Source organism: Hemitrygon akajei, unplaced genomic scaffold (assembly GCF_048418815.1).
Source record: "Hemitrygon akajei unplaced genomic scaffold, sHemAka1.3 Scf000048, whole genome shotgun sequence".
Taxonomy (NCBI): Eukaryota; Metazoa; Chordata; class Chondrichthyes; order Myliobatiformes; family Dasyatidae; genus Hemitrygon; species Hemitrygon akajei.
In genome coordinates this window covers 4,736,639-4,796,298 of record NW_027331934.1, presented here as the reverse complement: position 1 = coordinate 4,796,298, position 59,660 = coordinate 4,736,639, and the positions used below count along the sequence as shown (strand labels likewise).

Below are 59,660 nucleotides of genomic sequence, written 5' to 3'. Positions count from 1 at the left end.
GCTTCCGGCTGATGAGGGAATGGGAACTGATGGATCTCTCAGACAGAGCTGAGCTCCAGCTATCTAAATGCAAGGATTAGGAACTGGGAGAAAGGGAACAAAACCCATCTGTGGACACTTTCTGGAGGTCCAAGATACGAATGTTCCACGACCGCTGGACTAAGTGTGTAAATGTAGGAGGGGACTATGTTGAAAAATAGATGTGCTAGATTTTCTAAAATTGACTCCTTCTACCTTAGGCCACAAACTTATCTATCACCCCTTTTATTTTTATATATATATATATAGGGAAAAGCAGTATAACATTAGATGATCATCACCATAAGATGAAAGTTTAAATCTTAGCCTTTGTTTTAAATTAGCACTTAGTCTTTCCTGTGATTAGAAAACAGGAATCTTGGCTAAATTACCAGACATAAAGTATGGTGAGGTACAGTACTAGCATTGTAGATTAGCAAGGATTCTACTTTGGGTTGGACTTCCAGAGCACACTTACTGGATATCCACAGGACAGTACTGGCGAAGACTAAGACAGTACTTTCAAATAGAATTGGAAAGGAAATGAGAGCTTTTACCACCTGGTCATTTGCCACCTCTTCTTGTGATTCTGCTCCTAAATGTGAAGACATGGAGAAGTGAGTTCAAAATTATGCCATCGAACTGGTTGTAAGAATGGACCACACCTATTGGTCCTCATTTGCTTTATTCAGAGCCTTGTCAATAGCATGAATAACTGAATAAACATTTCATTAGAATGGGGTGGATTAAACTGAATATATAGGATCTTTAAATTATACCCCTTCCCACTTATTATTTTCGCTGGAAAATAGATGTTGAAATTCTAAGTAATCCTGACTAAAGTGTAATAATGGTTTAAAAAAAAAGCTCAAGGTCAAATAAGTGTGAAACATTTGTAGAGCATTTTAGATAGATAGATAGATAGATAGATAGATACTTTATTCATCCCCATGGGGAAATTCAACTTTTTTTCCAATGTCCCATACACTTGTTGTAGCAAAACTAATTACATACAATACTTAACTCAGTAAAAAAATATGATATTCATCTAAATCACTATCTCAAAAAGCATTAATAATAGCTTTTAAAAAGTTCTTAAGTCCTGGCGGTAGAATTGTAAAGCCTAATGGCATTGGGGAGTATTGACCTCTTCATCCTGTCTGAGGAGCATTGCATCGATAGTAACCTGTCGCTGAAACTGCTTCTCTGTCTCTGGATGGTGCTATGTAGAGGATGTTCAGAGTTATCCATAATTGTGAGTCCTGCCATGTGCAGAAGTTCGCTGATGACACGGCCATAGTGGGGTGTGTCAGGAATGGACAGGAGGAGGAGTATAGGAAACTGATACAGGACTTTGTGATATGGTGCAACTCAAACTACCTGCGTCTCAATATCACCAAGACCAAGGAGATGGTGGTGGACTTTAGGAGATCTAGGCCTCATATGGAGCCAGTGATCATTAATGGAGAATGTGTGGAGCAGGTTAAGACCCACAAGTATCTGGGAGTACAGTTAGACGAGAAGCTAGACTGGACTGCCAACACAGATGCCTTGTGCAGGAAGGCACAGAGTCGACTGTACTTCCTAAGAAGGTTGGCGTCATTCAATGTCTGTAGTGAGATGGACATTAAAGACATACATCATTCATGCTGATTTTTCCTCCCAGCACTGCCGCAAATACACAAACCACCCCACCTCCCTTCAGATCTATTCCGTTCTGTGCCTGATGAACCAGCCAAGATTAGCAGTTAGCCATCTGTGGGAAAAATTGAGTCCAAATACCTAATAAGCTTGGGATGTGTATATTCGTCTCTCAATTTCTGATGTAGGAGCATTGATATTATGCTGCTTTGTGCGTAAGATATACAATCCTCTTTGTTCAATTCTTTATTAGCTAGTGAACTTACAAGTTTGCTTCAGGGAGTTAAGCAATTTAATTTTAAACAACAGCAAGAATTGATACATGTTACTAATTTTAAATAGCAAAAAGTTTATAGTATTTTTTTCCTGGGAAGAAATAAAAGGGGGGAAAAAGAAGACTTTTGGTCTGAAGTTTGAATAGTATTATGATGTGACTGCATTTTCCGAAAGAAAAGAACAAAAATTGTAGTTATCCAAATGCAGAAAGGTTAATCCTACATTAAATGTGAATTACAGTTAAGAGATCCAAGATAATGTTAATTTAATAAAATAATTTAAATCCAATTATTGCTTTAAATCTACATTATATGTTCAAGAATGGATTTTAGGTAGCTCAACACCTCATGCAGGTCAGTCAGTTATCTCTGTTCCCTTTAAACTTGCACGTTTCTGTTTTCCAGATGCCTTTGAAACTTACTTTGACCTTATTTTCTGTGCTTCTTTTAAAATTGCAGGTTATGTGGAACACATCATTCTATAATGTGATGTCTAAAAACAGTGATTTGGAAGTGAGGTATGATGTATTAATATGAGAACATCTAATAATACAGAAAATCTGCTAGTCCGACACCCAAGACCCAATCATGGCAAGTTAACTAAGTTTTACTGTGGTTAGTCACATGATTGGAGGGCTGTCGCCTGAAAGTAATGATCACTAATCACCATCAATGTTACATAGTTCACACTAAAAATAAAAGCACAAGGGAGAAATCGGCCTCTGCAGCAGCTTTTTTTTAGAGCGCTCAGCGGTTCATTTGAAATCAGGTCCAGAATTTACCTGCACTTCTGATGGGAAATCTGTTGGATGTGTTTCTGACAAACATACACCCAAAAAATGTTATGAGTCAATGCACCGTGGATTGAATGCCAGCACTTTTGAACGGTGTGTTTCAGCCTATTCTGTTTCAATCTTTATGAAACGTGAAAGAATCTGAAAGGTCTAGAACTTGATAGAGGGCTAAAAGATTATGAGAGGCATAGACAGGGTGGATAGTCAGTACCTGTTTCCCAAGGCACCAATAGCAAACACCAGAGGGCATATGTATAAAATTAAGGGAGGGAAGTTTAGTGGAGACATCAGGGGTAAGTTTTTTTTTACACAGAGGGTTGTGAGTGCCTGGAATGACTTGCCAGGGGTGGTGGTGGAGGCTAAAACATTAGGGGTATTTAACAGCCTCTTGGACAGGCACATGGATGAAAGAAAAATGGAGCGTTATGGGGTAGTGTGGGTTTAGTACTTTTTTTAAGGTTTATATGGGTCGGCACAACATGGAGGGCTGAAGGGCCTGTACTGTGCTGTAGTGTTCTATTCTATGGCTCTAAAATCTTTTTCATCACCAGTTGAGAAAATCATCTTTGTTCTACCTCCAGTCACAAAGAGGAAATCTGCAGATGCTGGAAATCCAAGCAACACACACAGATTGCTGGAGGAATTCAGCATTAGTACTCTTTTCCATAGATGCTGCCCGGCCTGCTGAGTTCCTCCAGCATTTTGTGTGCGTTGCTTGTTCTACCTCCTCTTGGTCTGGACTTTTCTACTGGTGAGAACATGTTTTGTCCCATTCTCTCCGGGTACATAATGATATCAAACACCTTTGCCCTTGGCAACAAGTAGCTTTCACATCACAAATGTGCCAGACTCCAATGAGACAGACTACTGCCCTTCCCTTCGTATTCATTGGCATTTCATTCACTGAGTACAACACTGTCAGTCACCTGGGGGAGGGTTCAGGGGGAATATTTAAGTATAGTACTTTTACCTCGGTGTATTGTGGTGATGCAAGAGTTGGTGGGAAATTTTCAAATTGGAAGAAGTGAGTTGATATTTGGAAATCTGAATTTTTAAAGCATCATTTAGCAAGAAAATCACAGTAGGTGGTTTGCAAAAGCTGTGGCAAGTAAATCCGTCATTAACCATTGCAGACCTGTTACGTAGGTTGTGTGAGAGTGCAGATGAACTCGATCAAACCCAGAGGAGATCAAAGTTCTTACTGACAGTGATTTGCTCGCTGTTGAAATGAATACCTCTCTATATAAAATTCAGTTTGCACATGTTGTTCTCACTGGGTAAAAATTGTACAGCACAAGATTTTTGCACACACTGGTCATTACAAATTAGAGGGGACACTGGTGGGAAGGCGGGGAGACCTCCAGTGTCCCTGACGCCCTCACGTAGAAGGTGTATATCCAGCTGCACTTTAAGGAGTTGGAGCTGGAAATGGATGAATTCCGCATCATCCGAGAGTTGGAGGGGGTGATAGATATGACATGGTGGGTTACACCCAAGATGCAGGACACAGGAAACTGGGTGAGAGTCAGGAAGGAGAATGAAGTTAAATAGCCACCGCAGGGTACTCCTGTTGCCATCTCATACAACAACAGGTGGACACTTTACAAACTGTTGGGAGGGATTACCTGGCAGAGGAAAGTCAAAGGGGAGATGGGGGATTTGTTAGTTAGGGGAACAGAACTAGAATGGGACTAATATCCGAGTGGTAAGGCTTGCTAGTGCTTCCCTGTGGGGTGGGTGGTTAAACTAAAGTTGCAGGGAGGATTGGAGCTAGAGTGACAGAACAGATAGTGGACAGAGTGAATTGAATTGACTTTATTACATACATCCTTCATATACACGAGTTGTAGAAATCTTTATGTTACGTCTCTGTCTAAATGTGCAATGTGAAATTTATAATAGTTTATAATAAATAGTATGTACAACAGGACAGTCAGGATAAATAAAAGTACAATTGTATCAGCATGAATTAATCTATCAGAGGGCCTGGTGGAAGAAGCTGTCCCTGGGCCTGTTGGTCCGGGCTTTCAGGCTGTGGTACCGTTTCCCAGATGGTAGCCGCTGGAACAGTTTGTGGTTGGGGTGACTCTGGTCCCCAATGATCCTTTTTACACAGTGGCCCTTTTTACACACCTGTTTTTGTCAATGTCCTGAATAGTGAGAAGTTCACATCTACATATGCGCTGGGCTGTCCGCACCACTCTCCGCAGAGTCCTGCAACTGAGTGAAGTACAGCACCCATACCAGACAGTGATGCAGCCAGTCAGGATGCTCTCAATTGTGCCCCTGTAGAAAGTTGTTAGTATTTGGGGCCCCATCCCAAACTTCCTGAACCGCCTGCGGTGAAAGTGGTGCTGTTGCCTTTTTCACCACACAGCCAGTATGTACAGACCAGGTGAGATCCTCGGTGTTGTGTATGCCAGGGAACTTGAAGCTGTTCACCCTCTCAACCCCAGATCCTGGGTCAGCCTGTCTCCAGTTCTCCTGTAGTCTGCAGCCAGCTCCTTTGTTTTAGTGACATTGAGGGCAAGGTTGTTTTCTTGTTACCAAACAGAAGTTGTTCAGACCTCAGGGCATGAAATTATGATGTTGTAGCCATTACTTGGACTTGCTTGCACCCAACAGTCTGAGGGATTTCAAGGAACAAATCTGTAGAGAGATTGTGTACTATGCCAAGAAACAAAGGTTGATAAAGTGTTACGAACCCCGTAACTGGGTCACTTACCAGCAAAGTTAGAGAGGTCCGTTGAAGTCTGACGGTACTATTTTAACAGTATTTATTGGAAAAAGTACACCAGCATAATATCAATGCAAACATACAGATACTATACGTCGTCAATACTAGATCTAAAAGTGCGGGTATAATAATAATCAATAAGAAATAAGCTCTTTCGTTGTCTAGGGGATAATGTATTGTCCGATGGAAATATCAAAGGTCATTTAGTTCATGCAGGCTGCAGCCTTTGGTTGGAGTCAAGAGAGGGATTTTTGAAACTTGCCAGCTTTTCCTTTTTATGATGTCGATCCTTCCAGAGTTCCGTTGGTGTTGGTTTCTCCTTTTAGCTAAAGCCGTTCTTCCGTGGTAAGGCCCACCAATTCCTTGGCAAATGGAAAAGGACGCACGCGGGCCCCCCACCGGCTGTCACTATTAAACGCTGTCACGGGATTTCTTAGCATTTCTCCTGGTGAGTCTAAAGGGGTTGTTCCCCAGACCCTCTTTTATCCTTACTCACGGGGTCTCAGATATCAATCAGGTTGGGATGATGCAATCCCTCAACCAGCCCACTCTGGTCATCCCCTGAGGGCTTCAATGAATAGTACAGTACTCAATACACAATTCCGTCTCCAAGAGACAATGGCCAATATCCGTGGCTTTGTATCGCCGAGGCCAGGACACATTCCAAATGTCTCTCTCTCATTTCCTGGGTCCCCAGACCCGAATTAATAGCGATCTTGCGATTCTCGAAAAGGAGGGGGCTACTTTGTACCCTTCGGCCCCTCAGAGTTGTGGCACGTTCATAACAAAAGTGAGTGATTTTAACTTTCCATTTATTGACTGGACTCCCGTGCTGTAAAAGGACTAGATGGGGTAGAATTTGTCAAATCTGCCTTGATCAGTATTTAAAATTCCCAATGTAGAAGTGTGCAATAAGCTATTGGGAAGTGATCCAGTGCTAGTGACAGAAATTAGTGTATGGGAACACTTTGTATCTACTGATCATGAGATTCCAAGTAAATACAGAAAAACAGAGGCCTGGACCTCTTTCGAGATTCTAAATTGGAGAAAGGCCAATTTTTATGATATTTGCAAGGATTTGACAAGTGTGGATTGGGACAGGCTGTTTTTTTAGCAAAGGAGTACTTGGTAAGTGGGAGTTCTTCAGAAGTGAAATTTTAAGGGTGTAGAGTCTGTATGTGTCTGACAAAATGAAAGTTGAATGGTAACTAGTGCAAGGAATCTTGGTTTTCAACTGTAAAGGGGATTTCTTCTTTTTCTTTGTTACTGTGTATGTAATCAAAATGGCTTCTTTGTTTTGTTAAAAGTAGGAATGTTTCTTTGTTGCGAGAGAGTGCTGGAAGCTTGTTTGGGTTAAAATTTACTGATAACGAGAATTGTATTCCTTTGTAAACTAATTGGGATTCATGTTGTTTTGCTTCTGAGTCTGTAAGCTATTGTAGGCGGGCTTTTGGGGAGATCGGCGCGAGGGGGGTGAGAGAGATAGGACGCGATGCTGTAAACTGGGCGAGGAACGGACCCCAAGCGGGGGGGGGGGGGAGTCCGAGGCCAGGAGGTACCCCGAGGAGAGGAGATGAAACTAGATGTGCTTGGTGGACCACTTCGGGTGGTCCTAAGCTGCGGGTCGAGGAGTTGGGAGGGGATCGTATGCCAGAAGACTTCAGTAATTGAGCTCCTACGGTTGTGCAGGAAGTGGTTTAGACTTTGATAAGTTTGGCGCCTTTTTATTTTTTTTCCTTCATATATATTGTATTGTTATTAATAACTTAGTTTTAGTAACCTTTATAAATTGTACTCATTTAATCGCATATGGTGTACTGTCTGTTTATGAGCAAGGCGGGGACATCACACAGCATCCACACCAGCTGGTTACCCAGTTTGGCAGGGCCGAAGGCTGCTCCCCCTAGAAGAGAACAAGCTGAGCGAGCCTGAGGCGACCCAGGGGGTTGCACAACAGATACTGAGGCCCTGGATATCTCATTCCTCTAAATGCCACGGACTGTTGGGTGCAACCAAAACTCATTAATGACAACCATTTCATAATTCCACTCCCAAAGTCATCTGACTTTCCTTTAGTTGTCTTCTGTTGGATTCTAAAAGCTTCCTAACGGTCTTTTGCTCTTTTGTTTGCCCTCTCCTCGGCTTTTATGTTGGTTTTGGATTCTCATTTAACCCACAGTTGTGCCCTGCTGCCTTTCCAATGCTGCCACGTCTTTGGGATGTATCGATCACTCAGCTCTCGAATTGCTCCCAGAAACTCCAGCCATTGCTGCTCCGTTGTCACTCCTACCTTTTCCCTTCCAAACAAGTATGGCCAGCTTCTCTGTCACAGAAACATGGAGAAGTTCAGTGGAGAAACAGGCTATTAGGCCCATCTAGTCAATGCCAAAAACATTTAAGCTGTCTAATGCAACTACCTGCACTGGGATCATCACCCTCCATACCCCTACCATCCAGGTACCAATCAAACTTCTCTTAATGGTGAAATTGAGCTCATATTCACCACTAGTGCTGACATCTCATTCCACACTCTCACGACCATTTCAGTAAAGAGCTTTTCCAACTGTTCCTGTTAAATTTTCACCTTCCCCACTTACCCATGACCTCTGGTTGTCATCCCACCCAACCTCAGTGGAAAAAGCTGCTTGCATTTACCCTATCTATACCCTCATAATTTTGTTTACTTCTAACAAATCCTCAAAGCAATGTATAATTTCCTTATTTATGTTCAGAGCCTTTTTTAGGTGTATTAGACGATGAGGGGCATTGAGTGTGTGGATAGCCAGAGGATTTTTTCCCAGCGTTAGAATGGCTAACAGGAGGGGGCTTAGTTTTAAGGTGCTTGGAAATATATGCCGAGGGGATGTCAGGGGTAGGTTTTTTACACAGAGAGTGTTGGATGTGTCGAATGCACTGCCAGCAGCGGTTGTCGAGGCGGATACAACAGGGACTTTTTACACTCTCTTAGATAGTTAGATGGAGCTCAGAAAAATAGAGGGCTATGCGCTAGGGAAACTCCAGGCAGTTTCTAGAGTAAGTTACATAGTCGGCACAGCACTGTGGGCCAAAGGGTCTGTAATGTGCTATAGATTTCTATGATTCTATGAAATTCAAGGGAAATCTCCAAACCCACGGAGTGGTGACTAGTCGTGAATAGTGGGAAAGTTACTGGAACGTATGTGCAGGAACCAGAAATATAAGTATTTGGATAGATGTGGACTGATTAAGTATAGACAGCATGGCTTTGTGCATGGTAGGTCATGTCTAACCAATCTTATAGAGTCTCTCGAGGAAGTTATCAGGAAAGTGGATGAAGGCAAGGCAGTGGATGTTGTCTACATGGACGTTAGCAAGGCACTTGACAAAGTCTCATATGGGAGGTTGGTCAAGAGGGTTCAGTCACTCAGCATTCAAGATGAGATAGTAAATTGGATGAGACACTGTCTTTGGGAGAAGCCAGAGTGTGGTAGCAGATGGTTGCCTCTCTGACTGGAACCTGTGACTAGTGGTGTGCCACAGGGATCAGTGCTGGATCTGTTGTTGTTTGTCATCTATATCAGTAATCTGGATGATAGTGTGGTTAACTGGAATAGCAGATTTATGACCACCAAGACTGGTAGGTGTAGTGGACAGTGAGGAACACTATCATGGCTTGCAGTGTGACCTGGAGCCCCTGGGAAAGTGGTTTGAGAAATGGAAAATGGAATTTAATGCAGACAAGTGTGAGTTGTTGCACTTTGGTATGACCTACCAAGGGAGGTCTTTCACAGTGACTGGTTGGGCACGGAGGAGTGTTGTAGAAGAAAGGGACCTGGGAATACAAGTCCTTAATTCACTGAAAGTGGTATCACAGTTAGATAGTGATTGAAAAAATGATTTTAGCCCATTGGCTTTCATGAGCCAAATACTGACAATAGATGGATATTATGTTGACTTGTAAAAGAGGCCTAATTTGGAGTATTGTGTGATGCTTTGGTCACCTACCTACAGGAAAGATTTAAAAGAGATTCAGCGATTTTAGAGAAAATTCACAAGGATGTTGCCAAGTTTGGAGGACTTGGGTTATAAGGAAAGATTGAACAGGTCAGGACTTTATTCATTGGAATGTGGAAGATTGAGGTGAGATTTGATTGTGTTAAAGGGGCATAGATAGTGTAAATGCAAGCTGGCTTTCTCCACTGAGATGGGGGTGGGACTTCAACCAGCGGCCAGGGGTTAAGGGTGAAAGGTGAAATGTTAAGGGGAACATGAGGGGAAACTTCTTCACACTGATGGTCATCTAGGTTTGGAATGAGCAGCCATCCCGAGTGGTGCATGCGAGCTCGATTTCAACATTTAAGAGGTTCGTGTAGGTACCTGGATGGTAGGGGTATGGCAGTGGGCAGTTTAAATAGTTCAGCACAAGACTAGATGGCCCAAAGGACCTGTTTCTGTGTTGTACTTTTCTACAAGAACCTGAAATATTACAAAAATTCACTCTAACCCCTTTTAACAGCTGTGCAGACCAACCATTCCTCTCAGCAGGAATTTTTTTATATGGTGTTAAAACTGTAGCACTTTCAGTTAATAATACATAAAAGAAAATCCCAGATGCACATCCACAAAGACTATTTGTGTGAGAGTGTTTCAGTTACTGTGGGGCCAGGCACCCATGCTGCTCAGCAGGAACAGGGAATAATACCAATGGAGAGAGTCAAACTGAGCCAAGGCACAGATTGGAGATGACAGAAATGCCCCATTCTTATAGAGACAGGAAGAGCATCAGAGAATTGATGGTCATTCCAGATACCAGCACTCTGCCCAGTCAGGAGATGATTTCTCTGTCCAACTTTCATTGAACCTCACTGTAACAGTGTGATACCAGATCAAACCTTGGCAACTAAAGTAATTTCATCTGAAATGTTGTCCTAAACCCATTGATGGATTTTGTAAATCTTTTCACAGGATAAAAATGAGAAGGAATTTGTCGCCGGGAATCTCAAACATGGCACGCCAGTTTTGCTGTCTCTGTCTGGATATTTAAGAAGTGGAGCAAGAGATTCAATCGACCATCCTTCCTGCTCAGACTGTGGAGAGGGATTCAATTGGTCATTTGACCAAATAGCAAGCCTGTCATTTTACACAGGAGAAAGGCTGTTCACCTGCTCAGAGAGTGGGAATGGATTCACTCGGTTATCACAATTGAAGGTACATCAGCAAGTTCACACTGGGCAAGGCCATTCATCTGTTCTGTGTGTGAGAAGGGGTTCAGTCGGTCTTCTCACCTGTGGACACACCAGTCAGTTCACATCACACCGGGCAGAGGCTGGTCATCTGTTGAATTTCTGAGAAAGGATTCACTCAGTCATTTGACCTAATGGCTCACCAGTGAGTTCACACTGGGGAGAACCCATTCACCTGTTCAGTCTGTGGGAAGGGATTCACTCATTTATCCCAACTACAGAGACACCAGCGAGTTCACACTGGGGAGAGGCCGTTCACCTGCTCAGTCTGTGGGAAGGGATTCACTCTGTCATTTACCCTACAGAGACATCAGCGAGTTCACACTGGGGAGAGGCCGTTCACCTGCTCAGTCTGTGGGAAGGGATTCACTCAGTCATCCAACCTACTGGTACATCAGCGAGTTCACACTGGGGAGAAGCCTGTCACCTGCTCAGAATGTGGGAAAGGATTCAGTGACTTATCCAGCCTACTGAGACATCAGCGAGTTCACACTGGGGAGAAGCCGTTCACCTGCTCAGAATGTGGGAAAGAATTCAGTCAGTTATCCAGCCTACTGAGACATCAGCGAGTTCACACTGGGGAAAAGCCGTTCACCTGCTCAGAATGTGGGAAAGGATTTACTAATTCATCCACCCTACAGAGTCATCAGCGAGTTCACACTGGGGAGAAGCCGTTCACCTGTTCAGAATGTGGGAAAGAATTCAGTCAGTTATCCAGCCTACTGACACATCAGCGAGTTCACACTGGGGAGAAGCCGTTCACCTGCTCAGAATGTGGGAAGGGATTCACTCAGTCATCCCACCTACAGACTCATCAGCGAGTTCACACTGGGGAGAAGCCGTTCACCTGCTCAGTCTGTGGGAAAGGATTTACTGATTCATCCACCCTACAGAGTCATCAGCGAGTTCACACTGCGGAGAAGCCGTTCACCTGTTCAGAATGTGGGAAGGGATTTACTCAGTTATCCCAAGTACAGTGTCATCTGCGAGTTCACACTGGGGAGAGGCCATTCATCTGCTCAGACTGTGGGAAAGGATTCACTCGGTTATCCCACCTACAGAGACATCAGCGAGTTCACACTGGGAAGAAGCCGTTCATCTGCTCAGAATGTGGGAAGGGATTCACTCAGTCATCCCACCTACAGAGTCATCAGCGAGTTCACACTGGGGAGAGGCCATTCATCTGCTCAGACTGTGGGAAAGGATTCACTCGGTTATCCCACCTACAGAGACATCAGCGAGTTCACACTGGGGAGAAGCCATTCACCTGCTCAGTCTGTGGAAGGGGATTCACTGAGTCATCCCAACTACAGAGTCATCAGCGAGTTCACACTGGGGAGAAGCCGTTCACCTGTTCAGTATGTGGGAAGAGATTTACTCAGTCATCCCAACTACTGAGTCATCAGCGAGTTCACACTGGAGAGAGGCCATTCATCTGCTCAGAATGTGGGAAAAGATTCACTCGCTCTTCCACACTACTGAGACATCAGCGAGTTCACACTGGAGAGGAGCCATTTACCTGCTGAGAATGCGGGAAAGGATTCACTCAGTCATCCGAACTACTGGCACACCAGTCAGTTGTTATGAATCCCTAGGTTTTGTTTGCTGTGGACTGTCATTTTAAGAGAGAGAGAGAGATTAAGAAGGTGAATCAGTTTGACTCGCAGCTTGTTTACATCACTCCCAGCTTGTTTAGTTTTAACTGAGGACACAGACACTCAGAGTCAGACGGAGATGAATGAGAAAAAATGGAAGGATCAAAACAAGGGAAATAGGTGCCAAGGGTCACTGTTTGGAATTTTCCTATGCCCACAAGTGTGGGTTAATTATCGATTCAGCGTACATCGAATGTGTGGTTGTCACCTCGTTTAATCGATAGGAGTGGATCTGATTTGGGGTATCCTATGAAGACCACCGATGTGTTAACCCTTGCCTGGGTGTGGTGTGGTAATTCAATTGAAGACGATACCCCTTGTGACAAGTCACTTTGGGTGATAATTCGTATGTGGATTTGGAAGGATGACAGATAAAATCTACAGTGACTGTTCTCTTGTTTTACCACCATGGAACCTGTGGAATTCGACATAATTGCCTTCCCTTGACATTTACCCTGGATTACAAATATCTCTCTCATCACCTGTTCTGTGGTTGAACTGAACTTTCATAATTTACCATCTCAAGACTCCAGACCTTGTTTCCCCCAAGCTCAATAGTTTTGGATTTATATTTACACACATATATACACATAACACTGTTAACTTTTGTTTATCTTGCTTAAGTTACTATACTATAAGTAGATTCTAATAAAGATAGTTTTAACATCAAAAACAGACTCCAGGTGTAGTCTCCATGAGGAAATCTGCAGATGCTGGAAATTCAAACACACACAAAATGCTGGTGGAACACAGCAGGCCAGGCAGCATCTATAAGGAGAAGCACTGTCAATGTTTCAGGCCGAGACCCTTCGTCAGGCAGTCTCAGGCAGTCCTGACAAAGGGTTTCGGCCTGAAACGTCGACAGTGCTTCTCCTTATAGATGCTGCCTGGCCTGCTGTGTTCCACCAGCATTTTGTGTGTGTTGTTCCAGGTGTAGTCTATTGGTGCTGATTCGTTTCTGAAGTTTTACGATTCATAACAAAATTGGGGCCTGCATCCGGGATGTGAACAGCTATGGGGGCGTAGTCATTAATTATCGATTTCATTGGGGAAGTCGCTTTTGATTGATTTGTGTGTGGAAAATCAGCAGCGGATGCTGATTATTGTTTGGAAGCGGCAACCTCTGAGGCATTAGAGGATGCCAGACGGATTGAGTTGTTGAGTCTTGCTAGAAGGTTAAAAGTTGCTATGTTGAAATTGACAATGAGGAGGGCACAGATGCAGAGGATAACAGCTGAACATTATATACCTGAGGGTGTGTTTAAAGTGGAGGAGTTGGAGGTGTTTCCTGAAAGTAAACCTAGTGAGCTTGAGCTCCAGTTCAAGTGACAAAAATTAAAGATGGAGGCTGCGGAAAGGCAGAGGCAGTTTGAGGCTATAGAGGCAGAAAAACAGAGGGAGGAAGCAGAAAAACAGAGGCTATTTGAGCTGGAAAAGATAAAGTGGTTGCAGCAAAGGGGTCTAGCGTTAGACTCTGGTGATAAGTTTGAGGCCAGTCAGGAAATTAAATTCGTACCTCCATTTGATGAGATAGAGGTTGATAAATACTTCCAGCATTTTGAGAAGGTTGCTTAGAATTTAAAGTGGCCAAAAGAGGGTTGGTTCTCTTACAAAGTGTAATTAGGGGGGGGGGGGGGGTGGCTTAGCAAGCCTATTCTGTTTTGTCAGTTGATTAAGCACCTGATTATGTCATAGTGAAACAGGCTGTGCTCAAAGCTTACGAGTTGGTCCCAGAATCATACAGGCAAAAGTTTAGAAATTTGAGGAAATCTGTGAACCAGACATATGTAATTTGCTTATGAGAAGTCTGTGTGTTTTGATCGCTGGTGCACATATATGATGATATATATGATGATGATAAATATATGATGATTTTAATAGCTTGAAAGAGTTAGTTTTAATTGAAGATTTCAAAAGGTGTGCTCCTGATGATATAAAGACGTATTTAGATGAAAAGGATGCTGCCACTTTGCAGGAGTCTGCTAGATTAGCAGATGAGTTTGCTTTAACTCGCAAGGTTAAGTTTACCCAGAATAAGAGCTTCCAAAAGAGTGCCAGGGATCACCAGGGTAAACCAGAAATTACAGCTGGGACTAGTGACAAGAGTAAGGATGAAGGGAAGCAGTTGAAGGAGAAATTTTCTGGTCATACTTGTTACTATTGTAAGAAAGCTGTTCATATGATGGCTAATTGTTCTGTCCTGAATAAGAAAAAGGAAAAGGAGGCAGTCCCGAATGCCTGTGTTCAGTCTGTTGAAGCACCTGTAAAGCCACAGGGTTCTGAACATTCTGTTTGAGGCTTAGTTAAGGTCTGAGAGGTCTGACCGAATTAAGAAGGCTTTTGATCATTTTATGTCAGATGGGTTTGTATTAGTAAAGGAAGGGTCAACCCCGGTACCAGTGAAAATTCTTCGAGTTACTGGGGTTACTCAGTCACTTATATTAGACAGCATTCTAAAGTTTGGTGATGAGACTAACACTGGTGAGGTAAATCTTATTAAAGGCATTGGGGATGGCATGGTTTCCGTGCCATTGCACGAGGTAACTTTACTGTCAGGGTTGGTTTTGGGACCTGTTAAAATTGGATTATACTCCAGTTTACCATTGGAAGATGTTAGTTTGCTGTTAGGGAATGACCTGGCAGATGGTGAAGTTGTTCTTACAGTGCTGTTGACAACTAAGCCAACCACGGACGACCCACAGATGGATTTTAACATTTATCCTTCCTGCCCAGTAACTCGAAGTATGGCTAAAAAGTCTGCCGACGCAGACGGTTCTGTGCAGCATGACTCTGATACCCCTGATAGCCAAAATTGGGATTCAGGTTATGATGACTTGTCAGGGACTTTTCTGCCTTCATTGTTTCAACAGGATTCAGGTCATAAGTCTGATGAGAAAGATTTATCCCTGTGTAGGAAGGAGTTTATAGCAGAACAGAACCGAGACCCCGAGATTGAAGCTTTAAAAGAAACAACTCTCTGAAATGATGAGATTAAGAAAGTGCCAGTAGGGTATTATCTCAAGGATGGAGTGATAATGAGGAAGTGGAGGCCACCTGCTATACCAGCGAGTGAGGAATGGGAAATTGTTCACCAAGTTGTAGTTCCTAAAGTTATATGGCTGAAATTTTAACTTTGGCCCGCAGTATGCCATTAGGTCGACATTTTGGAGTGAATAAAACTGTAAACAGGATTATGAAATAATTCTACTGGCCTAATTTGAGGAAAGATGTTGTGACCTTTTGCAGAACCTGTCACACTTGTCAAGTTGTGGGTAAACCGAATCAGGTCACCCCAGTAGCCCCACTCTGGCCTATACCTGCATTCGGTGAACCCTTTTTAACATTTATAGTGGATTGTGCTGGCCCATTGCCAAAGACTAAAGCTGGCCATCAGAATCTGCTAACTATTATGTGTACTGCATCCAGATTCCTAGAGGCAATACCTTCCAGCAATATTAAAGCTAAAACTGTGGCGAAGGCTTTTACCAAGTTCTTTACTTTATCTGGTTTGCCTAAAGAAATCCACTCTGATCAAGGAAGTAATTTTACATCTGGATTATTCCAGCAGGTAGTTTATGAACTGGGAGCGAAACAAATTACATCGTCTGTGTACTATCTGGAATCACAAGGGGCTTTAGGAAGATAACATTCTGCTCTCAAAACAATGACTCAGACATACTGTGTTGAAAATGGAAAAGACTGGGATGAAGGAATAAATTTGCTTTTGTTTGGAGTAAGAGTCGGTACAGGAATCACTGGTCTTTAGTCAATTTGAACTTGTATTTGGTCATAGAGTGAGGGGACCTTTGACCTTGTTAAAGGATCAGTGGATTGATGGGGATGTACATGTTAACTTGTTAGACTTTGTTTAGAAGTTCAAGAATAAACTACACCAAGTCTGTAGTCTAGTGAGACAAAACTTAAAGATTTCTCAAAACAAAATGAAGTGTTGGTTTGATAAGTGGGCTTGAGAAAGAAAATACCAGGTGGCAGATAAGGTGCTTGCCTTATCTCCAATATTGATGAATCCACTTCAGGCGAAGTTCAATAGACCGCATGAAATAGTCTCTCAAATTAATGATCTGAATAATGTTATTAAAACACCCGACCAACGTAAACTAACACAGGTGGTACACATAAATATAATAAAGCCTTATTTTGACAAGCAGGCACCATCTGTGAGTGTTGTTGTCAAAACATATGAATCTGGCAACTCTGAGAATGAAACAATTGACTCGTCTGAGAATTTTCACAAACCAGACGTGGTCCCAGTTAGGCTAATGAACTCGGTTGTTCTAGAAAACATTGATAACAAGTTGGCTCATCTGCAGCCAAAGCAACAACAACAGCTGAAGGAAGTAATTCTGATGTTTAAAGATTTATTTCCCGATGTTCCCAAGCAAACCACAGTCGCAGAACATGATGTAGATATTGGTCAAGCCAAACCCATTAAACAACACCCACTTCGCATGAACGTCAAAAAGGGTAAATTGGCTAAGCAAGGGATTGAATATATGCTGGAGAATGGTATTATTAGTCCTTCAGCATCAGATTGGAGCTCACCCTGCGTTAACCTGATGGTAGAGTTAGATTTTGCACTGATTATGGGAAGGTAAATGCAGTAACAAAAACAGAATCCTATCCTATCCCTAGGGTGGATGATTGCATCAATAAGGTTGGAAAAGCTAAATTTCTTACAAAGATTGATCTGTTGAAAGGGTATTGGTGTGTTCCATTGACGGACAGAGGTAGAGAAATTTTCTCAGGACAACCTTACAGTTAGTTAAGAGTGAATTTTGTCATGCCACTGTGACCTGTCTTGGCTATGTTGTTGGTCAAAGCAAGTTGGCTCCTGTTCGGGCAAAAGTCCAGGCAATTTCTCAAGTTCTGACTGCTAAGAAGGCTCTTAGAAGGTTTCTGGGAATGGATGGATGTTACTGTAAGTTGTGTAAGAACTTTGCTGCTATCGCTCTTCCTCTGACCAATCTCCTGAAGAAGGGTGAAAAGTTTGTCTGGGCCGAGCCTTGTCAGGATGCATTTGTTCGATTGAAATGTATTATTTGAGATTAGGCCAATCAATGTAGTTTTGTCAGCAAATTTCATTAGCAGATTGGAGCTGTGGGTGGCAACACAGTGCCATGGGTGCACAGAGAGTAAAGGAGGGGGCCAAAGAGACAACCCTGTGGGTTATGTGTCCTGAGGGTCAGAGAGACAGAGGAGATGGATCCCACTCTTACCACCTGCCGGCGATCTGACAGGACATCCAGGATCCAGCTACACAAAGCAGGGTGAAGTCTGAGGTCTCTTGAGCTCCTTGTCGATATTTCACGCCTTCTTATGGCTACTGCTCTACCCATGACTGCAAGGAACTGCAGAGAACTATGGAGAACAGAGAACATCAGAGAAACAAGCCTCCCCTCCATGGACTCTTCCTACACTTCCCCTCCCTCGGAAAAGCAGGCCATGTACTCAAAGAACCTCATTACCTGGACATTCTTGCTGCAAACACGCTCCCCCATCGGGGAAGAGATACAAAAGCCTTAAAGTGCGTAACACCAGGCTGAAGGGTGGCTTCCTGTCTGCAGTTATAAGCTATATATGATAAAATGGACTCGACCTCACAATGTAACTCGACGTGACCCTGCACCATATGTCTATCTGCACTGCACTTTCTCTGCAGCCGTAATGCTTTGTTACAGTTATTGTTTGGTCGTATATCAGCTCAATGTACTGTTGTAATGTATCGATCTGTGTGGATAGTACGTCAGGCAAGATTTTCACTGTAGCTCAGTACATGATGATAAAAAACAAATTCCCCATTTTAATTGTGTGGAAATATTAGACAGACTGAGCTTCTGCTCTGGAACCACAGAAGGAAACTGAACTGTTGTCTTTCTGAGGAACGCAAATAAATAGAAAAGGCTTTAATCTCTCATTACGATCTGCGGTAACTGGGATCAGGTGACCGGTGGTGGGTCTCCCATATCAATACCAGAATCAAGTTTAATAGCACCGGCATATGTCATGAAATTCGTTCAGCAGTGGAACCTAATTTTTAACCATAGATTTTAACAATTGTGATTTAATATAAGAATATAAATATCACATTGTTAAATCACATAAATAGTACAAAATGAAAAAAAGATGTAATAAACTATTTTAATTGTGCCGACTGTTTGACTGACTGGGTTGTTGCTTTGGAAGTAGTGGAGTGAAGCTTAACTGAACTGTACACATTTATGAGAAGCTCAGATAATTATAAAAAGCTAAATTCTCACATAAGTGGGTCAGACACCCAGAAACATCAGCAGCACTTCAGCAGGTGAAAACAGTGGAATGAAACATGCTGAAAATATTGCCGAAAAAAAACATATTGTCCACCGACAACGAGAGGACGTGACAGATCCGGATCTCACTGCCTTGTCTGAACGGGGAAAGATGAAGCTACATGTACACGTAGAGCAGAGACCCGCAGATGCTGCAGATCTGCGGAAAACGTGAACAGGAAACGGGATCACATGGCCGCTTTGGTCTCTCACCCCCAGACAGATGTCCATTTACCCACTACTCTGTGGAAAGAAGCAAACGCCGCTCAGATCTCCTTTCATCTTAAATGTATTAGACATTTCAAACCCCAGGAAAAATATATCGCCTGTCCACTCTATCTATTCCTCTCGTAATCTTATAAACGTCCATCCAGTCTCACCCCAGCCTGCGCCGCTCTGGAGAAAACAACACAAGCTTGTCCAGCCTCTCGTTATAGCTCATGCCCTCTAATCCAGGCAGTGACCTGGTAAACCTCTTCTACGCCCTCTCCAAAGCCCCGACATCCTTCCGAGAATGGGAGCGACCAGAACTGTATGAAACACTACAGATGTGGTCTAACTAGTTTTATAAAACTGTGTTACGAACTGAAACGTTTTATAAACGAACCAGCAGCAATAGAGTTCACACTGGAGTCTGGTTTTGATGTTAAAACCATTATCTTTAGTAGTATCGACTTATAATATAGCAACAACGAAATAAAGGAAAGTTAACAGTGTTACGTGTATATATGTGTAAATATAACTCCCAGATTATCGAGCCTGAGGGAACAAAGCTCACAGTCTTGAGATGGTAAAGTAGGAAAGTTCAGTAATACACGGAATAAATGATGGAAGAGAGATATTTGTAATCCAGGGTGAAATGTAGAGAAAAGGAGGTTACTTCAAAATAACCGCCGTCGAAGTTCTTATCCGTTGAATCCGTCCACATACGAGTTATCAGCAAAAGTGACCTGTCACAGGAATACCGTTTTCCAGGGGTTACCACACAACATACCCAGGCAAGGGTTAACTGAAGATATTCCAAAATCCACTCCTATGGATTATACGAACTGACAGCCACACACATTCGTTGTGGTTCCGTGTATCGATGATCAACCCACTCTTGTGGGCATAGGAGAGTTCCAAGCCTCAGCTGCGACTAACTGAAGCTATCAGCTTTTCCAGTCTCTCTCTCTCTTTAGATTGGCCGACTGCCTGTCTGCAGATCGCTCTCTCTCTCTTATGGTTCAGTCCACAGTCAGCGCTGTCAGCCTGTGACTGACGTCATAGTCCCGCCTCCTCACGCCGGCGCTCTTAAAGAAACAGTCACAGTACGACCGCAGGCTCGGAACAGCTGCAACACAACTTCCCAACTTTTGAACTCAATGCTTCAACTAAGAAAGACAACCATGTCATTTGCCTTCTTAACCACCCGATCAATCTGTGCAGTCTCTTTCAGGGAGCGATGAACTTGGAGTCTAAGATCCCTCTGATCATCAACACTGTTCAGGGTTTTGCATTTAACAGTGTACTGTCTCATGCATTCGACCTACCAAGCTGCCAAGATGATCATCACTAATCAAATCTCACTGAGATTTCTCAGGTCCTGTTGAATTTATTGCCAAGTGCACAAGTACGGGAAGGTACAGGTACAGAGAAACACTCTGCCTCCAGCACAGGCAAGTACGTTCACATAACACAAGGAACACAAATTATACGATGCTCTGTCAGTAACAATCTAACAAAAATGTTTTATGTCATTAACAATGTATAAAATACATTGTGTCATGATCATTATTAAAATGTGCATTTTGTATCAATAACAGACTTGGAAATGTTGAATTTGGTCCCTGTCTCCATTCCTCCTGTAATCCACAACCAGCTCCTTTGTTTTTGTCACAATGAGGGAGAGGTTGTTTTCTTGACCCCACTGTGTCGGGGTGATGACTTCTTCTCTGTAGGCTGCCTCGTTATTATTTGGGATCCAGCGGATCAATGTAGTGTGGTCAACAAATTTTATTAGCAGATTGGAACCCGCCACTGCAGCCCCACAGTGCACTATGTACTGATTGCAAAGCTACGAAATTGCATGTGAATAGCATCCCCTCCCTCAACTCCACTCTTTCTGCGTCACCAGCAGACTGGGGCATCTCACATCTCGCTGCCTCCGCCAGGACATTAAACTGTGAACAACTGTGGTCAGGAACTGATCTCTGGGGTACTCCAAACGCTACCTCCTTCCAGTCTGAAAACGACCCACTCATCCAGACACAAACTACCGGCAGTTTATCGATCTCCAACGGAAAAGCCTAATCACCTACTCCTGAGGATCAATACCATTGCTGACTCTGAGTTTACCACCGTCAAATGCCGGGAGGGACATAATAATCAGAAAGTCTCTAGTCACAGCCGTGTAAATAAAATGTGATCTCAGTAGGTGTGTGGCGCATGCTCAGAATGTGAAGGAGACACAAACTGAGCCAAGTCACAGACTGATGAAGAGGAGGAATGATCCATTTTGATACCGAGAGGGAAGCAGAGGGTTTCATATTGTGCCTGATGCCGAAACTGCGGTCAGTTTGAAGATGAAGTATTATTCCTCCAACTTGTTTTGAGCTGTAACAGTGTTTTTATCCGAAGGCACCATGGAGATGCTAGAGAACACAGCGCCCCACCCGCCACAAGGAGGGAACGAACACGTGTCCATGTCCGTGATCAAACTTGATACATTGCCATGACGTTATAGCAGTTTGACGTCATTCATCGCAGATGCACCAGCAGCTTCGCACTGGGAAGCGGCCGTTCACCTGCTCCGTGTGTGTGAAGAGACTCATTCAGTTAACCCACCTTGTGATGCTCCAGTGAGTTCACAATAAATAGAGGCCACATTTCTGTCCGGAGTGAGCAAAGAGTTTTACTCAATCATCCCAGCTGCTGCAACACCAGCAACTTCACATCAGTGAGGAAGTTCAAATCAGCTCCGTGTTAAATGTTTCACCATCACGGTGACTGAAGGCAGCTGCAGGTTCATGAGGGACTGTTACTGTCAGATTCTGCAGTTCTTGCGGCTGCTCATCGCACCCAGGACTGAACCCTGGTCACTGAGCATTGGAGGACTCTGTTCTGCTGATGTTAGCCTTAAACTGGACTGGTGTTTAATATTGTGGATCTGTGAAAGATAAATCACTTCTGTATCAAATCCCGTGTGTCAGGTACTTACAGTCTCTACCACACTCACTGTGTATACTAGATAGGCCACTTGGCCCATCTGGTCCTGGCCCATGTTTCTGTTCCATATCAGAATATAAAAATCTATCCCTGCCATTCCCCTATCACTCTCCCTGAGATGACAGGTTGCAACTAGTCACCACTCCGTGGGATAGGAGATTTCTCTTGAATTTCAGAGAAATTACAGACGCTTTGGCCCACAATGTTGTACCGACCATGTAACTTACTCTAGAAACTGCCAAGAATTACCCTACCGCATAGCCACCTATTTTCCTAAGCTCCATGTACCTATCTAAGAGTCTCTTAAAAGACCCTATTGTATCCGCCTCTACCACCGTCGCTGGCGGTGCATTCCACACGCACACCACTCTTTGTTTAAAAACCTTAGCTCTGACATCTCCTCTCAAGCAGCTTAAACCTATTCCCCCTCGTGTTAGCCGTCTCAGCCCTGGGAAAAAGCCTCTGGCTATCCACACGACCAATGCCTCTCATCATCTTATACACCTGCATGAATTCCCTGCATGATTTTCTCCAGGCTGAATAAGACGATGAGCTCACTGTGGTTGTGACGTTCTTCAGGGCTCTGGATGAAGTTGGTTAAACTCCTTCTTCTCCGCTCTTTTCAACGTTTTGGGTCATTTTCACCAATTTTAAAGGACTGTGCCTCAGACAGCTGGGTTGTTGCAATTGTTACGTACCAGCAGCAATAGATCATTAATGGAGTCTGGTTTCGATGTGAAAACCACTAGCTTTATCTGTATCTACTCCAAATATAAAAGATTAAACGAAATAAACAGAAGTTCACAGTGTTGTGCATATATATATATAGCTCCCAAACTATCAAGCTTGGGAAACAATGCTTAAAGTCGTAAGATGGTAAAGTAGAAAAGCTCAGTAATCCACGGAATAAGTGAGTGAGAGGAGAGATTTGTAAATCCACTCGAAAATGTAGCATTTTGTGTGTGTGTGTCTCTGTATTCCCAGCAACTGCAGAATCTCCTGTGTTTTATATCTGCATTTTACTTTGGCATTGGATAACGTTGATATTGAGTATATTGTTTATGGGAGCTTTCGGCGTTAAAACAGCTGCAGATTTTTCTATACACACACGAAAAAAAATGAGGTATGAATATTGAACCAGAGCCTGCAGAAATATTTAATGGCACCGTGATTACCCATAAGGCCGTGTGTTTAAAATTTCGCTGACGCTGAAGCACCGAACAGATGCGCAGGCGTCAGGGCTGATGACGTCCCCAAGTATCACGCATGCGCACAGTACACAGAAGACCTTGGAAATAGCGTCTGCAGGTAAGATCGATTCTCTGTGTTTTTATTTTAAACACCGACTGAGGGACGATTCCTGTGAACTGCGGGCACCATAGTCCGCAATCCCGGGACCGTCCTGCTCTCTCCCCTCTCTCTCAGCCCCACGACCCGTACACGGGCCCCGGGGAGCTTCCGGCTGATGAGGGAATGGGAACCGATGGATCTCTCAGACAGAGCTGAGCTCCAGCTATCTAAATGCAAGGATTAGGAACTCGGAGAAAGGGAACAAAATCTTTTATATCACCAGTTGAGAAAATCAGCTTTGTTCTACCTCCAATCACAAACAAGAGAAAATCTGCAGATGCTGGAAATCCAAGCAACATACACAAAATGCCGGCGGAACTCTGCATTAGTACTCTTTTCCATAGATGATGCCTGGCCTGCTGAGTTCCTCCAGCATTTTGTGTGTGTTCTTGTTCTGGACTTTTCTAGCGGTGAGAACATGTTTTGTCCAATTCTCTCTAGGTACCTAGTGATATCAAACACCTTTGCCCTGGGCAACAAGTAGCTTTCAGATCACAAATGTGCCAGACTCCACTGAGACAAACTACTGCCCTTCCCTTCATATTCATTGGCATTGTCATCACTGAGTTCACCACCGTTAGTCACTTGGGGGAGACTTAAGGGGAACTATTTATGGACAATACAGAAACTGGTGTTACCTATGTGCATTGTGGTGATGCTAAAGTTGCTGGAGAATTTGTAAGTGGGAAGAAGTGGAGTGATATTTGGAAATCTGACTTTTTAACGTGTAATTTAGCAAGCAAACCACATATGGACAATGTGCAAAAGCTTTGGTGAGAAAATCCTTCATTACCCATTACAGGCCTGCTACATAGGTTGTGTGAGAGTGCAGATGAACTGTATCGAACCCAGAGGAGATCAAAGTTCCTATTGACCATGATTTGCTAGCTGTGAAAATGAATATATCTCTATATAAAATTCACTGTGCACATCTTGTCACTGGGTAAAAAATGCACAGTACAAGATTTATCTGCACACTGGATATTACAAATTAGAGGGGATATTGGAGGGAAGGAGGGGAGACCTCCAGTGTCTCTGATGCCCTCACCTACAAGATGTGCATCTAGCTGCAGCTTGTAACCCTGCACTTTAAGGAGTTGGAACTTGAAATGGATGAATTTTGGATCATCCAGCAGTTGGAGGGGGTGATAGATATGACATGAAGAGAGGTGAGTTACACCCAAGGTGCAGGACACAGGAAACTGTGTGAGAGTCAGGCAGGTGAATGAGGTTAAATAGCCATCGCAGAGTACTTTGTTGCTATCCCGCACAACAGCAGGTGGACCACTTTAGACATTGTTGGGGGCAATTACCTGACAGAGGAAAGTCAAAGGGGTGATAGGAGATTTGTTAGTTAGGGGAACAGACCAAGAGGCAACTAATATCCTAGTGATAAGGCTTGCTGGAGGTAGTGCGGGGGGGGGGGGTGATGTGGTTTAAATAAGTTGTAGGGGGAATGGGAGCTAGATTGACAGAACAGATAGTGGAGAGGGTGAATTGAATTGACTTTATTACAAATATCCTTCATATAGATGAGGAGTAGAAATATTTACATTACTGTCTAAATGTGCAATGTGTAATTTAAATTAACTTATGATATTTAGTTTGTATATAGGACAGTCAAGAAAACAGAAATCAATTATTCAGTCTGATGGCCTGGTGGAAGATGATGTCCCGGAGCCTGTTGGTCCTTTTGCTGTGGTACCGTTTCCTGGATGGTAGCAGCAGGAACAGTTTGTGGTTGTGGTGAACTGAGTCCCCAATATCCTTTGGGCCATTTTTACACAAATTCATACCTCTACCATCCAGGCTCCCATCCAAACTTCTTTTAAATGGCAAAACCGAGCTCATATTCACCACTTGTGCTGGCATCTCATTCCACACTCCCACAACCATTTCAGTAATGAGCTTTTCCACATGTTCCCATTAAATTTTCACCTTCCCCACTTACCCATGCCGTCTAGTTGTCACCCAACCTCAGTGGAAAAAGCTGCTTGCATTTATTTACCCAATCTTCTCCCTCATGATTTTGTAGACTTCTGACAAATCCTCAAAGCAATATGTAATTTCCTTGTTTATGTTTAGAGCCTTTTTCAGGTGTATAAGATGATGAGGGATATTGATCGTGTGCATAGCCAGAGGTTTGTTTTCCCAGGGCTGAAATGTGTGGAATGCACTGCCGGCTTTTTCGGTGAGAGTGTTTCAGTTACTGTGGGGCCAGGAACCCAGGCAGCTCAGTGGAACAGGGAATAATACCAATGGAGAGAGTCAAACTGAGCCAAGTCACAGATTGGAGATGGCAGAAATTCTCCATTCTTATAGAGACAGGAGGAGCATCAGAGAGTTTGATGGTCATTCCAGATGCCAGCACTGTACCCTGTTAGATGATGATTTCTCTGTCCAACTTGTGTTGAACCTCACTGTAACTGTGTGATGTCAGATCACACCTTGACAACTCAGTGATCTCATCTGAAATGTTGTCCTACACCCACTGATGGATTTTGTATATCTTTTTACAGGTTACAAATCACAAGGAATTTCTCTACGGGAATCTAAAACACAACACACCAGTTTTGCTGTCTCTGTCCAGATATTTAAGAAGTGGAGCAAGTGATTCACTCGATCATCATTCCTGTTCAGACTGCGGAGAGAGATTCACTCTATCATCTGATCGACTGGCACGCCTGTCATTTTAAATAGGTAGGGGGTCCCCATTCATCTGCTCAGACAGTGGGAATGGATTCAGATGGACATTTCAACTGAAGCGACATCAATAAGTTCACACTGGGACAAGGCCATCCACCTGTTCTGTGTGTGAGAAAGGATTCAGTTGGTCTTCCCACCTGTGGACACACCAGTTAGTTCACACTGGGGCAGAGGCTGGTCATTTACTGAATTTGTGTGGAAGGTTTTACTCGGTCATCTGACCAAATGGTTCACCAGCAAGTCTACAGTGAGGAGTGGCTGTTCACCTGCTCAGACTGTGGGAAGGGATTCACTAAGTCATCTAAACTGAAGCTACATCAGAGAGTTCACACTGGGGAGAGACCATTTACCTGCTTGGACTGTGGGAAAGGATTCACTCAGTCAGCCCACCTACAAGCACACAGGTCAGTTCACACTGGGGAGTGGCCATTCACCTGCTCATACTGTGGGGAGGGATTCACTTTGTCATCGCAGCTACTGAGACACCAGTCAGTTCACACTGGGGAGCGGCCGTTCACCTGCTCAGTGTGTGGGAAGGGATTCACTCAGTCATCCACCCTAATGGCTCACGAGCGAGTTCACACTGGGGAGCGGCCGTTCACCTGCTCCGTCTGTGGAAAGGAATTCACTTGTTCACCTGACCTGAAGGTACATCAGAGAGTTCACACTGGGGAACGGCCATTCAGATGCTCAGACTGTGGGAAGGGATTCACTCGGTCATCTCACCTAATGGCTCATCAGCGAGCTCACACAGGGGAGAGGCCGTTCATCTGCTCAGACTGTGGGAAGGGATTCACTCAGTCATCCCACCTATTGGCACACCAGCGAATTCACACTGGAGAGAGACCATTCACCTGTTCAGACTGTGGTAAGGGATTCACTCGGTCATCTCAAGTGAAGGTACATCAGAGAGTTCACACTGGGGAACGACCGTTCACCTGCTCAGTCTGTGGGAAGGGATTCACTCAGTCATCCACCTTAATGGCTCACCAGCGAGTTCACACTGGGGAGTGGCCGTTCACCTGCTCCGTCTGTGGGATGGGATTCACTTGTTCACCTGACCTGAAGGTACATCAGAGAGTTCACACTGGGGAACGGCCGTTCACATGCTCAGACTGTGGGAAGGGATTCACCTACTCATCCCAACTGAAGATACATCAGCGAGTTCACACTGGGGAACGGCCGTTCAGATGCTCAGACTGTGGGAAGGGATTCACTCGGTCATCTCAACTAATGGTTCATCAGCGAGTTCACACAGGGGAGCGGCCATTCACATGCTTAGACTGTGGGAAGGGATTCACTCAGTCATCCCACCTATTGGCACACCAGCGAGTTCACACAGGGGAGCAGCCATTCACCTGTTCAGACTGTGGGAAGGGATTCAGTCGGTCATCTCAACTGAAGGTGCATCAGCGACTTCACACTGGAGAGAGGCCATTCACCTGCTCAGACTGTGGGAAAAGATTCACTCAGTCGTCTCAAATGAAGGTACATCAGAGAGTTCACACTGGGGAACGACCGTTCACCTGCTCAGTCTGTGGGAAGGGATTCACTCTGTCATCTAAACTGAAGGTACATCAGCGAGTTCACACTGGGGAACGACCGTTCACCTGCTTAGACTGTGGGAAGGGATTCACTCTGTCATCTAAACTGAAGGTACATCAGCGAGTTCACACTGGAGAGAGGCCGTTCACCTGCTCAGACTGTGGGGAGGGATTCACTCATTCAGCCCACCTACAAGCACACTGGTCAGTTCACACTGGGGAGAGGCCGTTCACAGACTCAAGCCTGAATTATCCCTCTGTGTAGACGCTACAGTGTAGCATACACAGTAGCCCACACAAGTGGCCTACACCGTTGTGTGCATTTTTACTTGTGAGATCGTGTGTCTGCGTTGCTCTGGCAAAACGCCAGTTGGTGTTGGGGTTCTATGCCACTGTGCTGAATTGACTCATGTGGAGTTGGGAATGATGGCGACTGCTGAGTACATCTTGTTGGAGTTGGAGCTAATTGATGTTGAACAAGAGTTACTTTTATTGAAATTACTGCAGCGCAGAAAAGAGAAAAGTTTTTCCATTTCTTTGTGCAGTCCGTGATGTCCAAACCGACGTTTGTGGAAATTTCTTTGCACAAATTTCATGTCATTTGCAAGTCTTTATAGTATACCAATGAAGAGTCGTACAAATGTACATATTTTCTGATTTCCTCATTTAACCTCTCCTCGATTTGGTCCATTTTCCAACTTCGAAGCAACAGGAAATCCCTAGGAGGAAATGCGCTGCTACCAAGCAGACCGATCACAGTTCTCGCGGTCTGTGATGCACAGTTACATTTCCGTAAGGTGCACATTAGGCTACGGCATACGGTATGGCCTAGGGTGCCGCGTCGGGTACACGGCTACGCAGAGAGTACGGTGTAGCTTACACGGTGAAGCATAATTCAGGCTTCAGTGTGTGGGAAGGGATTCACTCGGACATCTCAACTGCAGAGACACCACTGAGTTCACACTGTGGAGAGACCGATCTCATGCTCAGACTTTGGGAAGATATTCCTTCAGCAAAATCAATCTAATGTGCATCATTGAGTTCACACTGGGGAGAGACCGTTCACCTGCTGTGTATTTCAGAAGCAATTCACTCAGTAATCTAACCCTATGCAACTCTTGCTTCGGCTAGCAGCTAAATATAGGGGGTGTTAACCCCCCAGCCCGGCCAAACTTAAGAAATCTTGTTTGGGTGGATGCTGTGTGATGTATCCCCTGTTACAAATCAGTACCCCCGCAGTAACAAATGATACACAATATGTGATTAAACGACTGAGATGTGTAATTCTTACTTTGACTAGATGGTTAGGGAAGTAATGAAAAAGAAAGAAAAAGGGCCCACTCTCTCTTCTTCTCATCTCTCCCCAGCAAAAGACCACAAAAATCTCTCTTCCAGACTCACAAGGAAGAACATTTCTGTCATTGGATAGTCCCACACTCCAAAACCCTGTTATCTCTAGTCTTACCCTAAACATTGCTGCTGCAGAGAAGCCATTAACTCAACAGTGAAACATTGCAGAGAGTCCACTGCATCAGCAGTGAAACCTTACAGCGCGTTACACTTGTGACACACTACCGGGTTCAAACTGGGGAGAAAGTTTCAATGAGCTGCATGCTGGATATTTGTCCATCACTGTTGCTAAATGCAATTTGGAGAGTGGTTGTGTTACGTACCCCGTAACTGGGTGTCTGACCAGCAAAGATAGAAGAATCCTTTGGAGTCTGGTGGTACTATTTTCAAACAGTGTTTATTAGTAAAAATATACAAATCAATATCAACAATGAAAATATATAGATAATACATGTTAGCAATACTAAACCTAAAAGTGTGGGTATGATAATAATCAATAATAAACAAGCTCTATCGATGTCTAGGGGATAATGAATTGTCATATGTGAATATAATGTTCAGTTCAGTTCATACGTGCTGAGGTAGTTGTTGGTTCTTGTGTTTTAATCGTTGGAGAGAGAGAGCGAGCGAACAGTGACAACTACAGTCAAGCAAACCTTCCTTTACATTCTTGATCCGTCGATGTGTTGTGCCCATTCAGGTATGACCCCTCTGTCCTTCAGCTAGACCGTTCTTCTGTGGTGGACTCGTCACCCAGGCAAGGGTGGACACACACACAAACCCCACCGGCCCTGCTATAACACTGTGAGTTAAACTGACCGATCCTTTGTTCGGTCCCCGATGCCCCACACCTTCTCGTGGGTTCCAACACTTAAGCAGTGCTCACTAGTGTGTCTCCTGGTGCGTTAGAGGGGTGTCTCCCCAGACCTCACTTTTATCCCTACTCACTGGGTCTCAGGTGTCAATCAGTTTTGAATGGCTTAGCCCATCAAACCAGCCCACTCCGGCTGTCCACTGAGGAATTTTAATGAACAGAATGGTACCAAGTAAACAGCCCTCTCCGGAGCCATAAGTCTAACAGGAGTCATAATATGGTGGGTCAACAAGTCTCTCTCTCCCGGTGTTATCTCTCCCTTATCTGAAGCAGATGTTCCAGTCCCAGTATGTTTTCCCTTTGTCTCTCTTTCTCTCTCATTAGCAGCGTGGTAACAGTAACAGTTTGTGATTCTCCCCGGGGGGGGGGGGGGGGGGACATGGGCAACTCTGCACCCTTCTGCCCATCAGAGCTGTTCATCCTTCGTAACAGTTGTCAGTACTGAACTCTGCATTTATCGCTGCTGCTCACCACACCCAGTTCTGCACCCTGGTCACTGGGCAGAGAAGGAGTTTCTTCTGCTGCATATTCACCTTTAATGGGACTAGATCTGTGACAAATAAACCAGTTCTATTTTAAACACTGTCTCTGGTACTTAGTGAATTTATAACACACCTAGTGTACAGTAGAGAGTCAACTCAGGTCGGCTGGACCTGATTCTGTTCCACAACAGATCTTTCAAATCCTCCCCTGTTGTTCACCTCTGTGGTGATGGGTTCCAAATTGTCATCGATCTGGGTGAAGAGGTGTCCCTTGAATTTCCTGAAGAAGTTGAGCTGACTGCAGTTCTGTCTGAGATGTTCTTCGCCCCTCAAATCTCCGGCTGAGGAAGAATGACATTGGGAGTGAACGTCCTTATTCAGGGCTCATTTGTCACCATCTCGTCTGCTCAGATCGTTGGGATGTCTCCCATGGAGGGTCTTACTCATTCCACTGGTTCATGTTTTCTTCCAGGGTGATGATTCATTTTTCTGAGTTGGCCTCTCATGTACGTGTTCTATATAGCCATATAACAATCACAGCACGGAAACAGGCCATTCCGGCCCTCCTAGTCCGTGCCGAACACTTAATCTCACCTAGTCCCACCTACCCGCACTCAGCCCATAACCCTCCACTCCTTTCCTGTCCATATACCTATCCAATTTTACCTTAAATGACACAACTGAACTGGCCTCTACTACTTCTACAGGAAGCTCATTCCACACAGCTATCACTCTCTGAGTAAAGAAATACCCCCTCGTGTTTCCCTTAAACTTTTGCCCCCTAACTCTCAAATCATGTCCTCTCGTTTGAATCTCCCCTACTCTCAATGGAAACAGCTTATTCACGTCAACTCTATCTATCCCTCTCAACATTATAAATAGCTCGATCAAATCCCCCCTCAACCTTCTATGCTCCAATGAATAGAGACCTAACTTGTTCAACCTTTCTCTGTAACTTAAGCGCTGAAACCCAGGTAACATCCTAGTAAATCGTCTCTGCACTCTCTCTAATTTATTGATATCTTTCCTATAATTCGGTGACCAGAACTGTACACAATATTCCAAATTTGGCCTTACCAATGCCTTGTACAATTTTAACATTACATCCCAACTTCTATACTCAATGCTCTGATTTATAAAGGCCAGCGTTCCAAAAGCTTTCTTCACCACCCTATCTACATGAGACTCCACCTTCAGGGAACTGTGCACTGTTATTCCCAGATCTCTCTGTTCCACTGCATTCCTCAATGCCCTACCATTTACCCTGTATGTTCTATTTGGATTATTCCTGCCAAAATGTAGAACCTCACACTTCTCAGCATTGAACTCCATCTGCCAACGTTCAGCCCATTCTTCTAACCGGCAAAAATCTCCCTGCAAGCTTTGAAAACCCACCTCATTATCCACAACACCTCCTACCTTAGTATCATCAGCATACTTACTAATCCAATTTACCAACCCATCATCCAGATCATTTATGTATATTACAAACAACATTGGGCCCAAAACAGATCCCTGAGGCACCCCGCTAGTCACCGGCCTCCATCCCAATAAACAACTATCCACCACTACTCTCTGGCATCTCCCATCTAGCCACTGTTGAATCCATTTTATTACTCCAGCACTAATACCTAACGACTGAACCTTCTTAACTAACCTTCCATGTGGAACTTTGTCAAAGGCCTTGCTGAAGTCCATATAGACTACATCCACTGCCTTACCCTGGTCAACATTCCTCGTAACTACTTCAAAAAATTCAATAAGGTTTGTCAAACATGACCTTCCACGCACAAATCCATGCTGGCTACTCCTAATCAGATCCTGTCTATCCAGATAATTATAAATACTATCTCTAAGAATACTTTCCATTAATTTACCCACCACTGATGTCAAACTGACAGGTCTATAATTGCCAGGCTTACTTCTAGAACCCTTTTTAAACAATGGAACCACATGAGCAATACGCCAATCCTCCGGCACAATCCCCGTTCTAGTCTGTATTTCTTATCGCAGTTGCATATACACACATGGAGTGCTGAATCCTGTTCATGTTTTGATGAAAATATACACGAGGGGTGATTGATATGTTCGTGGCCTCAGGTGGAAGGAGTCAATTTTAGAAAACCGAGCACATTTTTTCCCCCAACGTGGTCCCGTCCTACATTTACACACTTAGTCCAGCAGTGGCATGCAAAGGTTTGGGCATCCCTGGTCAAAATTTCTGTTACTGTGAATTGCTCAGCGAGTAAAAGATGACCTGATTTCCAAAAGGCATAAAGTCAAAGATGACACATTTCTTTAATATTTCAAGCAAGATTACATTTTAATTTCCATCTTTTACAGTTTAAAAATAATAAAAAAGGGAAAGGGCGCGAAGCAAAAGTTTGGACGCCCTGCATGGTCAGTACTTAGTAACACCTCCTTTGGCAAGTATCACAGCTTGTAAACGCTTTCTGTAGCCAGCCAAGAGTCTTTCAATTCTTGGTTGGGTAAATGTCTGGGTTCAGTTATAAACAGCAAAGTACTGATGTGGAAATTACCATTAGAGTCACAGAGAGCAGCAGCAATGAAACAGGCCCTTCGGCCCTTCCTGTCAATACTGACCTGTTTTGTTGTTACTGCCTAGTTCCAACTACCTGCACCAGAGCCTCCATACACCTCCCATCCACGTCCTCACCCAAATTCCTCTTTAGTGTCTAAATCAAACCCACATCCTCCACTTCCACTGGCAGCTCATTCCACACTCTCACCAACCTCTGAGTGAAGAATCCCCCTTCAGATTCCCCAAAATAATTCACTTTCACCCTGAACGTATGTCCAATGTCACGGTGAGAGGGAGGATGGGGCAGAGAAGGAAGACAGTAAGGGTTTGGGGTGAACACAGGAACAGTCACTGGGCAGCCTCTACACCCATTCTATAAATTATCGGGTTTGGTAATTAGCAGCAAAGCACTGACTGTGGAAATTACAAATCAGAATATTATTAGAGTCACAGAGACCAGCAGCACTAAAACAGGCCTTTCGGCCCTTCTAGTCAATACCGACCCGTTTTTGTTTTTACTGCCAAATACCTGCATACACTTCCCATCCATGTCCTTACCCAAATTTCTCTTTAGTGTCTAACTTGAACCCACATCCACCACTTCCACTGGCAGCTCATTCCACACTCTCACCAACCTCTGAGTGAAGAATCCCCCTTCAGATTCCCCAAGAGTATTTCACCTTTCACCCTGAAATATCAAGTGTGACAGTGGGAGAGTGTGTATTGAACCGGTGGAAAGAGCAGAGGTACTTAATGTATACTTTACTTCAGTTTTCGCTATGGAAAAGGAGCTTAGTGATTTTAGTGGATTGGATAGTGGACTACTTGACAGATAGACCTCAGTATGTGCGTTTGGGAGACTGTAGGTCTGACACGGTGGTCAGCAGCACAGGGGCGCCGCAGGGAACCGTACTCTCTCCGGTCCTGTTCACCCTGTACACATCAGACTTCCAATATAACTCGGAGTCCTGCCATGTGCAGAAGTTCGCTGATGACATGGCCATAGTGGGGTGTGTCAGGAATGGACAGGAGGAGGAGTATAGGAAACTGATACAGGACTTTGTGATATGGTGCAACTCAAACAACCTGCGTCTCAATATCACCAAGACCAAGGAGATGGTGGTGGACTTTAGGAGATCTAGGCCTCATATGGAGCCAGTGATCATTAATGGAGAATGTGTGGAGCAGGTTAAGACCTACAAGTATCTGGGAGTACAGTTAGACGAGAAGCTAGACTGGACTGCCAACACAGATGCCTTGTGCAGGAAGGCACAGAGTCGACTGTACTTCCTAAGAAGGTTGGCGTCATTCAATGTCTGTAGTGAGATGCTGAAGATGTTCTATAGGTCAGTTGTGGAGAGCGCCCTCTTCTTTGTGGTGGCGTGTTGGGGAGGAAGCATTAAGAAGAGGGACGCCTCACGTCTTAATAAGCTGGTAAGGAAGGCGGGCTCTGTCGTGGGCAAAGTACTGGAGAGTTTAACATCGGTAGCTGAGCGAAGGGCGCTGAGTAGGCTACGGTCAATTATGGATAACTCTGAACATCCTCTACATAGCACCATCCAGAGACAGAGAAGTAGTTTCAGCGACAGGTTACTATCGATGCAATGCTCCTCAGACAGGATGAAGAGGACAATACTCCCCAATGCCATTAGGCTTTACAATTCTACCGCCAGGACTTAAGAACTTTTTAAAAGCTATTATTAATGCTTTTTGAGATAGTGATTTAGATGCATATCATATATTTTTACTGAGTTAAGTATTGTATGTAACTAGTTTTGCTACAACAAGTGTATGGGACATTGGAAAAAAGTTGAATTTCCCCATGGGGATGAATAAAGTATCTATCTATCTATCTATCTAGTGATGACTTGCAGCAGACTGAAAAGCTTGAGCATGTAGATATTAAGAAAGAGGATGTGCTGCAGCTTTTGGAAAGCATCAAGTTGGATAAGTCGCCGGGACTGGATGAGATGTACCCCGGACTACTGTGGGGGGCGAGGGGGGAGATTGCTGAGCCTCTGGCAATCATCGTTGCATCATCAATGGGGACCAGAGAGTTTCCAGATGATTGGAGGGTTGCGGATGTTGTTCCTTTATTCAAGAAAGGGAGTAGGGATAGTCCAGGAAATTATAGACCAGTGATTCTTACCTCAGTGGTTGGTAAGTTGATGGAGAAGTTCCTGAGAGGCAGGATTTATAAACATTTGGAGAGGTATAACATGACTAGTAATAGTCAGCATTACTTTGTCAAGGACAGGTCGAGCCTTACGAGCCCGATTGAATTTTTTGACGATATGACTGAGCACATTGATGAAGGAAGAACAGTCGATGTAGTGTATATGGATTTCAGCAAGGCATTTGATAAGGTACTCCATGAAAGGCTTACTAAGTAAGGAGGCATGGGATCCAAGGGAACATTGCTTTGTGGATCCAGAACTGGCTTGCCCACTGAAGGCAAAGAGTGGTTGTAGACGGGTCATATTCTGCATGGAGGCCGGTGACCAGTGGAGTGCCTCAGGGATCTGTTCTGGGACCCTTACCTATTTGTGATTTTTTAAATGACCTGGATGAGGAAGTGGAGGGATGGGTTGGTAAGATTGCTGATGACACAAAGGTTGGATGTTTTGTGGATAGTGTGGATGGCTGTCAGAGTTTACAGCGGGACATTGATAGGATGCAGAACAGGGCTGAGAAGTGGCAGATGGAGTTCAGCTCAGGTAAGTGTGAAGTGGTTCATTTTAGTAGGTCAAATATGATGGCAGTGAAAATGTCGGGACTGAGATGAGGAGAAATGTCTCCACGCCGAGGGTGGTGAATGTCTGTAAATCTACACCACAGTGGGTGTTGAAGACTCGGTGATCGTCCTCACATAAAACAGAGGCTGGCAGATTTGTGGAGACCCAAGGGATCGAAAAAATGAGGATCGGTAGAAGCATGTGGCTGAGATGGGAGAGTAGCCTCCATCTTGCTGATGGTTGGAGGGGCCGAATGGCCTCCTCCTGTTGTTTCTCACTTAATGTTTCAGTGTTCCTGTCCAGTGAGGCCAGAGGAATGTGAATAGAAATGAGTGTTTATAAACATAGACTGATTTAAATGACAAACACGAGGAAATTTGCAGATGCTGGAAATTCAAGCAACACACACAAAATGCCGGTGGAACGCAGCAGGTTAGGCAGCATCTATAGGGAGAAGCGCTGTCCACGTTTCGGAACGTTTCAGGACTGTCGAAGGGTCTCGGCCCGAAGCGTCGACAGCGCTTCTCCCTATAGATGATGCCTGACCTGCTGCGTGCCACCAGCATTTTGTGTGTGTTGACGGATTTAAAAGAAACCTGCTCATTTTCTGTGTGGGTCTGAATTGTGTGTCGGGATGGGAAGTGAATCGAAACTATAACTCTGAGAACTCTGTGACCTGGGGCTGGAGGGAAAGTGATCGGGGAAGATATCGAGGGAAAATCTAAATACGTATGGAAATGATATAGGGAAATAATGAAATAATTTGGGAAATGCGGCAGTGGGTAGGGCAGTATGTGAAGGGCGAGGAACAGTCACCGGTCACATGGGAGACCCTCCAGCGTCACGTGATCATGTTTTACTGCAGATAGGCAGCATTTGCGGGGTTGTTTCCGTGGCCCCGCCCACCGCCTGTGCCGCATGAAGCACAGTGCGCATGCTCACATGCCCGAGCAAGGCAGTGATGTTTTTTTCGTTCTTTGTGGAAGTGGGTCAGCGGTGGGTCCGGTTTCGGGATCGGGATCCGGAGGGGGTCCTCGCCCCCTTGGACGGCGAGCCGGAGACGGATTATTCTCTGCGGGGCAACACCAACAATTTCCCTTCGGTGAGTATTGAAGCCGGTCCCGAGTGGGGAGGTCTGACGTTGAGCAGTGACTTAACTTTCCCGAACTCAAAACAAAAGAAAATCTGCAGTTGCTGGAAATTCGAGCAACGCGCACAAAATGCTGGAGGAACTCAGCAGTCCGGGCAGAATCTAGGGGAAGAATACAGTCGACATTACCGGCCGAAACCCTTCGGCAGGACTGGAGAATAAAAGATGGGGGTGGGGAGGGAAGAGAGAAACACAGGGTGATCGGTGAAACCTGAAGGGGGAGGGGATGAACTTTCCCGAACTGGCGGCCTCGCCTCGCTTCCTTCACAGAATCTGCCGGGGTCGGTCCGGGTTGTGAGACCTTCACACCGAACCGTCTGAGATGAGCCGCCGCTCAGCCCCTGGTGTTCTGGTCCTATTAGCAGGATGAAGTAAAACATGTTTCTGTATTGTTACTGACAGAGAATTGTATAATTTGTGTTCCGTGTGTTATCTGAATGTACTCGCCTGTGATGCTGCCACAAGTCAGTGTTTCTCTGTACCTGTACCTTCCCGTACTTGTGCACTTGGCAATAAATTCAACAGGACCTGAGAAATCTCAGTGATATTTGATTAGTGATGATCATCTTGGCAGCTCGGTAGGTCGAATGTACACTGTTAAATGCAAAACCCTGAACAGTGTTAATGATCAGAGGGATCTTAGACTCCAAGTTCATCACTCCCTGAAAGAGACTGCAGAGATTGATCGGGTGGTTAAGAAGGCAAATGGCATGGTTGTCTTTAGATAGATAGATAGATACTTTATTCATCCCCATGGGGAAATTCAATCTTTTTTCCAATGTCCCATACACTTGTTGTAGCAAAACTAATTACATACAATACTTAACTCAGTAAAAATATGATATGCATCTAAATCACTATCTCAAAAAGCATTAATAATAGCTTTTAAAAAGTTCTTAAGTCCTGCCGGTTGAATTGTAAAGCCTAATGGCATTGGGGAGTATTGACCTCTTCATCCTGTCTGAGGAGCATTGCATCGATAGTAACCTGTCGCTGAAACTGCTTCTCTGTCTCTGGATGGTTCTATGTAGAGGATGTTCAGGGTTTTCCATAATTGACCGTAGCCTACTCAGCGCCCTTCGCTCAGCTACCGATGTTAAACTCTCCAGTACTTTGCCCACGACAGAGCCCGCCTTCCTTACCAGCTTATTAAGACGTGAGGCGTCCCTCTTCTTAATGCTTCCTCCCCAACACGCCACCACAAAGAAGAGGGCGCTTTCCACAACTGACCTATAGAACATCTTCAGCATCTCACTGCAGACATTGAATGACGCCAACCTTCTAAGGAAGTACAGTCGACTCTGTGCCTTCCTGCACAAGGCATCTGTGTTGGCAGTCCAGTCTAGCTTCTCGTCTAACTGTACTCCCAGATACTTGTAGGTCTTAACCTGCTCCACACATTCTCCATTAATGATCACTGGCTCCATATGAGGCCTAGATCTCCTAAAGTTATTAGTTGAAGCATTGAGTTCAAAAGTCGGGAATTTGCATTGCAGCTTTATAAAACTAATTCGACCACATCTAGAGTGTTTCACACAGTTCTGGTCGCTCCCATTTTCGGACGGATGTCGGGGCTTTGGAGAGGGCGCAGAAGAGGTTTACCAGGATATTGCCTGGATTAGAGGGCCTGAGCTATAACAGGAGGTTGGACAAACTTGTGTTGTTTTTCCGGAGCTGTGCCGGCTGGGGCGAGACTGGATAGACGTTTATAAGATTACCAGAGGATTAGAAGCCATGTCTCAGAAAGGCAGCGTCCATTATCAAGGACCTCCAGCACCCAGGGCATGTGGTTTTCTCAATGTTACCAGCAGGTAAGGAGGTGCAGAAGTCTGAACGCTCACACTCAGTGATTCAGGAACAGATTCTTCCCCTCTGCCATCCGATTGCTAAATGGATATTGAACCCTTGAACACTACCTCACATTTAAAATATATAGTATTTCTGTTTGTTGCACGATTTTTAATTTATTCACAGTGTTACGTACCCCGTAACTGGGTGTCTGACCAGCAGAGAAAGAAGAATCCGTTGGAGTCTGGTGGTACCAAACTAAAGGTGTTTATTAGTAAACTACACAATACTCTATCAAAATTGCAAATATACATATAAAACAAGTTAGCAGTAATAAACCTAAAAGTGTAGGAATAATAATAATCAATAATAAACTAGCTCTATCGATGTCTAGGGGTAAATGAATTGTCATAGGAAAGTATAGAGTTCAGTTCATAAATGCTGAGGTGGTTATGGCTGTTGTATTGAAATCGTTGGAGAGAGAGTGAGAGCGAGCGAGATGTAACAGCAACAGCTGCGGCAGGCAAACCTTTTGTGGCTTTCTTAATCCATCATATTGTTATGGCCATTCAGTTATGACCCCTCCCTCCTTCAGCTAGACCATTCTTCTGTGGTGGACTCATCACTCTGGCATGAGTGGACACACACACAAGTCCCCACTGGCCCTGCTGTAACACTGTGAGCTTTACTGACCGATCTCCTGGTTCGGTCTCCGAAGGTGGTGTCTGAAGGGTGTCTCTCCAGACCTGCCTTTTATCCCCACTCACAGGGTCTCAGCTATCCATCAACTCTGAATGACCGTGTCCATCAAATCAGGCCACTACTGCTATCTCCTGAGGAATGTTAAGGAGCAAAGTGAAGTCCTTTGTGATATGGTGCAACTCAAACTACCTGCGTCTCAATATCACCAAGACCAAGGAGATGGTGGTGGACTTTAGGAGATCTAGGCCTCATATGGAGCCAGTGATCATTAATGGAGAATGTGTGGAGCAGGTTAAGACCTACAAGTATCTGGGAGTACAGTTAGATGAGAAGCTAGACTGGACTGCCAACATAGATGCCTTGTGCAGGAAGGCACAGAGTCGACTGTACTTCCTTAGAAGGTTGGCGTCATTCAATGTCTGTAGTGAGATGCTGAAGATGTTCTATAGGTCAGTTGTGGAGAGCGCCCTCTTCTTTGTGGTGGCGTGTTGGGGAGGAAGCATTAAGAAGAGGGACACCTCACGTCTTAATAAGCTGGTAAGGAAGGCGGGCTCTGTTGTGGGCAAAATACTGGAGAGTTTAACATCGGTAGCTGAGCGAAGGGCGCTGAGTAGGCTACGGTCAATTATGGAAAACTCTGAACATCCTCTACATAGCACCATCCAGAGACAGAGAAACAGTTTCAGCGACAGGTTACTATCGATGCAATGCTCCTCAGACAGGATGAAGAGGTCAATACTCCCCAATGCCATTAGGCTTTACAATTCAACCGCCAGGACTTAAGAACTTTTTAAAAGCTATTATTAATGCTTTTTGAGATAGTGATTTAGATGCATATCATATTTTTTTACTGAGTTAAGTATTGTATGTAATTAGTTTTGCTACAACAAGTGTATGGGACATTGGAAAAAAGTTGAATTTCCCCATGGGGATGAATAAAGTATCTATCTATCTATCTATCTATCTATCTATCTATCTATCTCTATCTTGTAGTGGAAGGTAAATAATCCAGGAAGAGTCATAATACAGTAAATCAACAGTCTCTCTCCCCCTCTTATCTGTAGCAGATGTTCTTGCCTGGGCTTTATCTCTCTCTTTCATGAGCAGCATAACAACAGCAATAGTTCGTAGTTCTCAGGAGGGCGGTTGGGAATGGTTAACTCTGCACCCCATTGTCCATCAGGTCTGTTCATCACTCACAACAACAGAAACATAGAAAACCTACAGCACAATACAAGCCCTTCGGCCCACTAAGTTGTGCCAACATGTCCCTACCTTCGGAATTACTATGGTTACCCATAGCCCTCTATTTTTCTAAGCTAGTTTTTCTTTATTTTTCTCCAGTGTCTCCAGGTACCTATCCAAAAGACACTATCATACCCACCTCCACCACCGTTGCTGGTAGCCAATTCCACACACTCACCACTCTCTGAATAAAAAACTTATCCCTATCATTTCCTCTGCAGCTACACACGAGCACCTTAAACCTGTGCTGTCTTGTCATAACCATTTCAGACCTGGGAAAAAGTCTCTGACTATCCACACGATCAATGCCTCTCACCATCTTATACACCTCTATCAGGTCACCTCTCATCCTCCGTTGCTCCAAGTAGAAAAGGCCGAGTTCACTCAAACAATTTTAAAAAAGCATGCTCCCCAAACCAGGCAACATCTGTGTAAATCTCTGCAACCTTTCTATGGTTTCCACATGCTTCATGTAGTGAAGCAACCAGATTGAGCAAATTGGGGTGTGACCAGCATCAGATATAGCTGCAACATTACCTCTCGGCTCCTAAATTTAATCCCGCGATTGAGGAAGGTCAATGCACCATATGCCTTCTTAACCACAGAGTCAACCTGCGTAGCAGCTTTGAATGTCCTATGGACTGGGAACCCAAGATCCCTCTGATCCTCCACACTGCCAAGAGTCTTACCATTAATACTATATTCTGCCGTCATGTTTGACCTAACAAAATGAACCACTTCACACTTATGCTGGTTAAACTCCATTTGCCACTTCTTAGCCCATTTTTGCATCCTATTGATGTCCCGCTGAAACCTCTGATAGCTCTCCACCCTATCCACAACTCCCCCAACCTTTGTGTCATCAGCAAATTTACTAACCCATCCCTCCACTTCCTCATCCAGGTCATTCATAAAAATCATGAAGAGTAAGGGCCCCAGATATATGTATACTGTAATTGATTTAGTTATTTTTATTATTTTAATTAGGGTTTTTTTGTTCTATATTATGTATTGCATTGAACTGCTGCTGCGCAGTTAACAAATTTTCTGACACACGCCATTCATAATAAACCTGATTGTGATTCTGAGTGGACTGATGATACATTTTTCCTGGGGCTTGAAATGTCTGATACATTTCAGGTGAGAGGAGATCTGAGCGGCAGGTTTGCTTCTTTCCACAGAGTGGTGGGAGACCCCACTGGTCACATGATCACATTTGCCCCTCCCATTTAACAACAGATGGGCAGCATCTGCCCATCTGTTTCTGAGGCACTCACTTCGCGCATGCTCTCTGTCTCCAGCTGGGCGGTGTTTTCATTTCCGCTCAGTGCTGAAGTACTTCATCTGTGGGATTGGGAAAGGGTCCTCATCTTCTGGGTGGGGGAGCCAGGGATCGGGATCACTGTCTGCGGGCCGAAGATATTGCGTTCCCATTGTTGAGTATTGAGACCAGTCCCGAGCAGGGAGATCCATTGTTGGCCGTGAGCCCTGAACTGATCACTAATTACTCATTTATTTTCCGATTATCTGGGCTTGTCAAAAATGTGTGGACTTCACTTAACCTGCATTGAATGATTCAAACCAGGAGCCCAGGCTGTCTATTTCCGCAGAGTTGAAATGGAAGTCCCGCCAATAGGTCATGTGAGGCTGTGTGCCACAGATCTGCCCCGCCCTCCGCTTTGTGACACAAGATCACATAGTGTGATTTTCGCCACTGTGTTCATTAACTTCCCTGAACTCGCCTCGTTTCCTGAGGCTGCTCACATTTGTCCTTGAGCTTTCTGGCTGTTGTGTCTTCTCCCGGACTGGGGTGGGTGAGAAAGGAGAACATTCCAGGTTGTGGGGATCTTTGATTTCACTGCCTGCTTTACCGAGGGACTGGGAAGTCTAGGGGGGAGAGTGGTTTCTGTGATGTGCACGTGGCCGAGTGGTTAAGCAATCTGAAGGTCATGAGTTTGAGCCTCAGGCCAGGCAGTGCGTTGTATCCTTGAGCATGGCACTTAACCACACATTGCTCCTGCACGTTTATAGCCCAGATGGATCAAATCACCTAATCCTGTTCCTGTGTCTTATGTATTACCATGACAGAATGATGGCTCCTTCTTATCCCATATTGTTTTGTGATGTGTGAGGGACAATAAAAGATTGTTCACTGAGATGATTATATTTGGCTTCAACATTTAAATTTCAGTGAGTTTTGTTCTTAGTAACATTAAGCAGAAATGTTTGGTTCTCCTTTTCATTGTTAATGTGCTTCATTATCTCTCTGGTTAATGTTAGACCTGCGGTGAGAGGTTTATTGGAAGAAAAACCCCAACTGGAAGCAAACCACGGCTGAAGATGTGGGAATAGCAACAAGTGAACCAGCCTGAGGACTGAGAGCATCAACTGGAGAGAACAACTCTGAATCAGCTGACTTGAAGTTCCCAGTGAGTCAGTGAGGAGGAAGTTTGGTGAGTCTCATTTACTCAAACACTGGTCCTTTATACATTACATACCTGTACAATAGAAGGTGGGAAATAGTTGGTGAGACTGAATGTGCCCAGAAGAACCATTTATGCCTCTGTCAGACCCAGTTGCAATCACTGCAGGTCTGGTAATGTGCTTCCAGCAGCCCAGCCCTTTAAAATCACTCGCATGTTGTGGAAGTCAAATCTGGATAAAGTGGTGGAAATCGGGCAGAATCTCAAGTTGCTGGAGATCTGCATTAAAAACTGAAAATGAAGTCATCGTGACAAAATGTTTTTAACCTGAATTGTAAAGATTGTTCCTCTCTCCACAATGTTCCTTACATGCTGAGCAGTTTGGTAATTCCAATTTATTTTTATTACATTCACTCTGGATTGGTTTATGTTTCCTGAAATGTACCGGTTTTAATATGGACATGGAAATGACTCACTCTGTGATAGTAGAACAGTAAAGTAACCACAACTTTCCCCTGCAAATTACCCTGGTACCAATTAGTTTGTTATTCCTAGAAATGTGTTCAGTACAGTTGCTGCGAACAAGGTTTACAAAAATAATCTCAGGAATGTTCGGCGTTATGTATGAAGAGCATTTGATGGCTCTGGACCTGTGCTCAGTGGAGTTCAGAGGGACGGTGTGGGGGGGGGGGGGGGGGGATGTTTGGTTAAGTAAACCTACCAACTGCTGAAAAGCCTGGATACAGTGGACATGGAGAGGATGTCTCCATTAGACTGTGATCTGACAGCACAGTCTTGGAATAAAGAAGCTTCCCTTTCAAACTGAGAGGAGAAGAATTTTTTGGCCAGAAGATGTCTGATCTGTGGAATTTGTTGCCACAGAGGCTGGTTGAAGCTGCCATTTGGGTATATTTATGACAGAGATTAACATATTCCTGATTGCTGAGTAGCTCAGGGTTACAGGAGGAAGGCAGGAATATGGTGTTGGAATGAAAATCAGCTGTGGTTAAATGGTGGGGCAGACCAGATGGATCGAATCATCTAATTCTGTTCCTGACTGAATGATGGCTCCTCCTTATCCCGTATCATTTTGTGATGTGTGAATGACAATAAAAAAATGTTTACTGAGATCATTATATCAGCCTTCAACGTTTTGTTCTTAGTAACATTAACCAGAAATGTTTGGTTCTCCTTTTTATTGTTATTGTGCTTCATTATCTCTCTGGTTAAAGTTAGACCTGCGGTGAGAGGTTCATTGGAAGAAAAAGCCCAACTAGCAGCAAACCACGGCTGAAGACGAGGGAACAGCAACAAGTGAACCAGCCTGAGGACTGAAAGCATTAACTGGAGAGAACAGCTCTGCCTCAAGAGACTCGGAGATTCCATTTATTCAGTCAGGAGAAAGTTTGGTGAGTCTCATTTACTCAAGCACTGATCCTTAAGACATTACATACCTGTATAAGGGAAGGTGGGGTATAGTTGGAGTGAGACTGAATGTGCCCAGAAGAACCATTTATGCCTCTGTCAGACCCAGTTGCAATCACTCCAGGTCTGGTAATGAGCTTCCAGCTTCCAGCCCTTTAAAACCACTCCTATTCTGTGGAAGTTGAATTCGGAGAGAGTTACTCAGAGACCGTATAAGTACAAACGCTTTGTTCCAAGCACCTGAGGCTTACTCAGTTGGTCACTCAGACAGGCACAGTCGATGACTGTCCCCACCCAATCCACTAACTGACTAACAATTCCCCTTACACCACAGATATATCCATCCAGATACTCCCCACGCAACACAGGCTGGAGCCAAAGATATTTATTACATGAACCGCCCCTATAGACAAATTACAGAACAGTCATAATGGCTTCCAGACACAGAACAGACTGAAGCTGTCCTATCTCTTCGCATGAGTGCACATGGAGATAAGCATCCTGAAACCCTAGCTAGCTACCCTCAAGAAGAAACATGGCTCAGCATGGCTTAGCACATCTGTTGTTCATCAGCAGTTTCTTTCAGAAAAACAGGCTGCTATTGTTTAATGAAGTGTTAACCCTTTTACATACTTTATCATTCCATCTTTTAGATCATTACATGATCAACAAAGCAGTAACTTTTTACAGAGAAAGCAACCGAGTATAGCTTTGACTTCTCAGTGGTTAATGACAGTGTACAACAGTAATTATAACAAAGATATGTACAACTATTAGGCCATAATGCAGTATCATGCCCCACATATTACCAAACAGGCCTTCAAGATCACCGTTTCGATCCTTCGGTGAACCCGTGTAAATCCTGCCCTACTTTCTTGATGCTGTCAATCTCCTTTGCAGTGTGCTCGGAGAGGGATGTAATGTTAGCAGATTCATCAGGGATATAGGTTCAACATTCTGTGTCAATAATAGCACAGGTTCCCCCTTTCTCAGCTAGGATAAAATCTAAAGCCATACAATTCTGTAGGACTGTTTGTCATATTGCAATAATTTCAGTGGATATTTCTGTTACTTGGGCCTGTGTTTCTGTCAGGGCCCCTGCAGTATTGTGGCCAGCTCCTCAAGTGCTGTATCCAAATTGATAATCTCTCATGAATTCCTGGCTACTCCATAGGAGAGAAAAGTAATCATCCAAAATCAATCAGTCTCAGTTGTTCCTCTCAGCTGCTGGGCACCTGCAAGTATGGCCAGGACGCATGTTTCCCAGTATAGGAAGTTCTGTTTGGTGGGGGCCTGAGACACCATTCCTCAAAACACTGACAGCCACGGTCATCTATGACTGGACCACAGGTCCTCATCTCACTTCCCCAGATGTTATTTGAGAAAGCCCAGGCTGAGAGTTCCTCACTCTGGTTGAGCAGGATTACTGACATTGGAACCATAGTTTTACCATGCTGTGGAATTTCAGCACAAACCCAGCAGGCCCCTAGTTCTACCTGTTTGGCATAGGTATGACAGAAAGACAGAAATGTGTTAACATGGGGGCCCCCGGATGCTGGGGTGAGCCCTCTCAAAGACATAAACATGAACACCACTAACAACCAATACATTCCCATTAGTCCGAGAGAGCCCTTCTACACAGTTCCTTCAGTAACATGTTTGGCACCTAATTGATGTATCCACCGAGATTGCCCCTTCACTTTCACAGCCATGGGAGTGGTCGGCAACACCTGATATGGTCCTCTCCACCGAGGTCCAAGATTCCCTCAATCCCAGTTGTTTGTCAGGAAAAAAATATCCCAGGTTCCCCTCTGCAGAGTAGTTCTCTTCCTTGTAAGCCTGTCGTACCTGTGAATGCATGCTTGGAAAATTTTGGTTAGTTGGCATATATATGTCCCCATGTCTTCCCCTCGGGTATGAATATCCAATTTTGCCGGTAGACTTTCTAGGAGCAATGGTACACAAGGTCTTAGTCCCCAGGGTGTCATCATGGGCCATCCATAAATAATTTCAGCTGGTGACAACCCTGTTTTCCCCTGTGGGGTAACCCTCATATGGAACTGGGTGACGGTAGGACCTTCAAACGAGTCCAGTCTCCACTGTTAGTTTGGCCAATTTACTCTTCAGAGTGCCATTGGCTCTCTCCACTGTGCCAGTGGCCCATGGGTGGTGTACACAGTGGAATTGTTGCTTGATAGCTAGTTCATTACGTATGCCTTTGTTTACTTTCATCACGAAGTGTGGGTCATTGTCAGAGCTCAGCATCTCTGCCCGGCCGTACCCGGGAAGTATTTCCCGTAATAATACCTTCACAACAGTCATAACAGTATTATTGGTAGTTGGAACAGCTTCAACCCATCTACTAAACACATCTATAATATCTAAGCAGTATCTATATCAATGTACTCTAGGCAATTCAATAAAATCAACTTGTAGACACAAAAAGGTCCACCTGGCAAGGGAGTCGTACCCGGTGTGCAGGGTACAGGTTACCAACCATTCCCTCCTTTCCCAGGTGTGTACAATTATGTATATAATCGACCAGTATTGGTAAAAACTGTGTAGGAACACAAACCTGTCCCACTTGGGTGATCCAAAAACCTAGGTCGTGGTCCTTCTGGCACCCCCATCTGGGACCACAGTTTTCACTCCTCCTCAGAGGCATCCCCCTGAGAAGAACAAAACTCGAGGTAGCTGTAGAGCGGTGAGTAAGTTGTTTACAGTAAGTGGCATTACTAATGGGGTGGCCAGAGGAAGTCAGGAATCCCCATGTTCCCAGAGAGCCCCGTAGTCATGTACAATTCCAAATGCATAACGGGAGTCTGTATAAACGTTCCCACTTTAGTCTGTTGCTGGGATACAGGCACGAGTCAGAGCAAACAGCTCAGCCTTCTGGGCAGAGACAGCTGCTTCAAAAGAGGCTTGCTCAATTACTTCACTGTCCATCACTATCACATAGCCAGGATATCGTTTTCCTGCTGGATCCACAAAGGAGCTTCCTTCCTCATAAAACGTTGCCTCGGGATTGAGGGGATATTGCTAAATGGATGGGAGAGTCTGTCCTTCTTTTGTGGTGATCCAGACAGGGGGACAGTTGGTGCGACAGATTTCTTGGCCTGAGATTACACAGAGATGGGATACAGCATCTTGGGATTGGACACTATTAAAAGGTTGTCTTACCAGATATCCCGTCTTCACCTCAGACTCCTTCCCGTATTAGACTAGACCCGCGGCCAAGTCTTGCCAGTCTCCCTCGGTGCTGGAGGCTTGTTTCGTTAGGGTGTAGGCCAGGAACCCTGGGCTCTTTGGCTTGAACCCAGGGCAAACACTAACAGTGGTATGGGGAACCACCAGTTCTGTCTGTCGCCAAAGGAAATCCGGAAATTCAGCCAGTAATGCAATACCGTCTCTTCCTTTAACCTGTCTAATCACCGTGACTGGGAAATTCTGTCCATCGAGGGGTGCATAATATTGGCTTTCCTCAGTGGCGCACCCCGTAGGGTCAAAGCACAGAGTCACATGAGGGTCGGCTGCTGGCAGAAGGAGTGGAGTCTAAATTAAGTGCCCTCCACTTGGGGTCGGAAACTGGGGAAGCTGTCGGTTGTTCCCCTGTCAAGGGTGACAGCATTGTCTGTGCAAAGAATCTCGACTTCCAACAGACAGAGCAAGTCTCTCCCTGCTAGATTACACCCCCCCCCCATCTGGTGGTGACTGTAAATGAAACCTCACACTGGCACCCCTGGAATTCCACCTGCAGTGGCTGGGTACATGAATACGTACGTTCCGTGCCTTCGAACCCTGACAGAGTGATTATAATGTCTGATAGCTGGAATCCCTTTTCCAATACTTGTTCCTGATCGAGAGTGGTTGTGGTTGCCTCATATCAATCATAAACGGAACTGGATTTCCAGCAACTTGCAATATTACATTGGGCTCTTCCTGAGGGTTGGCACTCATGGTTGGAAGCATCTTCTTGTCAGTTTCTAAACGGGTTGTTGTCCCTACCTGTCCCGTGCTAGGTTTTTTCTCCCATTTCTGTTCCTCAGATATAGCCCGCTCGCGTCCTTCTTCCCGCTGAGCATATTCAGCTTTAATATTAGTTCCCTTCGGGGTTGATCGAGATTCGAAAGTTGGGTCCTAATGATATGTCAAAGCTCGTCACATTTGATTTCGGTCATTGTCAGTCCAATCCATATTATTTGTTTTAATCATGTTGGCTAACTTCGTTGGTAAGCATTGGAGCAGTAGGGCATTAAACTGGGGGGGACAGATTTGCTTGGTCTCCTGCGAAGGTGCCGTAGCAGACCACAAATCGCTCTCAATAGTCTGGTCCTGATTTCCCAGCCTTATGTTTGCATTCAGGTACTTTAGTGATGTTTGCAGGTTGCTGGAGAGCCCTTTCCAAAGCTTGAATGATTTGGTCCATCTGTTCATTCTCATTATGTTTTTCCGCCTGTGACTGCTGATAGGTTTGGTATCTCAATTCTGCCTTCCATTTCCACCCCTCATCAGCTGAGAGAATCATGCAGCAGAGACCAAATAAATCTTGCGGAGTCACATTAAACTTTTGTGTAGTACTGTGGACACACTGAGCAAACTGTGCTGGTTTTTCTTTTCTATCTGGGGCCTGATTCATGATCATTATCATTTCTTGAGGCTTCCAGGGTGCATACCCAGGAATCACTGAGGGCTGTCCCTCCTCCTAATCCTAGGGGGAGCGTTTGCTACTGTTGTTCAGGAGGATTGAAACTAATGTGGCAGGGGGATGGGAACAAGTGCAGAGAGACAGAGGGGTGCAAAATGAGAGCAGAAGCAAAAAGTAGTAAGGTGAAAAGTAAAAGTGGCAGGCAGTCAAATCCAGGGTAAAAATCAAAAAGAGCCACTTTTCAACATAATTGTATCAGGGCTAAGAGTGTTGTAAAAACAAGCCTGAAGGCTTTGTGTGTCAATGCAAGGAGCATTCGTAATAAGGTGGATGAATTGAATGTGTAGATAGTTATTAATGAATATGATATAGTTGGGATCACAGAGACATGGCTCCAGAATGACCAAGAATGGGAGCTCAACATCCAGGGATATTCAATATTCAGGCGGGAAAGACAGGAAAGAAAAGGGGGTGGGGTAGCGTTGCTGGTTAGAGAAGAGATTAACGCAATAGAAAGGAAGGACATTAGCCTGGAGGATGTGGAATCGATATGGGTAGAGCTGCGTAACACTAAGGGGCATAAAACGCTGGTGGGAGTTGTGTGCAGGCCACCTAACAGTAGTAGTGAAGTTGGGGATGGCATTAAACAGGAAATTGGAAATGCGTGCAAAAAAGAAACATCAGTTATAATGGGTGACTTCAATCTACATATAGATTGGGTAAACCAAATTGGTAAGGGTGCAGAGGAAGAGGATTTCTTAGAATGTGTGCGGGATGGTTTTCTGAACCAACATGTCGAGGAACCAACTAGAGAGCAGGCCATTCTAGACTGGGTATTGAGCAATGAGGAAGGGTTAATTAGCAATCTTGTCATGTGAGGCCCCTTGTGTAAGAGAGACCATAATATGGTGGAATACTTCATTAAGATGGAGAGTGACATAGTTAATTCAGAACCAAATGTTCTGAACTTAAAGAAGGGCAACTTTGAAGATATGAGATGTGAATTAGCTAAGACAGACTGGCAAATGATATTTAAAGGGTTGACAGTGGATAGAAACATAGAAAATAGGTGCAGGAGTAGGCCATTCGGCCCTTCGAGCCTGCACCGCCATTCAGTATGATCATGGCTGATCATCCAACTCAGAACCCTGTACCTGCTTTCTCTCCATACCCCCAATCCCTTTAGCCACAAGGGCCATATCCAAATATAGCCAATGAACTGGCCTCAACTGTTTCCTGTAGCAGAGAATTCCATAGATTCTCCACTCTCTGTGTGAAGAAGTTTTTCCTCATCTCGGTCCGAAAATTACAAAGAATAAATGTGACGATAAATAGTGAGAGAAATAATATTAACCCTCCCCCCTCCCCCCTTAAACCTTATCTAAAGAGAGAGAAAAAAAGAGAAAGTTTGCCTGGATATCGGAGGATCCCCACATGCTCCATGGAGTTCAAAATAATTTTAATATTTTTACTTTCCCCAATTACTTTATAATTTTATCTTCAAAGGACCTATGTATTTAATCCTATCTTTTGTAGGTATGGGAGCCAAATTTTCAAAAATATATCATATTCATTTCTTAGATTGTATTTAATTTTTTCAAGTGGAATGCAACTATGTATTTCATTATTCCAACGATCCATAGTTAAATATAAATCAGATTTCCAAGTAACTGCAATAACTTTTTTGGCTACTGCCAATGCAATTTTTATCAATTTGTTCTGATACTTATTCAATTTAAGTTTCGGTATTGTCCCTTCAATGTCTCCTAATAAAAATAATACTGGACTATGTGGGAGTTGTACTCCAGTAATTTGTTCCAATAAAAGTTTTAGATTTATCCAAAATGGTTGAATTTTAAAACGACCAAGTAGAATGTAAAAAAAGTACCAATTTCTTGATTACATCGAAAACATTGGTCAGACATATTTGAATTTAACCTATTTATTTTCTGTGGTGTTATATATAATTGATGTAAAAAATTATATTGTATTAATCTAAGTCGAACATTTATTGTATTTCTCATACTATCAGAACATAATCTTGACCAGTTTTTTCCATCAATTTTAACATTCAAATCAAATTCCCATTTTTGTCTTGATTTATGAATTCCTGATTTAATTGTCTGATTTTGAATCAAATTATACATACAAGATGTAATTTTTTTAATTTTACCTTTTTGAATTAATATTTCTATTTCACTAGATTTTGGCATCAACGTTGTTTGACCCAGCTTTTCTCGTAAATAAGCCTTTAATTGAAAATAACAGAACAGAGTGTTATTTGATATTTTATATCTATTTTTTAATTGATCAAACGACATCAATATACCTCCTTCAAAACAATCACCTATATATTTAATCCCCTTTTGGAACCAATTATGTAAAAGTTTATTATCTATTCTAAAAGGAATAAGCCTATTTTGAATTAAAGTTCTTTTTGCTAATAAAGATTTCTTTATCTCATCGTCCATAGTTACCTTATTCCATAAATCAATCAAGTGTCTTAATACAGGAGATTCTTTTTTTCCCGTATCCATTTAGATTCCCATTTACATATATAATCTTCTGGTATATTTTCTCCTATCTTATCTAATTCTATTCTAATCCATGCCGGTTTTTCTTCATCAAAAAAAGACGCAATAAATCTAAGTTGATTTGCTTTATAATAATTCTTAAAATTTGGAAGTTGTAACCCTCCTAAATCAAATTTACATGTCAATTTTTCCAATGATATTCTTGACATCTTTCCTTTCCAAAGAAATTTCCTTACATATTTATTCAGTTCTTGAAAAAACTTCTGAGGTAATTGTATTGGTAAAGTTTGAAATAAATATTGCAATCTAGGAAATATATTCATTTTTACAGCATTAACTCTACCTATTAATGTTATTGGTAACATCATCCATTTATCAAGATCCTCTTTTTTTTAATAATGGCAAATAATTTTGTTTATATAAATTTTTTACATCATTATCAACTCCAATACCTAAATATTTTATCCCGTTTATTGACCATCGAAATTGAGTTACTAATCGACATTGATTATAATTTCCTTTGATAAGGGGTAAAATTTCACTCCTTTCAGATTTTCGGAGAAGGACTTCTGAGAATCGGAGCAAGAGTGAGGCGGAAGCCATTTTGAATTTTACCGGTTTTCATCTGAGTTGAGAGAGGCGGGACTGTGCAGGCGTGTGACGTCGGGCAGTGAAGTGCGGGAGATTTAAAAGGAACACAGCCCAATACAGTGGGCAGCGTCATTGCGGGCAGTGGAGTGAGCCGGGAGTAGAGTGGAGGCCTAAGGGCTTTGGCTCAACGGGCTTCGGCGGAACCGGGCGAGGCGAGGAAGACCGGAGCTGCAGAGCTCTCACAGCTAGTCGCTTGGTAAGTATTGGTAAGTAGTCCTGCTTCCTTTTACACTTATAACTTTAAAAGTATTGTTAAATAGTGTGATAGTTAGCTGTATTGGGGCAAAGGGTTCTTGCATAACTAATACTAGTACATTAAATTAACTATATAGCATGGAGCAGGTGATGTGTTACTGCTGCGAGATGTGGGAACCGGTGGACCCCATTGAGGGACACGGCGACTACATTTGCAGCAAGTGTTTGTTGCTCGAGGAAATCCAGCTTCATATTGATGAGCTGCAGTCCGAGCTTCAGACACTGCGACACATCAGGGAGGGGGATAGTTACCTGGACTCTGTGTACCAGGAGATAGCCACACCTAATAGATTAACTAATGTAGATTGCAGTCAAGCACAGGATGGTGTGGCTATGAGTGAGGCAAGTAGGGGAATCCAGGAGGTAGGGCTGGAAGAGATGCAGGCCTTGCTCTTGTCCAACAGATTCGAGGCTTTAACTCCCTGTGAGGGCAGGAGCAGGGACTGTGGGGAGGATGAGCAACCTGCCCATAGCACCATGGAGTGGGGGGCCATTCCAGAGGGGGGAGTCAATAGAAATGTTGTAGTAATAGGGGACAGTATCGTCAGGGGGATAGATAGGGTTCTCTGCAACCGAGAGCGAGAGTCCCGAAGGCTATGTTGCCAGCCTGGTGCCAGGGTTAAGGACATCTCTTCTGGGCTGGAGAGAAACTTGCAGTGGGAGGGGGAGGATCCAGTTGGCTTAATACACATCGGTACCAATGACATAGATAGGACAAGGAAGAAGGTTCTGTTACAGGAATATGAGCAGCTAGGGGTCAAATTAAAAAACAGAACCTCAGGGGTAATAATCTCTGGATTATTACCTGAGCCACGAGCAAATTTGGCTAGGTTAAATAAAATTAGGGAGTTAAATGCGTGGCTCAAAGACTGGTGTGGGAGAAGTGGGTTTTGCTTCTTGGGACACTGGCACCAGTACTGGGACAGGAGAGAACTGTTCCGGAGGGACGGGCTTCACCTGAACCAGGCTGGGATTAGTGTCCTGGTGAATCATATAACTAGGGCTGCAGAGAGGTCTTTAAACTAACTAGTGGGGGGGGGGGGGGGAGGATTCTAGAGAGCAAATAATTAAAAAGACAATGGAGAAGGTAATAGATGTAGGTAAAAGTGGAGGAATAAAAAGACAGAGTGTGTCAGGAGGGGAAAGAATGTACGGAGATAAGCGTAAAGTTGTACAAAAGGAAAAGGTAGGAAATAAGTGTCAAACATATTTGAAAGTCCTTTATTTGAATGCACGTAGTATTAGGAATAAAATTGATGAGTTGACGGTACAAATAATTACGTATGGTTATGATATTGTGGCAATTACGGAAACATGGCTGCAGGGTGACCAGGACTGGGAATTAAACATACAACGGTATTCGACAATTAGGAGAGACAGGCAAGAAGGAAAAGGAGGTGGGGTGGCTATGTTAATAAAGCAAGAAATCACTGCAATAAAGCGAAATGATATTGGCTCAAAGGATCAGGATAACGAAACAATTTGGGTAGAAATAAGAAATAGTAAAGGGAAAAGAGCAGTGGTGGGAGTAGTCTATAGGCCTCCAAACAGCTGTAACTCAGTTGGTCGGAGCATAAATCAGGAAATAGTTGGGGCTTGTAATAAGGGAACAGCTATAATTATGGGGGATTTTATCTTTCATATTGACTGGACTAATCAAGTGGGACACAGCAGCCTTGAAGAAGAGTTTATTGAGTGTATTCGGGATGGGTTCCTTGAACAATACATTGCTGAGCCGACAAGGGGGCATGCAGTCTTAGATCTGGTCCTGTGTAATGAGACAGGACTAATAAAAAAACGTCCTAGTAAAGGATCCTCTTGGAATGAGTGACCATAGCATGGTCGAATTCCATATTCAATTAGAGGATGAGAGGGTTGGATCTCAAACAAGCGTACTGAGCTTAAATAAAGGAGACAATGATGGTATGAGAGCAGAATTGCTTAAGATGGATTGGGAAAATAGATTAAAGGGTAGATCGGTACTTGATCAGTGGTGTATATTTAAGGAGTTATTTTACAACTATCAAGAAAAATATATTCCACTGAAGAAAAAAGTGTGTAAAAGAAAAAATAGTTATCCGTGGCTAAGTAAAGAAATAAAGCAAAGTATATGACTAAAAAGAAAGTTATATAAGGTAGCTAAATCTAGTGGGAAGATTGAAGATCGAGAAGCTTTTAAAGATCAGCAGCAAATAACAAAAAGATTGATTAAGAAGGGGAAGATAGATTATGAAAGTAAATTGGAGATAAACATAAAAGCAGATAGTAAGAGTTTTTATAGTTACATAAAAAGAAACACGGTGGCTAAAGTAAATGTTGGTCCCCTAGAAGATGAGACCGGGAAATTAATGGTAGGGACATGGAGATGGCGGAAACGCTGAACAAATATTTTGTATCAGTTTTTACAGTAGAGGACACTCAAATTATCCCAACACTCGATAAACAGGGGGCTCGAGGGGGAGAGAAGCTAACTACGATTCAAATCACCAAGGAAATGGTACTTGATAAATTAATGGGATTGAAGGTGGATAAATCCCCTGGACCAGATGGCTTGCATCCTAGGGTCTTAAGGGAAGTGGCGGTCGGGATTGTGGATGCATTAGTGATAATTTTTCAAAACTCGCTGGACTCGGCAATGGCCCGGCAGATTGGAAAAATGCTAATGTAACTCCTTTATTTAAAAAGGGCAATAGACAGAAGGCTGGGAATTATAGGCCAGTTAGCCTAAAATCTGTGGTTGGCAAAATGTTGGAATCGATAATTAAGGAAACAGTAACAGGGCATTTGGATAAACATAGCTTAATAGGACAAAGTCAGCATGGCTTTACAAAAGGGAAGTCATGTTTGACAAATTTGTTGGAGTTCTTTGAGGACATAACATATAGGGTAGATTAAAGGGAACCAGTGGATGTGGTGTATTTGGACTTCCAAAAGGCATTTGACAAGGTGCCACACCAAAGATTATTACTTAAAGTAAAAAATCATGGGATTGGGGATAATATTCTGGCATGGGTGGAGGATTGGCTTTCTAACAAAAAACAGAGAGTTGGGATAAATGGTTTATTCTCAGACTGGCAGTTGGTGACTAGTGGTGTTCCGCAGGGGTCGGTGTTGGGACCCCAACTCTTTACAATCTATATTAATGATTTGGAGAAAGGGACTAAGTGCAACGTATCGAAGTTTGCTGATGACACAAAGATGGGAGGGAGTGTAATGAGTGCGGAGGACATTGAAACCCTGCAGGGGGACATAGATAGGCTGAGTGATTGGGCAGACATTTGGCAGATGAAATATAATACTGACAAGTGTGAGGTCTTGCACTTTGGCAGGAAAAATAATGGAGCAAGTTATTATCTAAATGGAGAGAAATTGGAAAGTGCTTCTGTGCAAGGGGATCTGGGGGTCCTGGTGCAGGAAACACAAAAAGTTAGTATGCAAGTGCAGCAGGTGGTCAATAAGGCCAATGGAATGCTGGCTTTTATTGCTAGGGGGATGGAGTATAAGAACAGGGAGGTCTTACTGCAGTTATACCGGGTATTGGTGAGACTACACCTGGAGTACTGCGTGCAGTTCTGGTGTCCATATTTAAGAAAGGACATACTGGCTCTCGAGGCAGTGCAGAGAAGGTTCACTAGGTTAATTCCGGGGATGGGTGGGTTGATGTATGATGAGAGGTTAAGTAGATTGGGACTCTACTCATTGGAGTTCCGAAGAATGAGAGGCGATCTTATTGAAACATATAAGATTGTGAAGGGGCTTGATCGGGTGGATGCGGGGAGAATGTTCCCAATGATGGGTGAAACTAGGACTAGGGGGCATAATCTTAAAATAAGGGGATGCCGTTCCAGGACTGAGATGCGGAGAAATTTCTTCACTCAGAGGGTAGTGGGGCTGTGGAATTTACTGCCCCAGAGAGCTGTGGAAGCTACTACACTCAATAAATTCAAAACAGAGATAGACATTTTCCTGGATAAAAATGGCATTAGGGGATATGGTGAGCGAGCAGGTAAGTGGACATGAGGCTAGGTTTAGATCAGCCATGTGATCTCTTGGACCAGTTTTCGATAGCCTGGATGGGTCGGAGAGGAATTTTCCAGATTTTTTCTCCTCAATTGGCAACTTTTTTTTTCCCCCCAGGTGATCACATGGGTTTGGGCGGGATGAATAATAAAATAAAATGGGCGGCATGGTGCCCTGTTGATTGGCACTGTTGCCTTGTGGGATTCGGTGAAAACTAGAGTTAAGATTGGATCAGCCATGATCTTGTTGAATGGCGGAGCAGGCTTGAGGGGCCGATTGGCCTACTCCTGCTCCTATCTCTTATGTTCTTATGTACTTTATACCCTGATACTTGCCCATATTCTTCCAATCTAAAAGATATTCTTTGCAAAGATTGCAATGGGTTTGTTAAATAAATCAAAACATCATCAGCAAATAAATTAATCTTATATTCTTCTTGATTAACTCTAAAGCCCCCAATGTATGAATCTGTTCTAATTAATTCAGCTAATGGTTCCATTGCCAATACAAATAAAGCAGGTGATAATGGGCAGCCTCGTCTAGTTGACCTCGTTAAGCAAAATGGTGTTGAAATCTGACCATTTGTAGCTACTTTAGCTTGAGGATTAGTATTTAAGGTTTTAATCCATTGTATAAAAGATTTTTCTAACTCATATTTTTCCAATACCTTAAATAAAAAATCCCATTCCAATCTATCAAATGCTTTTTCTGCATCCAAAGCAACTGCCACACTCATTTCCTCTCTTTTTTGTGCCAAATGAATTATACTATGTAACCGGGTTATATTATCCATTGATTGTCTGTTATTAATAAAACCTGTTTGATCCATATGTATTAATTTTGGTAAATATTTAGATATTCTATTAGATAAAATTTTTGCGATTATTTTATAATCTGTATTCAACAAAGAAATAGGCCTATATGATGTTGGTTTTAAAGGATCCCTATCTTTTTTTGGCAATACAGTTATGATCGCTGTTAAAAAAAGATTGTGGGAGTTTATGCATTCTTTCCACTTGGTATATTAATTCCATAAAAGGAGGAATTAATAAATCTTTAAATTTTTTATAACATTCAGGAGGAAAACCATCTTCTCCTGGGGATTTATTACTCTGAAGTGATCCTAAAGCTTCTTCAACCTCTTTTAATATAAAGGACCTATCTAATCCTTTCTGTTCTTCCAAATTTAATTTTGGAAGGGTTATTTGTGATAAAAAATTATCTATCTCAGCAATCTTATTTTGTGATTCTGATTGATATAGTTCAGTATAAATTTTTTTTAAAGTTTCATTAATTTCTAAAGGTTTATAAGTAATCTTTTTTACACTTGTTCTAATTGCATTTATTGTTTTAGAAGCCTGTTCTGTTTTCAACTGCCAAGCAAGAATTTTATGTGATCTTTCACCTAATTTGTAATATTTGTGTTTAGTTCTCATAATTACTTTTTCTGTACGATATGTCTGGAGTGTATTATATTGTAGTTTTTTTATTAACAAGTTGTCTTCGTTTTTCTTCTGTCATATATCTCCTCATCTAAATCATTAATATATATTGTAAACAACTGATGTCCCAGCACTGAGCCTTGCGGTACCCTACTAGTCACTGCCTGCCATTCTGAAAAGGTCCCGTTTTTCTCCCACTCTTTACTTCCTGTCTGCCAACCAATTCTCTATCCACATCAATACCATACCCCCAATACCATGTGCTTTAAGTTTACACACTAATCTCCTGTGTGGGACCTTGTCAATAGCCTTTTGAAAATCTAAATATACCACATCTACTGGCTCTCCCCTATCCACTCTACTAGTTACATCTTCAAAAATTCTGTAAGATTTGTTACGTATTCAGGCAACAATAAATATATATGAGTTAGGCAAGGGTTTTTATAACAAATAACACGTTTATTAAACACTGAAAACAAACCCCCCCAAAAGTAAACAAACATTAGCTTAACCGGAATTCAGCTGCTGTGCGGCAGATTCGCAGTTCTTAATAGCGTTGCAGTTCAAACAGTTCTTAAAGCGGTATTGAAAAATAACAGTTCTTTAAAGCGGTATGCCGAAAGTTCAAAAGCTCACAGTCCATTTAAAAGGAGAGACTTTTTAAGGCGATTTAAATTCTCTTCCACGTCGTTGTCCTTCTATCCCCAGCGTCAAACTTTCCCACGAAGAATTTTATGAAATATAACGGCTTAAAGGCACTGACCTTCCTTCCACACTATTCTCAATCTCCCGCTATCCCAGCGGAGATTAACACGAGAACAGTCAACGAAATCCTTCCGAATGAGGATCACACAGGGTCGAACTTTCCACCGTCGAAAATCGATTCTCCTCGATCTTTATCTTCCAAATTCTTATCTTCACTCTCCACCAGCAAAGAAACCGCTGGCAATGAACTTTTAAACTTTAGGCATTAGATAAAACTTCATTTTTCAACTAAACTGCGTCATCACATTAAATCACGCAGTGACATGAAGTCATCTTGGCAAATCTAGCCACGAACTGCCCCACCTGACAGGGTGGGTCTTCCTTTTATACCCTGTAAAAAAAAAACTGTCACATGACCTCTACTGGCGGGAAAATGACATCACTCCACCATCACAAGACCATTACCTCAAGTCCAGTATAACTTCAACCCCAGTCACGTGACAAGGGTACCACTGTCATGTGTCACGGGTACGTAACAGATTCGTCAGACAAGACTTTCCTTTCACAAATCCATGCTGACTTTGTCCGATGATTTCACCTCTTTCCAAATGTGCTGTTATCACATCTTTGATAACCGACTCCAGCATTTTCCCCACCACTGACATCAGACTAACCGGTCTATAATACCCCAGTTTTTCTCTCCCTCCTTTTTTAAAAAGTGGGGTTACATTAGCCACCCTCCAATCCTCAGGAACCAATCCAGAATCTAAGGAGTTTTGAAAAATTATCACTAATGCATCCACAATTTCTTGGGCTACTCTGGGATGCAGACTATCTGGCCCTGTGGATTTATCTGCCTTTAATCCCTTCAATTTACCTAACACCACTTCCCTAGTAACATGTATTTACCTCAGTTCCTCCATCTCACTAGACCCTCGGTCCCTTACTATTTCCGGAGGATTATTTATGTCCTCCTTAGTGAAGACAGAACCAAAGCAGTTATTCAATTGGTCTGCCATGTCTTTGTTCCCTATGATCAATTCACCTGTTTCTGACTGTAAAGGTCCTTACATTTGTCTTGACCAATCTTTTTCTATTCACATATCTGTAAAAGCTTTTACAGTCAGTTTTTATGTTCCCTGCCAGCTTTCTCTCATAATCTTTTTTCCCTTTCCTAATTAAGCCCTTTGTCCTCCTGTGCTGGTCTCTGAATTTCT

At 43.5% G+C, this 59,660-nt stretch overlaps 3 protein-coding genes across 3 annotated transcripts; all 3 read left to right on the top strand.

The window, feature by feature from the left end:
* Positions 1 to 10,950: 10,950 nt before the first annotated feature.
* On the top strand, positions 10,951 to 13,015 carry LOC140720893 (uncharacterized; the record flags this gene model as incomplete). Its single annotated transcript, XM_073035740.1, has 1 exon — positions 10,951 to 13,015. A coding segment is annotated over one exon (1,263 nt), but the record flags the coding sequence as incomplete, so codon positions are not given.
* Positions 13,016 to 23,150: 10,135 nt separating this feature from the next.
* On the top strand, positions 23,151 to 27,827 carry LOC140720867 (uncharacterized). Its single transcript, XM_073035715.1, has 3 exons — positions 23,151 to 23,183; positions 25,745 to 26,915; positions 27,000 to 27,827. The coding sequence occupies exons 2-3, from the start codon at positions 26,157 to 26,159 to the stop codon at positions 27,738 to 27,740; spliced, it is 1,500 nt and encodes a 499-aa protein (XP_072891816.1). The 5' UTR covers positions 23,151 to 23,183; positions 25,745 to 26,156; the 3' UTR covers positions 27,741 to 27,827.
* An 8,601-nt stretch (positions 27,828 to 36,428) lies between these two features.
* On the top strand, positions 36,429 to 53,302 carry LOC140720892 (uncharacterized). The gene is made up of 4 exons (XM_073035739.1): positions 36,429 to 36,560; positions 42,624 to 42,796; positions 44,003 to 44,175; positions 51,922 to 53,302. The coding sequence occupies exon 4, from the start codon at positions 52,355 to 52,357 to the stop codon at positions 53,300 to 53,302; it is 948 nt and encodes a 315-aa protein (XP_072891840.1). The 5' UTR covers positions 36,429 to 36,560; positions 42,624 to 42,796; positions 44,003 to 44,175; positions 51,922 to 52,354.
* The last annotated feature ends 6,358 nt before the right edge of the window (positions 53,303 to 59,660 follow it).

Coding starts and splice junctions, on each gene's coding strand:
- LOC140720867 (XM_073035715.1), top strand. CDS start 26,157: ATGGTTCACCAGCAAGTCTACAGTGAGGAGTGGCTGTTCACCTGCTCA. Junction 26,916..26,999: donor CTCAGTCATCCACCTTAATG/GCTCACCAGCGA, acceptor CCTGACCTGAAG/GTACATCAGAGAGTTCACAC.
- LOC140720892 (XM_073035739.1), top strand. CDS start 52,355: ATGGAGCAGGTGATGTGTTACTGCTGCGAGATGTGGGAACCGGTGGAC.